At 41.3% G+C, this 57,008-nt stretch overlaps 1 protein-coding gene across 1 annotated transcript; it reads right to left on the bottom strand.

Annotated features, from left to right (window-relative positions):
* Positions 1-390: 390 nt before the first annotated feature.
* Positions 391-50,746, bottom strand: LOC130254084 (uncharacterized). The gene is made up of 43 exons (XM_056493310.1): positions 50,198-50,746; positions 48,889-48,978; positions 40,681-40,753; positions 38,022-38,158; positions 37,419-37,550; positions 36,316-36,356; positions 35,634-35,676; positions 34,740-34,802; positions 34,185-34,349; positions 33,992-34,078; positions 33,052-33,089; positions 31,436-31,583; positions 30,563-30,699; positions 29,408-29,630; positions 28,762-28,876; positions 27,656-27,793; positions 26,623-26,730; positions 25,282-25,473; positions 24,367-24,533; positions 22,887-23,073; positions 21,897-22,098; positions 20,693-20,727; positions 18,077-18,165; positions 17,372-17,455; positions 14,661-14,733; positions 13,580-13,716; positions 13,053-13,184; positions 11,561-11,601; positions 10,839-10,881; positions 10,136-10,202; positions 9,773-9,942; positions 9,553-9,633; positions 8,788-8,825; positions 7,981-8,116; positions 7,184-7,320; positions 6,540-6,762; positions 5,731-5,845; positions 5,284-5,421; positions 3,917-4,024; positions 3,209-3,400; positions 2,029-2,195; positions 1,456-1,642; positions 391-903 (listed from the first exon to the last, which is right to left on the bottom strand). The coding sequence occupies exons 1-43, from the start codon at positions 50,744-50,746 to the stop codon at positions 695-697; spliced, it is 5,637 nt and encodes a 1,878-aa protein (XP_056349285.1). The 3' UTR covers positions 391-694.
* Positions 50,747-57,008: the final 6,262 nt, after the last annotated feature.

Raw genomic sequence — 57,008 nt, forward strand, 5'->3', positions numbered from 1 at the left:
AGTTTAATATCTTTCTCTGTCTTTAATCACTTTGTAGCATCCAGAACCACACAGAGGACTCGAGGTGAGGCTGCCCCAGGGCATAGCAGCGAGGGACAATCCCCTCCCTTGCCCAGCTGGCCATGCTGTGCCTGATGTCCCCCAGGACAGGGCTGGCCCTCCTGGCTGCCAGAGCACTGCTGACACACATCCAGCTTGCCACAGACCCCAGGTCCCTTTTCCCCATATAGCATGTGCTTTTCTCTAAGTGTGCAGCGTGCCATGATCCCAGTCACAAACCTGTCCCAAAGGCTGCTGCTTGTCTCAGCACCACCTTGCAAATACAAAACACAAGCCAAGTTAATAAAATATGCTTTTAATGTGGTCTGCCCTGAAGAGGTCAGGCTTAAACACTTAAAGCTCTTTCTCAGGACAACAAGCACCATGTTTATTATCATTTTAGCACCTTCTTTTTTGTGGCTGCCCATCCTCTGTACCATACAACAATTCACACCCCATTGTTGTAACTGAATTGCAATGATTTGCTGCAGTGAAATTCTTCGGAGAAAAGGTTTTTCTTCAGTCTTTTTTGTTCACCTGAGATTACCATTTAGTGGGATTGAGCAGGAATGCTTTGAAGCCTGCTGCTAATAGTAAGAGCCCTTCATTCCCTCAGCAGGTTAAGGGACTTAAAAGCACCCTCTCCTGCCTGACATTATTTCTTTATCTGCCTTTTCCGTGCCACTGCTGTGTGCAAGGCCTGTGTAATGAGCTCTGCATTATTGAGGATGTTGTATTCTCCCAGCTGGACCAGGCGGTCGAACGCCTTCTCCGTGTATTGAAGGGAATATGTGGAATACGGGGAGCAGCAGCCATAGAGATCAACTTGGCCATCTTCCATCTCTGACTCTGAGCGCCTCTGACCTAGGAGAAGGGAGCAGGAATCACTGCTGAGCAAAACCACTCTGTCACAAACAAGCAAACTCTTAACAGAGGAAGGAAAGGAGGTGTCTCTCCACAGATAGAGTTCACAGTGTAAATTCCTTGTTTGGCTTTAATTTTTTTTAAAAAACCAAATAATTCTTATTCAAATTGACAGCTCCTTCCCTGGCTCAAGTGCATACCAGTGGCTTCACAGGTTGAGGGGAAAAAAGAGTGATTATTCTTACATGGGTCTGCACTGCAGTTCTTAGCTGTACCTGAAGGTACCTCCAGTATGTATTATGGATGTAAAGATTAGCAGATATGTCAAAGTTACCTGAAAACTAATTACCTGGAAGGTAACTACCTTAGGGATTGAAACATCACAGCCCTAGCATCAAATCTCACATGGTTAAAAAAATTAACTTCAAGCAACAGAAACATTTGATGTACTGAAAAGAGTCAAATGAAGTTCAAGAGTTGGAATATTAAATATATTCCTTTTAATAGGCTGTCCATGATATAAACCTATTTTTTAGCATGTTGAGTACTTGCCTGGTGCTTTGTATTTTTGGAAGGTATCATTAACTAGTGGGAAAAATAGCAGTACTGGTGCTCCTGGAGTCTCAGCACCATCAAAGAGGTAACACTCCTTCAGGTGTTTCCTGTCTTCTTCACTCAAGTCCACCCTGGGAAAAATGATTCCCTGCTCAGAGCAGTACTTGCAGGTCTGGTCCAAAGCCTGGATCAGGGAAGAGAGCAGTACTAAGACTTAAAATAGGATTTTAAGTCTCAGGATTTCTTGAAGTCCAGTAATAAAGTAGATATTTTCTAAGCTGCTTGTGCAAAAGCTCTTAACCCCCAATCAAAAGCACTGTGTCACTGGACAGAAAATTTTTTGTAGGCTTTTTTTTTTCTCCCCTGAGTTTTAGCACAATACAGTTTATCATGCAAGAAAAACAAACAAGACTATATGCAGCCTATAAAAGATGTATCACTCTTCATCATTAGCTAAAAATGTTCATGGTTAAGACCTTTAGTAGGACAAATATAAAAAGCACCCAAATAATAAAAAATTGTAGGTATACACATATCAAAGAAGAAATAAAGACTTTCAATTCCTCTCACCTGTGTCTGGGATCCTGCACTGTAATTTAAATGCAAGATGACATCCACCTTTCTCTCTGGTTTTAAAAGTGGCATGATGCTTGTATTGATGAAAAATCCAGTATCTACCAGAGACAGGAATTCATCTGATTGTGTCAGCTGGTTGGGAAATGTGTCTAGCACAGTATCTGAAAGAAAAAATATTCTTGTTGTAAATGCAGTACTGCAAAACTTGTTGGCCTGTTTTGCCACCCTTACACCATGTCCACAGTGGCTACAGTTCTTGGAGAAGGGAGATTTGCTGTATCCCTTCTCTTCTGCCCTCTCAGCTCCAGTCACATGCAGTTTTGGCTCTGCAGTAACAAATTAACGAAGGAGGTAGAGAGGAAGGACCTGGTGGCCCAGCTGAGTGCCACCAGCAAGCCACTGACATGCAGCTCAATGCCACGCCGTGCTACGTCCTGCAGCACCATCAGTCCTGGATGGATGTGATAGAGATTCTGCCCAAACCTGCCCTCCAGCCTGTAAGAGTCGCTCTGAAGTTTCTCTGATCTGCCTCGTGACCATCATCATTGACTGAGACCCTGGACCCCCCCACTCGTTCTGGACCTGAGTTCTGGCCTGGCCGAGGTGGATGCTTGCCAAGGACTGTTTGTAGCTGTGCCTGGTGCTTGCCATGGCACACTGCTCTCGGGCCGGGCACTGGCTCTAGCGTCCTGTTCCTGCACCTGCTTCTTGGAACAACGATCTCCACATACAATAGTCCGTAAATCTTCCCACCTTTCGGCCAGAGGCCACTCGCTTTCAAAAAGGACTATAAAAAGTGACTTTCCTAAAGAGACTTTGAGATCTCTTTCTCCCCAACGGATTGAAGACGTCTCATCGGACGACCATGAGGATTGGTAGCTATATCCCATCCTCTCTCCTTTTACTTTATCTCTCTCTCCCCTTTTTACCCCCCCTCTCTCTCGATTTCAAAACTGAATTGTTGGCACGCAATAAACCGCATTACTCCTTTCTGCTGAACAAAACCCGAGTCTCTTGCTTTTGTCTTTTGCACCCTGGGGTCGAAGGGACCGTGACGACTCCGGCTCGGTTGAGCGGATGGTGCCGTTAAATTGGCACGGCCCCGGAGAGCGGTTCAGCACCAAGGTGGGCGCGTTGCGCCCGGTCGGTGCTGCTGGCGGCGCGGTCCCGTTACCTCTCCACCTGCAGAAGTGGGCGCTGCGCAGGTAGTGGCGGTGCAGCTGCAGGCCGCGCAGGGGGCTGTGCTGGCGGGCGAGGCAGGCGCGGTCGGTCAGCGCGGCGCGCACGGCGCTGCCCAGGGGCCCCGCCGGGGTCAGCAGCCGTGTCCGCAGCTCCTGCGGCCCCACGGGCAGCGCGGGCTCCTCCTCTGCGGGGAACAGCCCGAATCACGCCTGCCCTCGCCGCGGCGCCAAGAACTCCGACCGGGAATTCTTACCGCAAGGAGCAAGGCAAGGAATAAACCCTGACCAACAACCAAAAGCGACCCAACAAAACAGAAAATAAGGAGACTACACAAATACCATTTCCTTACACAGTCTTGGATACAACCCCCAAGATACGGTGTCAAACAGCAATAAAAGTCTGCTCCAGACATACACACGTTAGTGGAACAGACTGAATGCAGCCTGTGGAAAAGGACAGCTGTTGTGCTTCTTTGTATTACTGTAGCTGCCACTTGAAGCAGTCAAAATCATTTTGCTTTATTAATAATTTATCAAACTTATTATTTCTGAACATTTTCATCATCTACCAATATCAGTGTTGACTCCTGGTAGATCACAGGACCAGAGATTTTTAAATTATTAATTTGTACTTTGCAGTATGAGACATATAACTCCATTTAACAATAAATATTCAGTGAAAAAGAAGTATGGTCGTTTACCTATATTGTCAATTTGGTCCCGGGTCCACCTGTGCCAGAAATCTTCTGATGAATGGGACAAACTCCAGATATATAACAGATTGAATGAAAATAAACTACTCCATATGCCTGTAAAAGAAAAGAGCTTTCTAACTCAAACATTCACATATCATTATTCTCAAACTGCTACAATGAAATTAAACTTGTTAAGTTTGAGTTTTTTCCCTCTGTTTAAAAAGCATGATGTGTCATTTTTATTTGGCTGCTGGTTTTTAAACCTTATTTTTGGTATTCAGTTTTTGTCTTACGGTACTTAGGGATAGAGATCTTTGTGAATTAATATGGAATTTGTATTTTTAGGAAAAAAACAAGTATAATGAAGTTTGTACAAAAAGAAAGGATGAAAGTTTGCAGTCCAACAGATTTGACGTGGAATTATATTGATGAGGGCATAACTATAACATAGTCTTACAGCCTCTGCTTTACTAGGATTCCGTTTTTGAGAACAAGCCTGTTAACACACCAAAGGATCAGTTTTGACCATGCATTTTTGAGCTTGAAAAGCAATTTCTTTGGTTATCCATTAGGGCACAAGTTCTCACTGTTTTTTCATTCAGGGAGTGCAAATGTGTGACAATCCAGCACAGGATTTAGCTGAGGCTAAAATAGTACAATGTCTCCTTCCTGCTCAGTGAAGTGGCCTTCTAAGAGAAACTTGCTTGTGAAATATATATATCCATATATACATAGCATATCCATGCTCTGCTTCAGTCAACAGCAAAAATGTTTTGAGGATGGCTGTGCTGTTTTCCCCCAGCCTTGCCCAGGCTGTGTGGGAACTGGAGCCAGTGACACATGGCCTAGGACTCTCTGGAGCAGGCGGCTCTGGCATGCTCCAACACACCCTGATGAAGGCTCATGTAAAATGTCTATAGGGAGCATACAGAACACTTACTACCCATGAGACAGGCAATAGGCTTGGGAATTCACCCTTCTGGGGTGGCATGAGCTGAGCCACGGATTCCCAGGGACCTCAATTTTATTGTTGCACTGGAAGCCATACTATATTTTAATTCAAAACGAGCTTTAGAAGTGTAGATAAGTATTTGACAGTCCCTTTGAATTTTCTACTTTATTGTAAACTGAATCCACTATAGTAAATATTAATTCAGCAAAGATATATTTATCCTCTCTGGTGAAACTTCCATGTTAGTCCTGCACCAATACTTTATTAGTGTGTAGTTCATATAGCTCACATAAAAAACCAAAAAACAAACAAACAAACTAAACAAAAACCAACCAAACAAACAAACAAAAAGCCCTGAACCAAAATCCCCAGTACAAATCAAGCAATAAAATAATTTGTTGTTTTTACAATTTTGTCTTACCTTCCAGGAAGCAGATCCTGGATTCAGGGACCTTCTTCATCAATCGTCCCATGAAGAACTCACTGCCAAAATCCTCAGTGCGAACAAAAACTCCATACTTTTGCAATCCCACCTCGTATGGGGTGAATTCTACCCATTCTGTAAAAAAGAACCCAGAGAAGAGAATAATGTTTTAAAAATAATTTTTGAGTCTAATGTTTCAGATCAATTGCAATGAGTTATAAGCATGCTACAGAAACTCATGAGCGTGGAAAGGCTTTGGAATATTTTTGAGTCTGTTGCAAAGACAATCAAACTTTTACCTGACCACAAGGATATTATATGAATGCACATCAGCTGAGATTCTGGTCTTCAAATAAGAGGGGGCTTTTAGGCTGTCTACACTGAGATTCATGATTTGCCATCTTAAATATAAAGACAAATGGCTCTCACAAGTGTCATAATTACCTTTGAAATCCAGAGTGCTGTAGTTGTTCTTGACATTGACTGCAGTGTAGATGGGAAGTGGGTTCTGACCACGATCAATGGCCCTTTGCTGATCAGAGAGTCTGTGGTTGTCTTTCTGTGATTCCAGAAACATGGTTACACTGAGACAAAAATTAGCATGGCAATATTTTCTCTGCATCTAAGCTTGCAGGGCAGAAAAATTCCTGCCTCTAAAGTACAGTGTGTGCTTGGCTTATCTTCTGAAATGTTCCATATTTTTCAAAATTCCCATAAGTGTTCTGTTACTGAAATACCTGCAGTCACCCAATCTGATGCCAGATTATTTGATGATGCAGTAAGATGAAAATGGAAAGAAATAATAAAGAGCAGAAAGCAATACTTTTGATATAAAACATGTTATTGCATTATGCTGCAGCTTTATGGAAGACCTCACACCTTTTAAAAGTCTGCAGGTCCTTTTGTTGACACCTCTCATGATCATGCATAATATCTGCAATTTTGATATTTCTAAACAAGTAACTTGCAGAATATGAAAAACAATTCTTAAACTGTAATACTGTTTCAAAATGTCAGTCTTGGAGTTTACTCAGAAAAACATTTTCAAAATTTCACAAGCAAGAATGCTGATTTCCACCATGGATGAGTATCTACAAGGCTGGCAGCAAATGGTTTAGAAACAGCTGTGCATTTGCTTGCACAGTCTCATAACAAACTGCTTTTCTCAGAGCCAACAGGAAAATATCGTTCCCAGAAATAAATTTTCAGAAAATGATAAGCGACTGTAAATGCTGCTTTATGATATACTGTACCCCATCATGCAAAAAAGATTCCAGGACAAGACCCCAGAAATCTATAAATGACGTTTTGTAGCCCTCTCTTTTCCGTTGGGACAGCTGCTTTTTGTAATACTTCAAATATTCCAAGGAAAAGGAATTTATTTTGCATTTTGTCATATGTTTTCGAGCCTCACTGATTTGCTTGTCGAGATCCTTTCGTGACCACTCAGCATCTCTGTACAAATTTGACATGGTCCTAGGAAGAGGAAATATTTATTGAAGAGGGAAAAAAGCACACCAAGGTTTGAGGTAGGCAATATGGTAGGCAACATTTTATGTTTCAGTTTTAAGTCCTTAATTTGAAATTAAGGTTTTCTGTCCTCAGTTTCCTATGAAACTGTCATGTTCCCTTTGAAGTCGCAGTCATTACTCCTGTCAAAACAGCCTGAACAATTTTCCATAAAGCATTCTAAGAGAAACATTTGTTTTCATGTAGTTGCAAATCATGTGACTTTCCCCCGTGAAAAGACTTTATTCTGTCAGTTTTGGAAGAAGAGGAAGAAGTAGGACTGCTGAGAAGTTATCTTGGGTAAACTACTGTGCACCAGCCCCAGCCTCCTTCAGCTCTTTGGTGTCACCAGGGACACTCCAGCCAAAGGCTGCCCAGTCCCACTCACCATGTAGTACCAGACAAGCCAGTCAGGTAGGTGGCACAGTCCAAGACACTGAGCTTCTTGAGCCCCCTCAGGCTGCCATAGAGTGCAGTCAAGGATCTCATCCCTCCTCCCGTGGTCATGACAGCCACCACCGGGGTCTGTGCAACACAGGGACACAAAGGGCTGGAGTCGCACAGTGGCTGCACCTGGCTGCAGCCCTCAGCAGAGACCTCCTGGTACATAAAGCCATGTCTGCCCAGGCACAGACTTCTTTCTAAATGATTTCTACTGAAATGTAATCCACCATTTATTTTATAAAGGAGAACAGGAATAGAAGCAATGACCATTTTGCTCAGATATCTGACACTTGTCTGCAACGTGTTCAACATAAATGTTTGGTACAAAACAAATAAAAATGCATTCATTCAAACCAAAAGAGACAGTAAAAGTGAAAAAAATTAATTGAAAAGGTAGGAATTAAAAATAAATCTCACAAGTCAAAGAGAGGAGGGACATCAACAAAGATAACAATAACAGGATAAAGAGTGTAGAAGAAGCCATTCCTGCATAAGGAATATCTGGTCTGGCATCCAAGGAAGGTGTAGCAGGAAAAGAGTTAAACTCAGGATAGCAGCTGCAAAGGACACAAATGGCAGGGTGAATTTAGAGGTATGGGGCAATATTGCAGGTATACATAACTTTTAAGATGAGGAAAGATCAGAAAAAAATTTAACTGTGAAGAAAAAGAGGTTGTATTATGCCATTATGCTCTCACTGCTAAGCACTGGTGAAATGTTTTAAATGCTTTCACTACAGACCTCATGGTCCAGCAGGTCCTGTTCCAGCTGCAGAACCTTCTTCAGAGCAGGAATAACATAATTCTTCCTTTTGCAGAGAAAGTCTTGCTCCTGTTTGCAGAGGTCAAATCCTAAACGCACATCAAGGTGGTCTGGGCTGAAGCAGAGATCAGGAAAAAAGAATATTCCATTTTATTATTGGTAGACACAAGCTCAGAGTTTCCAGTGCAATAAAATTAATCTGATCCACAAAATACTACACTTACAGGAGGTCCCTTTCCTACACTCCCAAGCAAGTACACAGTGCTGCGTGAAATAAGGATAGAAAAAAGGATTGATCAATTTCTAGGCAGCTATCAAAATAAAACCTAAGGAGAGACATTCCTGCAGCTAAGTTCTGAGATATCTGCTGCCTGGATTCTCTCATATCTTAGTGAGCTGAGAGCTATAGGAAAAACTTCTCATCCTTTCTTGAATTAGGCAGAAATTTTTCCTACTTCATAATCAGCAATGCCAGGTGATTGGCTGCACTCTTGCAGTATTAAAGAAAAGGTAAAAGACTGCTGAGCATAACTCTAGATAGAATAATTGACTTGCAATATTATTTTTTCTGTTTTTATGCATATTTTTTCATTATTCATGTCTCAGTATGGGTTATCTACATGCATTACACTACACTACATGCACTTGCAGCTCATGTGAATGCCACATCACCTGGTCACACCACCTACAGTCCTGCTGGGAGTGCCTCCTCCCCAGCAAAGAGCCTAGGGTGAGATGAGTTCAGCTATGTAAAAGTTAACCTCCAAGAGTAGCAAAGTCTCTTACCAGTCTTCTGCCTTGGCATATAAATCGAATCTTTTATCCTGGAAAGTAAGAATGTGAACAATGTGAGTGCTGACAACCTGCTTCTTCCCTGCAGCCTGAGGAGGAATATTATCTTGTGCCATCCTAGCAATGTGGGTACAGATCAGGAGCTCTGAATAATCAGGAGCTCAAATAATCCAGCAGCCTATGCAAATGGACTGTTGTGTTCTACTGAAAGGGAAGCTGTTCAACAATTTTTAACGTTTTCTAGTAAATGTAACATCTGAGGAGAACTGCTGTTTACAGAGTAGTGATGTGTAAATCTTACCCATCTCTACTGAGAGTACCTCTGAGGCATCCAGCCAGGACTATAATTCTACACAGCAGCATTTTTCCCTTTTTTTCTGTGGCTTATACCCACAACAGTCATGATCCTTTCATTCTACATAGATTTTGTTAACCATGGGTCTAAAAGTGCTTTGTCAAGCATGGTCAGCATCAGCAGGAGACTGGCACTACCTCAGTCAGTTCAGGTGCCCTGCTGGTGTGAGAGAAGGGGAAGAGCAGAGCTCCAGCATTAAGTGTGAAGTAAGGTCAGGATGGAGGAGCAAGATGCCCCACATTGTTCAAACAGAACAAGGCACAACCTGGCCTAATTGCTGACAGACCTACCCCTGTTAGGCTGTGGTATTTCTGGCTGCAGGCTTTCATTGTCAGAAAGTACCATGGATGCAGACTTCTACATCCAGGTTTCTCAACCTCTCCCACAAAAAAACAGGCACTCACCTCTGCTAAGATCATGTTTTTTCCACTTGGAATGGAATGAAGTTCCACATTTGGAGAGTCTGTATTATACACACGTGAGTGCTGAAAAAGTACAAATAAATCAAGTTTATATTGTAGGGAATGTTACTCTCTGCCCACAATGCAAATTAATGTTACTCTTTATGGTGTCTAATATTTTATATGCCATTATTATGTTTTTTAAAGCTCAGTTGTAACATACTGAGGAGGGAGGTCGTTTCTTCCCTGGTAGTGTAACATCCAGCGTTGGCTGCTTGTATCTGGCATAGTGGAATTTGGCAGGAGAGGAGGATCTGAAGACCAGCTTAGATCCCAGCACAATGTCCTGGGTGCCTTCATAAGAGCCTTGCACTTTAAAGGAGAATTCTTTTTCTAAGGAAATGACACAAAAGCAGACACAGATTATAGTTTTCTCATCAAAACTGGTAACAAAAATTCTTACAGTCTATCACAAGGCTGCTCTTATGATTTGGATTTGTTGGGTTTTTTAATTCTTACATTAAGCCAATTCTGTTTGCATTACTAGCACATCAGTTAAAAATAGCTGATGGAGAAATAACCTTACTTGATTTCTTCTCCTTTTTCTTCTTCTTCTCAACCACCTGAACTTCTAAGCAGCAGATTTTGCGAGACTGTAAGAGATGGGAACAGTAAAATGCATCATGGCAGGGAATTTTCCAATATGACATTCTGTTTCCTAGTCTAAACAGGACAGAACCAGGGCAAGGCAGGAGTACAGTGTGGATGAACAGAGCTTGCAGAAGGGAGAAGATGAGGACAAAGTGAAAAACAGTATTTTCAGGATCCCAGAGACGTGAGGATTGCTTTAAACACCATTCATGAGCAAGCAAAGATAATAAATAAGAAAATGTCAGGGATGGGAAGTCCCTGTGTAAAAAGCACTGTTTTGAATGTGGGAAATTATATGTGCATGGGACAGGACAAACCCTCTCACTTCAGCAGTATGGGAATTTGGGAGGAGTGGTGTCTAAGGAAGAATTCACTGCTGCACTGATGTCTCAGACCTAAATCACTTCCACGTGTTTCCTTTGCAGCAGAGAAGGGGTGTTGGGATGGGGGATCCCCATGCTGTTCCAGCCACAGTGTCTCCAGAGGTGCCATCCACAAGGATGTGTCAGGGTGAAGTGGGAAATGGCAATGTTTCAGTGCTGGCTGTCTCAGTCAAGGGGTATGTGTCCTGATGACTGTGAGTCAAGTGAAACAAGTGTGGCAACAGGACAAGAAAGGTGATGAAATACAACACTCACCACTAGCACTCCATTAGTAATGATGGTTTCAGGAGGGCCTGAACTAGGAAACAGAAGGAAAAATGCATTTACAACTCATTACAGTATAGTTCATGAGCCCCACCCTTCTCCTGATTTTCCCCTTGCATATTTTTACCTGCATCTTGGATGTGAAAGAAAAGTCCTAGGAGACTCGTTGTACAAGTTTCCTCACTCTACTTTGTCAAGACACAATTGTCATCCTACTGGTTCATCCAGTCCTGGAGCTCAGCAAAAAAATATACCAAAGGTGCTCTGAGGCCAAACCATGTAGTGATTTTATGCTGAGTCCCAGGCTAAGGCCAAGAATGGTTTCATGGAATCCAATTTTTTAAAAATCACACTTTGTTGGACAATGGAACAATGAAGACTCTGGATCAGAAATCCAGTGCATTATTCCATGATGTTTTTTGAAGGGAGGCAAATCCTTTTGCTGATCTCAAACACAAGTGCATAACAAACCAGCAACCTTCTGGTCTTAAATAACATTCACTACATTAGCCAAAGAAAAGGTTCTAGAGTGTTCTCCCTGTTTGCCTGAAGTTCAAGGGAGGTCATCCTGGCATTCACTCATTTGTCAACATAGCTCATGGCACAGATTCCTTGGGAATGATGCACTCTGAACAGTCAGACTAGATTATTTCATGCCTCTGAACTGCTGTTTCTTTTTGTCCCAGGTTAAGTTGCATTTCATGTTTACTCACATGTTATCCAAGGCAAATCCCACCTCCAACTCCTCTCGTCTCTGGAAAATAAAGGAAAATGATTTTGGTATTAGTTTACTGGCAGTTCTCATAGTGCAAGTCCTCATTCTCACAGTCTGAGCATGCATGCACTGTTTGTGACCAGCAGAGCATTTAAAATAGAGGCACATGCCACCTCACATCTGTGTGCCTTGAGCCTCAAGATTCCCTACTGATAGGAAGCTTGTGGATGGCTGTCATAGCAGTATTTAACACAGAAATTGTTTGGCTTGCCTGCTTCTGCTGGGGCCTAAGAGACAGACCTAAGAGATGTTTTCTCATTCTGAGTCTGCCAGCAAAAAGAAAGGGGATCTGCTGAAGGGGAGAGTCAAAGCCTTCTGGTGTCAGGAAGAGAAATGGTGACATGCAAAGCAGCTGTGGAAGAGGAAAACCTCTTTGTCTGGCAACAAGCTGAGGGTTTTGGGACAGAGGTAAATCTGACATTAAGGCCTGGTCTGTAAAGTGGTGAAAAAGAGTATAATCCTCAGGGGAGAGAAAGCACAGGCAAGGGGAAAACAAAACTGGAGAAAGAGGGGATGATGAACAGTGAAGTGAGATCATGCTGTAGGCTACTTAGTTGCTTAAATTACCCACTGAATTAGAGACACCAAAAAAAAATAATAACAATATAGGACAAAAACATTTACAAAGGCTTGAAGAGTATGAGCTCTAACTGGTGTAGCTGTGCAAACACAAAAGCAAAAGGCTTGGATATGGCACCTGTAACCACTCAAAGTGATCAGCTGGGTTACAACTAACCAAAGTTTTAATCTCACCAGAGCTTAGTGGAAGTCCACACACTGCTCCTTTGATATTTTGCAAGGAATGAAATTGTCAGATAAGGCATTTAAAGACAATGCAGTGCAGTGTGGAGCTTGAGTGTGTGTAGATAAGTTAACTCCACTGAGTGGTGCACGACAGATGCACGAGAAACTGGAAGGGAACTGGAAAAGGAGAATGGCAGATAGAACATACTGGGAGATGGGATGTTCAACTTTCAGTCTCCATGGACATTCAAGATAGGATTATTTCTTCCTGCCATGACTGAGACTTTATTTAAATACCCACACCACTTTCCATAATTAGCAACTAGTCTGCTTTGACATTTAGTTCCTAATTATTAGGCTATGTAATAGGTTATGACAAAAGCATCAGGTACTGGCATGTACACCCTCCTGGACTCTCAATGGAGGCAGGCTCAGCAAAATGACAATTTTGCCAATAAACCTGAAATTTGTGAGCCTCTGTGGCCAACACCAAACCCTTCAGTGTGCCTGCAAATCCAGCTGTGAAGAGGTTTTCCCATGTCAGAGTGAAAACCAATTTATTTTTATGTGGCCAGGCAGCTGACACACAATGAGGAAAAAAGGCAAAATTTTACAAATAATATTTTAGACAGAAAAGCTAATAAACACATTATTGCCAAGCTATCATTTCTTATTTCAGACCTCACCTGTGAATCACACTTGAAGTGCATGGAGACTTCCTCTCCCAGGGAAAGTTTGGCTATGTCAAAGTACACTGTGAAGAGGTGGTCATCCTGAGTAACCACATCCTTGTCATAGAGTGCCAGCTCCAGCACATTCTGGGAAAGGAAGGAAAGGACTTTAAAATGTGCCATGTTTTATTTTAAGCAGGAGATCCTGGGGACAACTGTTTTAGTCAGCAGTTGTGAGAAGTGGGATGACATAAGGAGAAAGATCTGGAAGAGAAGGAAGTGGAGAGGAAATCAACTCCATGTCAGCACCTATGAGGTGGAATGAGAGGAAATCACAGACATTTCAAATGCCATATTCTACCTATGGCTGAGAGAGACAATTGTCTTTCATGGCATGGAAAACCATCATGAGGATATGAATTATTCTCATATTTCTGCATCTTTTCTTGACTCTTGAGAAAACTGCTTATGTCCCTTTGCAAAAGGATAAAACCTCTCAGTAGCTCTCTTGGTCAGTTACCAGAAAAGTCCCAGTTCAGTACCTTGACCTGACTCTGGATCCTGAAGTAGAAGGTTTCATTCCAGACTGGATCTTTGCAATTCTTGATAGCTTTAGTCTGAAATTTGTCATTTGAAGCAGTTGGCAGCCACAGGCTCACATAGCAATCAGTATGGCTCACTGTATTAAAAACACAAATACATCTAAAATGAGCATTTGCTCTAGAAGAAAGAATTAATTGAACAATATGAAGGTTTTCAGAAACACTATGATACAAAATGGCATGTTTGTTCAACATAAACAATACAATCTAGGTAGGAGGAATGGAGAAAAAGGAAAGGTGACATGACTCTTCTCTAAATAAATATGATTAGAAATATAATAAATACATTAAACACAAAGGGTTTTCTCCTCCTTCTATGTCATCAAACAATCAGTTTAGACAAGGATAAAAAAATCCAGGACAAATGCAGCAAGTATTAAGGAAACAAAGTGATATCTTCTCTTTTAGCCAAACAGAACATTAGAAAAAAGCTTTCTGATTTCTGCATAAGTAAAGATACAATCTTCTATTATAGTTTGGTTGCAGGCCAGCAGAAGACAGAAGAGCTGTCAACACCTGATGGGCTTTTATCTGGGAATGCTGGCACACAGAGAATTAGGGTATAGTAGTTTAGATTACTTAGCATTGAGAAAACTTTGAATTCAAGCTAAATTTGAGACAAGGCTTCTCATCTTTCAGTATTTACTCAATTATTGCAACCATTTTGTGTTCTTTTGTGTTACATAAATATAATCCAGAGGCAAACATGGGAGATCTTTCCACATTTTATGCTTTCAACAGACTGCAGAGCTTTTACTGCTCCCTTTGGGGACACAGAGAAATGGGTGTGGTAGGCACAGCTGTGACCTCAGGGAGTTACCTCTGCACAGAACAAGGGCTGATGCAAAGAAGAGTAACACACTCTATATTCACTGCTGGAACCAGCACACCAACAACAGAACTTCCTCCATTCATGGAAGGAATCTAGAAAGCAGCTTTTCTTGGAGCAGGACTGGTTATTAGCCCATGGAGGTGAGAGGGACCTCCATGAGCTCCAATACAGAGCACTGCAGATACTCACAGACATCTGCCTGGTGGATATTTCTTGCTCTTATGACTCTTACAGTCAGTAAGTAACACAGAGAAGATTCTATCTGCAGGGAAAAAAACAAACACAAAAGACAGGAATGAAGTTAGATAGCATATTTAGATGAGAGAAGTGATCAAGAGAGATAAACACCCAACTCAGGAACAATTTAGTTGAATTTTCTATTTGATTATGAAATGACCAATACATTTATTTTCCTGCTAACATCTAAATCAAGCAGTAGACTGAAATACTTCTTCTCTTCTGAAGCATGATATAAGGATTTATCTTATTAGAGCATTTGTTTGTTTCTTATCTAAAATCTGTCTGCATAAAGTGCTAAGATTCAGTCCTAGTCTGGGAGAAGATTTATTATTTCAATTTCCAAGGTAGAAAATTAAGACCTTTCTGCTTTACACCTTTTTCAAGTGCTAAAATTATCATTGTGGTTCTATCCAGTCATGACATATATTCTGTCTCCTGGGCTATGACATGATTTCATCATATCCCTGCTCTTTTAAATAAATGCACAGTACTCTGCAGAGTTATAAGCTGACCTCTGATCCCCAAACTGATTTTAAGATCTGAGAAAGAGCTTGCTGCTTTGCACTTCCACCATGCTACTTACTATGCATGAGTTTTTAATTTACAGGGATGTAGCTGCCCTCTTGAGCTAAGGTCACCTCTGACTATTTCTGGTGAGAAATTTCTATCTAGTTTTGAGGTATGTAAACTCTTCACATCTCAAGCTTCTTTGCAGTTTGCCAAAGAAGTGCAAACAGTGTTTTAAACCTGATAAGAAACTTGTTTTTTCTTGGGGCTTCCCTCTTTCATATTAGCCCATGTTTCTGACCTCCTGCAAGACTTCTTAGCCTCTCATATTGCTCTTCTGATCTCATATTGGAGGTATGAGTTCATATCTCCTCTCCCTTTACCATAAAATAAGCAAATAAATTAACTTCCCCATAATTAATTATTTCTACCATCAGGGAGAGGGGGAAAAGACACAACATGCTGGAATGTAAAACTGCAGGAAAATTTTGCTCCAAAAGATCTAAAAGGCACTTAGAACAACTACAGGGCTATGGACAGGTAAAGACCTCACCTATACTGCAAAATGACTATAAAAGACCATTGCCAGCCCTGAGGTGGCATTAGCATGACACTGACCTCATTATACCCACTGAGAAAGAAGTGTGACACAGGTACTGCAGGAAAGAAGAGCAGTTTTAGTTGGGCTGTCTGAGCAGAACAATTTGGTATGTACTGTGTTAATAATGTCCATTCATAAAAAGTGAAGTGCATCAGTGTTCATAGGCTTAATGAGATATATGCCCCTGTGAAGTCTCTCCAAATGTTTAACCTGAGTGCATCAATGCAGGCACAGGGCTAATGAATACATGTTGTTGAGACTGGGGGCATTTAGCAAGTAGGCTAATGAAGAAACAGGTAAAGTCAGCTCCAAGTAACCAAAATATCCCACTCTAGGAAAGGACACCAAGAATATTTGTGCTGTGCAGATGCACAGCAGGTCACTGGGTGTGCAAATCAAGGGTGTCAAACCACTGCTAAAGGTCCCAAGAGCAGCTGTGGATCAGACTACCAAGGGCACTTGAATTCATGTCTAAAACCCAACTCCTAAAGGCACAGAAATGAGGCAGGTTCAGAAAGTGCTCTGTAATTACAGAACCAATAACTGATGCTGCCAGTGGCTGGCTTTGGAGAAGGCAATTCCTGGAAGGGTTCAACTCAGTTTCATGGATCAGATCCCCTGGAGCCACCTTCATGGTGATCCCCAGGAAGGCAGTGCAGATTGAACAAAATACTCAGGCAGGATGTGCCCTGTCATGACCAAGGAGCCTTGGCTTAGACATCACAGAGCTATAAATAGCAAATGACCAAAATCCTGTCAGCCTTGTGAGTCCTGCCTAAAAAATTTGAGGTGTTTGGTGTGTTGTTCTGAAACTGCTGCAGCCCCCGAAGTGTAGAGAATTGTACTGCAGGGTGTATTTTCTCATCTTTGGGTTTTCCACTCAGCTAATCAAGAAAAGGTTGGCTGCTCCTTAAACTGTGAGCACAACACCTGCTGCTCAGCAACTGTACTCATCACAAAACAGAACAAGGGAGAGTTCCTAATTATTACTAAATGGCATCCAACTAGAGAGAGGAAGGGTAAAAATATTTTCTAGCACATCTAGTCCTCTCATTTCCTAGAGGAGAGATTTCATGTCTGAAGGCTCCTGGAAATCAATTTATTTTTACTAGAGGCCAAAAGAGGGGTTAATTAAGGAAATCAGGTGTTGAAAATCCACTTTAAGATTCTGCCATACTATTGTGAGAATAGATGGCATAATTTCCCCCCTCTTGCTCTCTACACTGACAGGAAACTTGTCCTTGTGCTTTAGCAGGACGTGGAGAGAAAGCCTATTGAAAGCCATCCTTTAGAGATACTACTCTTGTTTAAACAGAGGATGTTCCCCACGTGCTGAGGACAGGAAGCCACACTAGGAATTTAACATGAAGCAAGACTGTGTAAGTGGAATGATCAAAGCGATAAGCGGGACAGTGTCTCACGGAGGGAACTGAACGGGTTACAGTAGCTAATTACACTGCCGGGCAGATGAACCCTACCTGTTCTCACCCAGCCTCCACCCAGCAGGAAAGTCCCCTTTACAGCTTCCTTTTGAAATTCCCCTTTGCAGTACCTTTGTAAGAGAAGTCCAGTGATTCCCATCAGGATTCAGCTGCATAGCTCCGTCCCCTTGTTGAGAGGTTTGAGTGATCAGCTCCTGGAACAACAAGGGCCAACGTTATCCCTGGAAAAACCATCATTTTTCTTAAAGGCAGTCCTGTTTGGGAATGGAGAACTTCAGAGGCGCGGGGGCAGGGAGCCCATGGTGGGTGCTGGCTGTGGAGCCCGGCAGGACTGGGTTTCTGCAGTGCTCTGCCGGGCTGTGCTTGCCCCACCGAGCCCGGGCAGAGGCGTCGCAGCCAGGTAAGGTCCGCCCTTGGTGACACACGGGGAGGGGAGGCAGCTCTGGCCCTGGCTGTTAAAGGAACAGCAAACCTGTCTCCCATAAACACACCCTGTCATTAATCTTTCCCCTTGAAGCACACCTCCGTGCTATTTAATACTTATTCTGAAGTTCATATATGGTGTCTCTCAAATTAATAAAACCCCTCAGTATTCAAAATGCTCCCCTTATAAATAAGCTCTTACTCCCCAAGTAGTTTTCATTTTCTTCCCGTAGTTTACTATAACTTTTAAAGGTCCTGAAGCCTTGACTTTCTGCATCCTGCATAGTCATTACAGTCAATGGTAGGTCAAGAAAGTAGTATCATCTCTGCACTACATGCAGCACAACCACCTGAGATCCCAGATACCTTGCTTTGCTCTGCACCCTTCTTACCTGAGACAAAATGCCATCCTGGTCCATGGTGGTGGCGTTCACACACACTTCCAGTGTTATCTGAGGCAATGCAATCTCACATCCCCCAGCTTCCACAGACACCAGGAGTTCAAATGTCCCAGATGCAGGTGAGCAACTATTTAATAAACTGACTCAGAGCCCCACCTCTGATGGTTTCTTAAAACCAGTTACTCCCCTCCCATTTTCTTATGGTAGGAAGCTGCATCCTGTGGTCAAATAAGTAGGAAAAAATACCTTTGCCTATACAGCAGGTAGAAGTATTGTGTTTGAGTCACTTTGCTCTATACTGGCCAATGCAGGTTTAAAACTCAACATAAGAGAAGGATGCCTTCTTACCTGAGCACTGAACTTTCAACTTAGCAAGACCTAAAAGCCCACAGAAATACATACTCTGTAATAAGATACAGCAACTGTACATAAATTGAATTTAGGCTATCTGTGACAGTAAGCAGATACAATAAAACAGCTAATGTGGATTAAAAAAAAAAAAAAAAAAAAAAAGAGAGAAAAATAACATTATTGCTCTCAGACCAACCTGGTTATGGCAAAAAACAGTTTAAGGCTTTCTGAGACAATCCCTACAATCCCAGGTCTAGGCATGCAGAGCAGCATACTCTGCATGGTTTCTATCTACTCAGCCAAGGTCCAGTAGGGCTGGATCTCTCCCAAGTCATTGTATTCCTTTCCTCTCCTATGGCTTGCTATTATTATTTTTGTGTTTAGATGCAGAGTCCTGAAGCAATGATTTTCCTTAGCTTAGCTTCACACCCATGAACACTTCTGCATCATTTTCCAGCTCAGACTGGCTCTGGCTGCAAACTAGAAGTATTTAAGTGCCTGTGTCTATTCCAATGCCAGCCAGATGCAGAACTCAGCCCTGACCTCAGGCTGCCCTCCCCAACACCCTTGGCACAGCTGTGACACCACTGCTGGGGCAGGACACCTGTCCCTGTCCACACACAGCTGACCCCTGTGCCATAAAACTGGCACAGCTCACAGTTCTCTGGAAGAGGATTAGAAAAGGCAGCCAAAGACTGTTGCATCATCAACAGATCATAACAGATAAAAATTTCTGTGGAAAGGGATTTTTTTGGCTTCCCCACTTGCCCAGTACATCATCTCTGACCAAAAAGATGCTCATTCCCTGAGCATTCTTGAGCTTGATGGACAAACATTGCCACAGCAGCACAGCTCTCCTTTGCACATTCCCATGCACAATAATATCAACAGTCACCACAGCCAAATTGGTAGAATAGGTTTTTGCCATAAGGTACAGTGTTTTGTGATGCCATGAAGGGTTGTGTCCACATACATGGCATGTTTCGTCTGTGTGCCAGCTCAATGCTGTAGCTTGATGAAATGCATTTTTCATTAATTGGCATGAAAATTGGCATGTCAGTCATGTTTAAAGACAGTGCTTTACTATTACATCTCATTGAAGGACAAAACTATTAACCAGACTGTCCACCAGGACTGAGCCTCTGAGGCTTTCACTTCCACAGTGCAGTGGCTAAAAAACTCTCATTTTCATGGACAGCATCTGCAATCCACAGCAGAGACAGCCCTTGCACAAGGGAGGGACCATGGCTCACTCTGCACTCCTGCAATATGTCTCAGACATTCCTTTATCCACGATGCTCACAGCAAGTATTTGGTATGCTCTTTGCAGAGATAAAAGCAGTTCTGTTTTCCAGGAACAAGGAATGTTCACACTGTGAACCTGAAGCATATTGCTGAAATGCCTGAATATGTGGAGCAAGGCAGAATTTTCATTTTGCAAACAAGCCTTTATTGTCTTGTACTGTATACACAAAATTTTTGCATGTAAATAACATTTCTTCAGAACTGGGGGCGGCAAGAGTTTATGGTTAAAACCTGTGTTTACTTTTTCACAACAGGGTTTTCAGGTAAAAATAGAGGTAATTCCCAGGATTATATGCAGAACACATAGCATAACATGTCTGACTATGTGTCTATGATTAGTGAAACTACCACAGAACAAAACAAAACAAAAAAAAAATCAGAAGTGCATAGTTGCTCAAAACCTAATGAGTTTCAAACGTCAATATTTATGCCATGATCTTTAGGCTGGCTACATCAGGCTACAGTTGCAAAAAAAAAAAATGTAAATTTTGTTTTGACAAAATAAATGACTAAAGTGTTGGAAAAATCATTGTGAACCAATTTGTAAAGATAATTTGTCATTGCTCCTTGGTAAAATGAAAATCCTCAGAGTGTCATTTTGTAACAAGCCAAACATGTTATTCGGCAGTGAATGAACCCTGTTATTTTCAGGTTGGGTTCCCTGGGCTGACGAGGTAGGCAGTCTATTAAAAAGAAGTTATGTTTCAAAACAAAGATGTTTTGTAAAATATTAACATGAAATGTTTCAACTTACCCAAGCATTTTCCCTGGTTATTTTAGTCCCACATTATAATATGTAGTTGATAGATTTTTTTCTGGCTGAATAGACTCTTTGTTCAAAATTTTCCCAGTTGTCTTTAGGACACAAAATTTATTAAAAAAGTGTGTTTTCAATTTGACTTGCTCCTGGAATGCAAAAATTGTTATGGATTTATCATTTTTACAGCTTACCTTCAGCACAGTTCAGAACAGTTTTTAAAAAGGCACTTTCAATAAAAGGGAAAAGGAAAGAAGTTTAAAAATGCAAGCCCACAACAAATGTAATTGATGTTTTGATGCTAGATCCCATTCATGGTCTTTGGATTGTTTTAAGATGGTCTTAGCTGTTTCAGGCTACTGACTCACTTAACTCAGTTTGTACAGGCAGAACTAAACAAATAAGAAATTTTTTTGATAGGCATATGACCTAAACTGTTACACTGAGTAACAAAGCAAAGTTTTCATTGCCTATTGGAAGTAAAATACTTTCAAGTACTTTTTCTTTTTAATTTAAGAATGGCAATTTATTATGAGAAGTAACTCAACAGGGAAAACAAGATCCACGGTGTTTTATTTTGAAAGCTTCAAATTAAAGTGTTGAGGTTTTATATACTGTCTCAGTACAAACAAATTAAACCTGACATAAATTAACAGGGAATTTTGATGTGCCCGAATTACACCCTTTGCTTTCTAAAAAAAAAACCACACAACTTTATGTGAAAAGTCTTATGCCACTTCCTCCTAAGTTGCTCCTTCCCATCACATGTGATTCATTCACAGCCCAAGAGAGCCCAGGATGTGGATGATGTGGATGCAAATCATGGGGCTGGTTGTGTGCACACTTATCCCTCTTTACATCTCCAGCCTCTGTGGCTGCTCTTTGGGACACCTGCAAAACAGAGTTGACCCAAGGGTCCAATACCAGCTTCCAGTTGTGTCTCAGGTTCTCTTTGTTTTCCTGGCTGAACCTTGTGTTCCACAAAGCTGAACTGTGGGAGCAGAAGTTTATACTCATTGTGGCCTGCAGATGTGTTGGCTGTGTTGTATAACTGTAGCACTGTGGCAGTAAAAAATTATTTTCCTTTATGTGATATATTATAATAAGTTAGGCTTAAAATCATGCTATTAAAAAAATCTAACAAGTATTTTAGGCAAACAGTGTTCTACAGACAACCTTAATTCATAGAACAAAAGTAAGTAAAAATTTCCCACATGATGTCTTTGCTTATAGAGACCACTTCTCGGGAATGGAAAAACCCCAGCAAACCATTGCACCAGCTGGTGTAGTTTCTGTAGTGCAGAATGGCCAGTGTTTGAAAAAGCTATGTCCCTTCTGGTCCTAGAGCATGAAAAACTCCTCTGAGAAGATAAGGGCAGTTGGATGGGTGATCAGCACATTTTCTGCCTTCTCCTTTGCATGGCTGTCTGCAAGGCCTGCATGATCATCTGGGAGTTGTTGAGGATGTTGTACTCGCTGAGGTTCAGCAGCTTGCTGTAGTTCTCATCAGTGTATCTGACAGAGAACATGCAGTAGGGGGAACAGGAGCTGGTCAGGTCAAGCTGGCCTCCCTCCATCTCTGAGCAGCAGCGCTTGACACCTGGAGAGAAAGAGTTGTTGTAGCTGTGACACAGTGGGTATCTTAATCAGTGTCAAACTGGCCATAAAGTGCCAAAGAGCAGGACTCCTGCAATGCTGAATAAGGCCCATGGCACCTGGAACCAGGATCCATCTCTGCCTTTCTGATTTCTGATTCTGTCCCACAAATTCCACAACAGCAGTACTTTGGGCTTAACCTCCCTGCTACCAAGCAGCAGAGAAAATGCATCCTAGTAACCTGCAGTAGAGAAGAGAAGTACAAAGCAGGTGGCCTGGCAGAAAAGGAGTGACAGGTCCTGAACACAGCACAGTCAGTATAATGATCCTTGGGCTGATGCTGTACTAGAATGAGACACACTGATCTTAACATTTTAGTAGTTCAGTCTGAAAAGCCAGGATCTTTCACCCCCACCATATGTGACACTATTGCTCCTAAAGTGTAGAATTAAACACCTGAACAATAGACAATATATGCAGTGAGAAATAATCTGAGAAATAATCTTTCCCCAGAAAAAAAAAGCTTTTGCAATTAGGTAGGAAGACTCCAAGTAACAAATGGGAGAGAGGTGGAGGTAAACACCTCCAGCAGATATGAGCTATGTTGGTTCTCTCAGGGCCACAATTAAGATATGAGTGAACATAATGGCTTTGGCAGGGATGGGGAAAACAAGTTTAATCAGCTAAAGTACTCCCCCATGAACCCAGTTAGCAAAGACAGCCAGCAGCAAAGAAGAGTCAGGGAAGCAGTGGTGTGGTTTTTTTAATGCTTTGTCTCTATTTGCAACTTACCAGGTGCTTTGTACTCTTGGAAGGTGTCATTCACCAGGGGAAGAAAAATCACAATCGGACACCCTGGCAAATCTGAATCTTGGAAGATGTAGCACTCCTTCAGATTTTTCTTATCTTCATCAGTCAAAGAAATTGTTGGGAATGGGATTTTTTGCTCTGAGTAGTATTTACACGCCTTATCTAGAGACTGGAGGATCACAAAAATTGTCAGCACTGGAAATCAACTTAATTTTCTAAAGGCCCCAAATTGTCATTTACTATTAAAGTTTAGTGACTCAGATCCATAGGGTGAGTTGTTTCTTATCAAAGATTACATATAATTAACACACAATTACCACATTGCTAATCACAAGCTGTAAACACAATTTCAGAATTAAAGGATTGACCCAAGACACGCTTTAAAAAAAAAAAAAAATTGAAGCAATTTGCAGAAGTTTAGGGTAAAGCACTAGTTGTAGCAAATGAAAGAGCCTGTGTATATAATTAACTAGAGAAGAAAATCACAGCAAGAAAATGTTCCAGGTATCTTATGTACTTGGAAGCCAGGGGATAAAAAAGTTAAGTTTGAATGTGCAATTATATTTCTACCTGTGTAGTCATTATGGCACAGTGTTAACTGAGATTAATATTTCACTAAGAAAATCTGAAGTAGGCTATGCTATAGCTTTTCCCTGAAATGTTTAATAAAATACCATGTCCTAATATGCACTGTTATTTACTCTGCACCATTTAATAGTGAACACTGTAAAGCAGAAAAAGGTTTCTACTAAAGTATTTAAAATTGTAGCTACCTTTTTTTAATGTTTTATCTAGACAATGAATGAGGCCGAAATAAAACTTCATTATGTCTGTCTCATCCAACATACAGCTTATTAGCAGTAGCACAGCTGTTCTCATTCTCAAAATGTAATTCTACTTAGGAAGACCAAAGTGCTTAATAATGAGTTTTCAACTAACCTCAGTTTCTGACATAAAAAGATCCAAACTTCTCTTCTGCCAGCTCTTATAGACAGTTAATTAACTTTACCTCCATGAAATGGGTTTTCTACAGGAAGATGCTTATCCCTGAATTTTACTTGTAGCATCTTATTTGTCAACCCAGAAATGATCTGCTGCTGATTCACCCTTTTGATATTCTCAATTAAGTCAGAAGAAATCACTTCCTAAACTCTGTGAATATTCCAGTGCACAGTCTGGAAGCCTGCTTGATTCAGCACAAAGCAGAAGAGGCTCCTCCCACCATTCTGGAAAAGACCATACTGACACCCCCTTGATTAATTCAACATGTTCATAAACCAGCAAGAAAGAGTCCAGGAATGGCAGAAGGAAATAGGAACAGTATTAATCACTACAGTGTAAAACACAGGGAATGCAGATGTTATAAGCCAAGCAGCTGATAAAACAAGCAGTTTTGGATGCTACAGGCTGGGCATTTACAAGTAAAAGGAGACACAACACATGGTAACAAGAACATCCTCACCGATGTATGAGATCCAGTGGTATAACTCAGATAGATGATGACATCCACTTCCCTCTGTGGCCTTAAAAGTGGTGCACTGCTGGTATTGATGAAAAATCCAGCATCTATCATGCCCAGCTGATCAGGACTTTGCATCAGCTGGTTGGGACGTGAGTCTAACACAGTGTCTGAAAGGAAAACATTTTTTGAATAAGAATAGATCTGTGGGTATTTTGACTGAAAAAAGAAGTTTAAGGTGGAACTGACCATTCTAGAAGCCTGGTTTAATTTAATTTCCACACTACTAGATCATCAAACAGGCATGAGAAGGACTGCAAAACACCTAAGTTCCTGTTCTGAAAAATCTGTGTTGAATTTCCAGGCAATATATTGCATTAGCATCACACTTATTAGTGCCAGTAAGCTACATCTAATAAGTGACCTAAATTTGCCTTGCCTCATTTCAGTCACTGTTTCATCTTCTATCTGTCATTGATTTGGAGAAAAAAATATATTCAATCCTTTATACATTTGGACTTATGCTTCCCACTCAGTCCCCTCTTCTTTGGACTAGAAAGACCCACTCCTTTCCAGTTTTCTCTTTAGGTGAAATTTTCTTGGCTATTTCAGTTGCACCTGAAGTTAGAGGTATAATCTTGCCAAACTAAACTTTCTCCCATGTTCACTCTGCTCTCTGCCACTTTAAATTTGGTCCTGTCAGCTTCAAGTCTACCCTCTCAGCCTGGGCTGCAGAGGTCTCAGCTGAAGCAAATGAATACAAGTATTAAGTCTTCAATACCTGGCAACACTGAAATCTCTACTCAGACAATAAATGTTCTCTTGGGAGGATTGTTATTCCCTGCCAAGCCCCACAGGCTGCTTTCCTAATTCCCCGTCCAACCCCCTGGAAAGGATGCCATTAGACCCGAGCTGGACCTTTCCAGCGGCAGAAGTGCTCGTTGTCCATGTATCCGTTGTGCAGCTGGTAGCCCCTGAGGAAGTTGTGGTGCTGGGCCACGGAGAAGCGGTCGGTCAGCGCTCCGCGCAGGGCGCTGGACAGGGGCCCGGGCGGGGTGTACAGCCGAGTCCTCAGCTCGTGGGGCCGCGTGGGCAGCGCCGGCTCTTCGTCTAGGGGAGGGCACAGAACTGGTGAGGGAACTGCTCGGTAACTTGTGCTCCTTTCTGGCTGCCCTGCCAAAGGGGGGCTCGGGGCTCCTCTGGGGTGATTCACTAAACACGCACAAACTCTGCTGAGGGAAAGGAATGGCTGCTGGACCAAGCTCTGCTGATGTCTTAAGCTTTGGCCTGAAGACAGTTCATCACAGTTTTGGAAAAAGGACACCTTAAGGAGATCAAGCGATTCAGAAAACGTTCAGGAAGATAACACGAAACAGATGCAAGCATGGAGAAGGTGAGGCTGATGAATACACTACTGCTCACTCAGATGGGCAACAACAGCAACCACGGGGTCTATTGCAACAGCTGCTACCCCATAATCACCCATGGGTTCATGAGCATGTGCTTCATCAGCAGGTGAGAGCACCCCAGGAAAAGCTGGGACGTACATTCATGTTCAGAAACTATGGGTAGTTTAGGGGGTGGGTGGATGGCATGCAGGTGAAAAGCAGAAGTATGGCACAAGGTGTGGTTTATAGAAATGCCAATCTGCTTTGCCAGCCCAAGAGGCCGACAGTGCAGCAGGAGAGACTTGGTGGTTTCCATGATTGCACATTGTATTTCTGTATTTTTCGGGATGTCTGTAATTAAGTTACCATCATATCAAGCGATTTAGCAATAAAATCATGGTTTCTGTATTGCTTCAGAAATACCCTCTGGGCCTCTTTTATCTTTGTGTCACTATGAATCCAATGCAGTAATTACTGTACTGAGTAATAAAATAAAAACCCAGGAAACATTGATTAACCAGTTGATACTAGGGTTTATTCTCTGCATAGGCAGCAAAAAGTGCCATATTCTCTGCTGTTGGTCCTTGGTTCTGTATGGCTAAGTGAGAATTGTAATGCCAGAACACTCACTGAGAAATGTCTGACCCCTCTAAAACTTCCTCTAAAGGAATCAGTAGAGCTTTAGTAAATGTTGTAATTACAGCAGCTTTTCCCTGATTACCCTCTTCCACTTACTCTATGCAGTGTGAGGGGAAATCACTATCTCTTAGTAAGATCCTATGATGCCAGCTTCAGCAAAGTTGACAAGATGATGCCAATAGCCACACAGGAAAATAAACGACCATAAATGAAAGGCTTTATAATTTCTCACCAACTTCATCTATTCTGTCTTGTGTCCATCTCTTCCAGAAGTCCTCTGAACTGTGGGACAGTCCCCATATTTGTAAAAGGTTCACAGAAAATATACTGCTCCACATACCTGTAAAAGGAATTAGTGAAAACAAGGACACATTTTAACAACAACACATCCTTTCACTTCTATTTTGACCTCCTGGCTTAATTTTTTTAATGGGCTTAATGCAAATATTTCTAAACTTCCATGCTGTTAAATTCCTCTTAACTTTCTATGTCATCAATTCAGGTCATGCTACCATCAACTTTGTGCCTAACCTATTACATGGCTCTGCCACATGGTAAAGAGAGCAAGAATGTGAGGAAAGTAAAGAAGAAAACAAAAAGACATACATGCTCAAGAGACAAAATAAAGAATTCAGATAACATATACAACAAAAACACATCATTTCCACCCCCACCTTGCTTTCTTCAGCTTGTTTTTTTCTGCACTTACTCTGATCAGTAACTCATTCAAACACCCTGAATTGTTTCACAAGGGGATGAACTGGCCTTTCAGGTGTTTGTTTGTAAGATAAGACCTCACATCACAGCCTGTAAAGGCTCACATGTGCAGTGAGCTCCAGCTCCACTGTGCACTCTTTTCTCCATCCAGGATTACCCCTCTCTGCCTCACCATGGGGGCACTGGTGGCTTTGTTGACAAACCAGTCATTTTAAATTTAAATCTGACTATCACAATTGGACTTAGGTTGGAGTGCATTCAGAGAGGAATCAGAAAAATAACCAAAGAAGTGGGAGCTATTACTTACAATGAAAGAATTAAGGATCTTCATCTATTCCATCTCTGAGACAGAGACAAGTCATCTAACAAGACAGTGACAAGAACTGAAAAAATACGCGGGTGTTTTTACTGTATTCCTTTGGATAGACTACCGCTCCCATTTCCCCACAGGCAGTGTTCAGACTGTTAGGACAGAACCATCTACTCACTGGTTAACAGCATTGCACCCCTCCAAAGTGCCTGTGTGCCAGGACAGGGTTATACATCACCTTGAAGGTAGCAGATGCGGGACTCGGGGAGCTTTTTTAGCAAGCGGCCCATGAAGAACTCGCTTCCGAAATGCTCCGTGCGAACAAACGCGCCGTACTTCAGCAGTCCCACCTCGTAGGGAGTGAACTCCACCCACTCTGCAACACAGCCACAAGGGCACACTTAGAGGGCTCCCACACAGGTGGGCACACGTTGGTCTGAGCTGTGAGTGTTGCGCTGCCGCAGCAAAGCCTCGCTGTTAAAGGCAGATGTGGGGCGGTGTCGGAGCCGGGCGCGGTGTGATGGGGAGGCACAGCAGCTGTGATGGTGGCACAGGTGGCACACTGGGGCATGGCAAGGCTGCAGGCCTTGCACACCCCGTGTGAACACACCAGCCAGGGGTCTTACAGCATGTATGTAGTTTTGCTCTGCCCTTCTATACGCCACGTCCAGGTGACAGTACTTCACCAATACAGTTAATTTATCTTCCCTAAATAATTGTTTATGTACAAAGATGGGCACTCAGCTCTTCAGAAATTACTTTTTTTTTGTAAGAGATTAATTATACTCTCTATGTGTGGAACTAATGGAGACAGAACTAGGTCTTGACTTTCTTAGATAACCTCTCCAAGTGAAGTGCAGCTGTCTCATATAACTGCAGCGTGCCTGAAAATTCGACAGAATTGTCATGGACCACAATTTTGTCTTTATTCAGAAATGGTTCATTTTCTTGCCTCAACAATAAAAAAATTTGATCTGAATTTTTCTCTTCCCCTTCTCCTCCTTCTGATTCTCCATAGGAAAGAAACAGAAGCAAACAAAACAATGAGAAAAGCAACAGATTCACTGGGGAGCCTTCCCAAACTTTACCATAGCTATGTGGCCATTCTTCATATTGGAACAATAACTGGCCATTGAGAAAAAGCAATTTTCAGATAATTCCAGTATTTCTCAAAATGGCCTTTCTGGCAGAATTGCTATTGTGTATGTCTAGACAGTGAAATGCTGTTCCCCAAAACCCTTGTATAAAAATTGTAAGGCATGGAGGTGATGGTTATTTCTCCAAAAAAGCAATAACACATCAGGATTGTTGATAGCCCCAGAGGATCCCAAACAACATCCTTACCTTTGAAATCGTTGGTGCTGTAACTGTCCCGGACACAGACTGACACATAGATGGGCAGTGGGTTCTGGCCATCACACAGTGCTTCTTGCTGCTCTGAAAGCTTGTGGGGGTCTTTCTGGTTTTGAAGAAAAAGTGAGAGGAGATGGAAATGACACGTGGTGAATTCACTGGCCCTGGTGTGGAAGGAGGCTACCCTGTGAGTAGTGCTTCTGAGGAAAAGCAAAATATGTACCTGCCTCCAGTGTATTTGCATATCAAACTACCTGCCAGTGGGTGCAATTCACTAACATTCCAGCTGTTTCTGGATTGCTTGAGATAGTTTTCACATTGTTGAGATTACTCTGCTTTGCATTTTGAACTCTTTTTGCGTGAGTAATTTGCATTTCAGATACACTTCCCAAGATTGCCTTCACTTCCAGCTAAATGTCAGCCAGAGTTCAAATGGCTGCATCCACAACTGAATTTATTAGTACATAGGATGCATTTCTTTCTAGGTAAACTCTTAAAAGAGTTCTAAAAATCTGCTATTTTGTTAACACAGATAATTCCCTTCTGCTTTGAGGTACATTCTCTGAAATGATGGACTAGTTTCCATCCACTAAGGGAAAAACACATGGTTCTTTAAGAAATGGAATATCCATCATACCCCATCATTTAGTAAGTACTCAATCATGAGACCCCAAAGATCTATAAATGATGTCCTGTATCCCTCTTCTTTCCTCTGGCAGAGCTGCTTGTTGTAGTACTTCATGCGATCCATAGAGAAACAGCCCATCTTGCATTTTGTTGCTTGTTTTTGGGCTTCACCAATATGTGAGTCCAGGTCCTTCTGTGACCAGTAGGCATCTCTGTATAAATTGGCCATGGTCCTGAAGAAAGACAATACAGATAGCAAAAGTCAAAAGGAGCAAGAAAAGACTGGAAATTTTATGCTTTCAGAGCAGTGGTTTACATTTAGGGAATCCCTTCTGCTCACTCATAGCCTGGTTTAGCTGCTCCATCCATCAGAATGAATACTCTAGAGTTTCTATGACTGTTTTTAAAAATGGCCCTGAAGAATGACATGGGGTTTTTATGTTCTTGACCACTTTTTTTAAGTAGAACTTAAGGGACAAAACTGCCAGGTGTGAACACAGGTATATTTGTGAAGCACAAATAAGGCAGAGAATGATAATAAATTATCTTTGCTTGTTTTTCAGAACCTTAAACTCATTTGTATTAGCAGCTGTCGCCTGGCTTTATTAATTTGTGTTGATCTTATGGTATCACTATGCTTTATTTTAACATCATCCTCTGTTTTACCAACCTCCTCCTCTGCATGGGACAATCAGACGTTGGGCTGCTGTAGGTCCTGTGAGCAGGGAATAACACTGCCCAGGGAAATACAAAACTGGCAGGTTGCAGGGGTAAGTGTGCACTGTCCAGCAGATTTTTCCAATTAGAAATCAGAGCCAGTCTCAGAAATTATTGGGACCACAATAGCCAGGATTAGTGGAGAAAGGAAGAATTATGGTATGGGCATCCAGTTACATCCACAGTAACTACTTACCTAGAAAGCATCTGGATGAGTGTAATTGTCATATGCACATTTAACTGCTGCATGCATGGAGTTGATAAGTAAAGAACTGCTTATAGAAAAAGCATGCACCAAATCAAGCTGGTATTTAATGGCCTTTTACTAAGAAACTTGTTTATATGATGTTTGAGGTAAATCTCCTGACGTTGTCTGCTTTTAGACGCTACTCTGTGCAGCAGTGTGACCCTCAAAAGACTGGGGAGCCTCCAGCTTGAGCTGGCTTACCAGGTGGTGCCGGAGAGCCCACTGATGTAGGTTATACAGTCCAGCAGGTTCAGCTTCTTGAGCCCCATGAGGCTGCCATAGAGGCCTGTCATGGACTTCAGCCCGCCGCCTGTCGTGATGATGGCCACGACGGGCACCTGTGGGCACAGGGAGCACGGGACATTCCCACTGACAGCATCCAGCACCGCACCCACACTGCCACTTATTTCCCTTTGATAAACATGGGTTCAGAGACTAACCCAAACTTGGATTCTTGCTCATCTCTAGGGCAAATACAGGCACAGATGAACAAGAAGAAACCTTCTGTGAAAGCATCAATGTATTTTCCACGCATCTCTCATTCCACCACTCTTCTTGTTTCACACATTGACTACTTCTGTATGAAAATCTGCATGCCAACCCCATGAAGAAATACACTCAGTTCCCAGCCACTATTGTTAAGCCACCCTCATCAATGCTGTTATTCTCCAGTATCTTATTTATTTTAAAATAGATAGATAGAAACGGAGGATATAAGAAGTAGTCAAAGATGTCCATCCTAAACTCTCACAAAGTAGTGAAATTGGAATAAGGGAAAAAAAATCTTTGCTGTGTAATGTATTCAGTGTTTCTGAACCAAGCCAGTTAGAGTTTAGCACAGCAGGAATGAACACACCTCAACTATGACAAATTCCAAATTGATAGTAATGAAGGATGGTGACTGCAACTAGTGTGTTCAATAGCAACCCTTGGCAGCAGAAGCAAACCTCCTTAAGATACATGGACCAGTGGTGCCTGCACAACAGACAAGTGTGGCCTCTTTTGCTGACCCCTTGTTTACTGGAGTACATGAAAGCACTAGAGACTCAAGTTCCATCCCCTCAGCACACGTACCTCTTGATCCTGCAGATCGTGTGGTAGATGAAAAACATTTTTGAGAGCACTTGCTACGTATCTCTTTCTCTTCTGCAGGAAAGCCATCTCTTCAGAACATAAATTAAACCCAAAGCGCATGTCCAGGTCTTGGTGGCATGTACAATTACTAAGATAAAAACAGACACGGATATTAACACACCCATATCAATCTTAGGATATTAATCAAAGATAATCTACAGCACCCTTCCCTTCAAACAGGATGATGCAACATGACAGGAGCAAGACAGAATAATTTTACTATTTTTAAATGTTAGAAACTTACATCAATTAGTATGACTAACTAGTAGCATTATGCCCAATTATTGCTAATTGGAAGAAACAACGTAGTATTTACAAATAAAAAAAATTTAAATAAATATTCTACAACTAAAAGACTGACAAATTTAGAAACTCCATGCAAATGGTCAAAAGTGAAAGTATCGATTCCCATTTCACAGGTTATTTTCTCATTTGAAATCTAAATAACACCCAATTTTCAAAGGCTGGCATTTCCAAAGTGAATGAAAATTCTCCTTTTGAGCAGCTGGTGTGGGAACTCATCCCCCTCTAGCGGTGAGCTCTGCTGGGGAGGGTGCTGTGGAACCCAGCACTGTCAAATGACAGGGGCTTGCTTTTTCTTCCACTGACAGAACCTCTCTCTTCTGCTGGGTCCATAACTTCTATGGAACTAGTAAAGAAATGTAATTATGGGCTTTCTCCACCACCAGATTTGGATAAAATCAGACAAATTATTGTAAGCATATTTGTAAATGAAGACACACAATGGGAATTGAGTTAAGTGGAGCTGCAAAAGGCAGTTTCTATTGTAAATCAAGATCTAAACAAACTGTTTCTAAAGTTCTCTGAAAATAAAATAAATAAGCAGGAGGTGTTTCTCCTGCTGTGGAATAACACTGATTTTCCTGATATGATTGACCCCTTGCTGTTTTGAAATGAATGACAGAAAACTGTTTGAATTCAAAATTATTTTTTTTCCTTTTATTTCTTAGTCAGACACACACACAAAATACCAGTTTGCCCAGTTCTGTGTGTTACATATAGCTATGGATAGCCTGAAGTATCTCCATGTTTACTGATGAGTATTAATGAGAATGTCTACAGATGTCAATCCACAAGTTAACTTGTTTTCCTTAGTTTCTACTCAATATATAGTATAACTGGACTTAAGAGAATACAAGGTTCATCACCACTGAATATTGACAGTAAAGCAAAAAAAAATTCTTGATTCCTGATTAAATTAAATTTTTATATCTGACTGTTCTTTTGTTGTTGTTGTTGCTAGCGTTCCTTTTGTGAATTTCAGACACTGACATTGACCAAAGAAAATATTCTGTGGTCAGAAGGAAAGGGACAATGCTGAAATAAACACATGTTTATTTTAATGTTTTATCAACTGATTAAATCCAAATCCTCCTAAGGTTAATTATGTATTATATATTGTGCACGTACTTTATGTTTTATTAAAAACACATTCTAGTTTTCAGACTGAGAATGCTTGCTTGTGTCATTTCATGTGACTAAAACAAATCAAAATCAATGAACCAAGTCTAAAGAAATGGAAGAAAATATCTTACCAGGTTTTGGCTGTCACATTCAAGTCGAATCTTTTCTCCTGGAAAACAAGAATGTGCAATTTTTTTAATATTAAATTTTCTATTTTTGCTTTCTGTCTTGGGGTCAGAGTTTGATTTACACCCCAGAAAGATCTGGCAATCACAAATTTAAATGTCTGAGATCTTGGCATATATTTCCAAAAGCATTCACTTATCATTAGTGGAACATCCCTACCTACAGACTCTAAATCCTTCCAGACTGCAGAAACCATTAAGCATCCTGGTGTAAGAGGTTTCTGAGACTCAGGCAGTAGGTCCCATTTCCTGTACTACTCATAAACTTTCTGCAGCATCCTGAATTACCATTTTTTGTGTGTTTTTCATGAGACTGCAAAGTCTGCATTTGCTTCTGCCCACACTTTACCCTCTCTTAAAAATCATTATTTCAATCTTCATATTAAGTAACAAAATGTGCTTTGTTCGGAGAGGATGTCTTAATTGTTCTCTTAAATCAATATTCCCATTATATTATTTAAAATAAATACAATATATATATTTTCAGCATATTTCAATATATTGCCGTCTTAAATATAGGGTTGACTAAGGACAGGTTTATTGATGTTTTCCTATTTTGTGCCCAAGGAGCAACTTGCAGTTTGGACCGTCAGCAAAGGGGGAGACAGTGAGTTTTTGGGTAAACAGGGAGAGATGTTCTGAAGGAAGTAAGATATTTCTTACATCTTTGTAGGTCTCTGTCTCCAATACTGGCACATAATGGAGATTAATCCAGAGACAACCTGCCTCTGTGGAGAAAACATCTGGAGAAACAAAGCTCCTGTTTTCTCAAAGTCTAATAGAAAATCAGAACATTTCTGACTCTCTTAGTGACCTATCTGGGACAACATTATGAGGAATGGTTTCTGAGTGACTCTTTATTCCAACACCTAGAAGTGATGCTCACCTCTGCAATGGTCGTTTTCCTTCCCATGGGCAGCGAGTTCAGCATCACGACTGGGGACCCCGTCTCTGTACTGTACCTACAGGACCACTGGGAAAACAACATGCTTTAGGACAAAGCCAGCAATGGATTTACCCTCTCTCCTGCTTCCCACCTTCTGAGAGCCACTCAAAATCCCTCCACCACTCCAACACACCGGGTGGTAGCGCCTCTTCTTCGGCAGCATGACGTCCAGCGTTGGCTCCGCGAACTTGATGTAGTGGAACTCGGTGGGATACGAGGGGCTGACCACCCCATTGGGGCCCAGAACAATGTCCTGTGTCCCCTCAAAGGAGCCCTTCACAGTGAGGGAAAGCTCTTTCTCTAAAGTGGCAAAACAAAGATCGTGACAAATGTTAATATGATTAAAAAGGCACTAGCTTGATTAAAAGTGGGGTGCAGGTTTGCACAGCTTTGCCCAGTGCCAAGTGCTGGCACTAAAGGGAAAGGAGCAAAGTGGATGCTCTTCTGATAGAAAGGGGACTCTGAATATTCCTGCTGTGATATAGAACTTGGATTTCAACTTTATTGTGCATTTAATAGGTCTTATTAACATACATCTAGATGAGAAGTCTATAACAACCTAATGTGTTTACCTGACATTGGCTTCACTGAACACTGTAAGCACTTATTTCACTAACACATTATATGAAAGGGACATTTCTCATAAGAAAGCATGCAACTACTGGCAAATAGACAACAAAGCAATAACCTTACTTGATTTTTGCTTTGTCTTCTCTGCCACTTCAACTTCCAAGCAGCAAAGTTCACGACACTGTGAAAGACAAATTGCAGGATTTTGTGAGAAAGATCAGCACATCCCATCCTTATTATAGGGAGCTGTGAACCCCTCAGCTTGGAGTAACTTGGAGTTCTGAATTCCCTGGCATCTCTGGGCTTTTTCCCATTAGCTGCTGACTAAAGAAAAGGAAAAGCTGTGGAGTGAGTAGGAATCACATGTGTGACAATGACTTAAGATTGAGCACAGTGAGAGGAATATACAAAGGAAAGAAAGGATCATTTTCATGGCAGTAGCATAAATACAAAGGGTTAAACTGGGAAATAAACAAAGATATTTTACTGAGACATCAAAAGTCAGGAGTAGGAAGGGTTTTCTGAAGAAGCATTGCTATTAGCATTTTGGGGTTGTTTTTTTTTTTTTATGGTGCTCACTCTTCTTCAACATAATGTATTTTTGGTAAGTCAGTATTTCATGCAGAACTTACCCACATAGCATAGCTCATCTCCAAGGGAAGGAAAGGGCTGGGGAGATTATCAGTAAGTGACTTCACAGCCTTTTAATTGTTGTGTTCTGATAGACAGCAGTACATTTTTTGAAGTACTAGTACCAGAGAAAAATTCTGTGTCTGTGTGTGTGTATTGTGTGGTGAAGAATAGGAGAAATCAGAAATAGGGAAGCAAAGGACAAATGGGATATCTTCAATGAACAGATAAATAAAATATCCTGTTCTGAACGTATCTAAACAGGAAAGAGGAAAGAAAGAGAAAGAAAAGAACTGGCCTACTGACTTCTTTAACATCCACCCTCCCTTTCCCTTTACATTTAGGAATGACTTAAAGAAAATATCTTGGGAAAGACACATACCACCAGCACTCCATTGCTAGCAATCAATTCATGAGGACCAGGTCTGGGAAAAAAAATTAAAAACATGGATTTTTTAAAGTTAAGTTAAGTTAAGTTAAGTTAAGGGGTTTTTTTAAGCACAATTACTAGGACTCAAAGAGTACTGGGAGAGAAAAGTGAAGGAATTTGAGATACACTGAAAATCTAACTAGTATGTTTCAACACTAAAACTGCATCCAATACATAACCTGAAACAAGGAAAGGAAAAATTGAAAGGCAGGAATGCTCATACACTCAGAAAGCCTTCTGAAATGTCCCCAGGTAGATAAATCATAGAATCATAGAATAGTTTGGGTTGGAAGGGATCTTAAAGATCATCCAGCTCCAATGCCCTGCCATGGTCAGGGACACCTTCCACTAGACCAGGTTGCTCAAATCCCCATCCAGCATGACCTTGAACAGCTCCAGGGATGGGGCATCCACACAGCTCTCTGGGTACCTGGTAGGTGCATCACTGAGAGCAGCCAAGCTACAGAACAAGCTAATCAGTCAGGTGTTGGGGACTGCAGCAATAATGTAGGAGAAGACTGGCACTTTTTTTACAGAAATATCCAAAGCGTGACTTCTAATACTGGTTTGTTTTTTTTGTTTGTTTTATCATCCATGATTTTTGCATTTTTAAAATAATCCCTGTATCACTTACGCGACCTCCAATTTGAATTCAGCCTCTAGTTCCTCCTTGGCCTGAAAGCAAGAACAAGATATTAAATGAAGTAGCTACATAATGCCTTGTGCCTAGTCTAAACCCCAGTCACTGATAGGCAATCTTGAGGTTACTGGTTGTAATGAGTAGCCCGTGATAAATACTTCAGACTGGGTGGTCTGAATCAACATCTCAGCCAGATGATTAAATTATTTCTTCCTCATCTTCTTCTGACTTCATGATATCATCAAAACAACCTATATTTCTAGTTCTTCATCTGAACCTGCTGCAGAAAGAATTTGCAGCTTCCTTTATTTTCTGAATTCCAGCCTTTTCTTCCAGCTACTCCTGGTGCTGTCCTGCCATGACTTACTGTACTGCTATTATCTTGGAAATTAAACATACTTTACACCCATTACTTTGCTGTAATAAACAGAGAACAGTATAAGTGAGTGATTCAGAATTTGTGTTATGCAAGCCCGAGGAAGGCAATGTTGATCTGTACAAGCTGGTTGTGAATGACCTAGTTTGGATGCCAGAATCTGTCCCTGGTAGCAAGAAGTTGCATGTGAGATATTTTGCTGATCTCATTCTTAGATCTCAAAGAGAATCAAGATTATTTTTCCCATTTTACAGATGGGAAACTGAAAAACAGGGTGAATCATCATCCATTCATAGTGGGATACACACAGGGGCAACTTCATTTTTGCCTTTTGGAGTGAAACTAGACACAAGTAAAGGGGCAGGGGGTTATAAATTATGGGAATTCCTCAGGTTATGAATTATATGTGTACAGATTATTCACCCTGAAACAGCTCTATGGCCTTGGTGTTTCTCACAGATAGCTCACAATTAGATCCCTCCTCTACCTACTGCACTGTTTCAGTCCTATAGCATTTAATAATTTATAAAATATTGCAAAGAGGAGTTCAGACTCTCAAATTCAGGTTTTTTTTACCACATTTTTGCGCTTATAATTTGAATGGCAATTCCTGTACTCATTATTGCAATAAGTAATCCACGGCAGGTTCAGAAATATTTTGAAATTGTTCTGTAACTCTCCACTGTTTTCTTAGTTGCTTTAGCTGCCTAGTTGCTCTCACATTTGGGGCAGGCTTGAAGCATAGGACAACTGTTCTTTCAAGTGGAAGTTTAGCAGTATCAAACAGTGCACAGAGGAGATGGTCATCTGGAGTAGCAAAATCCTCATCATACACTGTGAGCTCCAGCACGTTCTGGAAAAAGAGGGAGAAGAATTTGTTATAGTTTCTCAGCCTGGACATCATTAGCTCCAGGGGAAAAGTATTGCTGAAGATGTGCTTGAGAAAAAAAGTTGAGAAATTAAATACTATCTCCCTTTAGAAAAACACACTTGAACTGCATATTCATTCTTGCCTAGTTCATTTTAATTGCTGTAACAAAATACATTGGCTATACCTACACAACAGCTTGGGCAACTCCCAGATTCTGTATCCATCTAGCACTGTCTCATAAGAGTCTCTCATTTCTCTAAAACTTCAAAACTGAGCTGGCTCTCTGGCCCTCCTACACAGCACCACTGAACAGACACAGGCACTCTGTCATCTCTGCTGTTACATGCTCTGGGCAGTCCTTTATCGTGCGCCATCTCTTAAACAACTCCTGGCACAGCTCAGGACATACATGCACAACTCTTCAGGCTGCTTCAGGAGACAGCTTTGGCTTACCTTGACCTGACTCTGGATCCTGAAGTAGAAGGTTTCGTTCCACACCGGATTGTCGGAGTTCCTCACGGTTTTAGTGCGCGACCTCTCACACGTCGCGGTCGGCAGCCACAAGGACACGTAGCAATCAGCCTGGCTCACTGGGGAGGGGAGAGGCAAAACAACTGCTGATGTGGCAAAGCCAGCAGTGCTGCAGGACACTGGGAAGCTTACTGCACCAACTGGTACCAAAACCAAGCACACGGTGTTTAAAGACAGAAAAGTCCGATGCAATGTAACTTCGCAAGATTCCCTTCTGAGAGGGAAAAAGCACGGACCACAAGAAGAGGAGGTGGTTTCTGTTCTTCCTTGCATGAGTTACAGACAAGAGTGCCAGTTTCTCAGCCAACAAGCTCTCCTGTGCTCATGCACACACACACATTAACCCTGAGCTGCTGTCTGATAAGAGAGCCTGGCACCCTCCTCCACTTTTTGAGAATAACTGCAAAAGGTCTTCATCTCTGCCTTGTCCTCAGTGATCTTCTTTGTGAGGGTTTGTGAAAGGAGCTACAGAACTACATCTGCTGTATGAGATGGCAGAGGCTTCCTCCAGAAGGAGCTCATTGCATTAGACACTGGAATTTAACTAATTGCCACCTACAGGAAGAGAGGGACCAAGTCTCTCTCCCAAAATGCATCAGGAGAAAATTAGTGAAGGATTTTACACCCCCTTTCACACAGACACCTAAATTAGGGTTTATCTCAAACAACTATAGACAAAAATACCATTTACTGTGTTTCTTTTTGGAGGTTATGCAAGGTACTACAGCACCTTGAAAACCTCTCTGATGCAGTATTTTTTGATGCAGTATATTGAGTAGGCCCTAGCTTTCCCCCTCTCCTGCTCTATTACACATTTCATATCTTAGTTTGCCTTTAAAAATACAATTTCACTGTACTTGTCTAGAGTCATATAATCTACTTGAATTCTACCTTCCCACCACTCTGATTTCTTAGTCTCTTTGCAAAAAATTACTCCTTATTCACCTTCTTTGTCTCTTCCTTTTTGTAGCAAGAGCTTCCATGTCCTCCTCAATAATTTTATTTTCATTCTTAAGGACTATAACCTATTCAGCCCTCTGGATATAAAAGCTGTTTCAGTTGTTACTCTGTTTCCTTGAGTGTTTTTATTTATTTTTTTAAACTGGGAAATTCCATGCAGACAATAACACTTTGAAGAATTTTGAAACTGCAAAAATATGTATTTGAATATATTTGGAGAATCTAGAAGTAATGCTACTGATTTGAAAATGCATTAAAAGTGATTTTTGTAACTATTATATGACTGGCTTTATGGTTTAAGATCAATGACTGATGGCTGTTTGGCTGGCAAGTACTTTATTCTGCTGATGTGATTCATCATTCCTGTATCTTAACTGTACTTAGAGATACAAAGTACATATCAAGCAATGCTTAATTATACGAGTAGGTGCAGCCAAACTAGTCAGCTGTGTATTTAATGCAAAATGTTGCCTCAATTCTGCTTGCACAATCTCCTTCTACAACCTCATTATTTGCCTTGCTGCCTGACATGCAGAAGATCTGAGATGAGTCCCTGATGAGACCTTTTTGTGTTCTTGCTTCACCACACATGTGCAACAGCCATGGACCAGGAGGGAGGTGCAGAGCAGTGACAGGGCCTAGGATAGAGCTGCTGTCCCTCTCACTCAGAGCTGTGACACAGGGAAATCCTCTGGTACACCTTCCACAAAAACACGACAACCACAAGGTAAGACAGCAATGGTATTGCACGGTAAATCCAGATCTTTGTCTCTCAGAAAATCTTTCCTGACTCTTCATCTGCAAGACATCATAGAGCCAATCACTGCTGCTCACAGCAAAACAGGAGAATCAAGAGAATCATGAGGGTTACATCATTTCCCTTCCACCACACTCAAACCAATTTCAGCATCTTTTCACAGTTAGTCACAGAGCTTTGTTTACTCAAAAAAACCCAAACTGTTAAATTGTCTATTTTGTGTGAAACACCTCTCCTTAGCACACATGTGGACAGTGATGCTCTTTTACAAAACAGTGGTGGTTTCCTTTCCAACATACTCCACTTTCCTACCACGTGACTCACACTCTTGCACAACTGCAAGACTGCTGCAGAAGCCTTGGAAAGGACCAAGCACCCAGCCCTCAGCACATTTTTTAACTGTCCTTTCAGGGTAATTAATGATGGCATTAGCCTGGTGGTAATGACTGTGAAGAGCTTTTTCCTGTTCAATTAATCTTTGTCAGAACCAAGACTGAGTATGTTGAAAAGGTTTGCTCCTCCCAGCCACACTTCCCCAGGTGCTACAACCTATCAGCAGAATTACAGCATAATTAATTAGCTTTTGAAAACATGGAATGGAGTCTTTCATCTACCTCTGTCAGAAACTCTCCTTTCTTTGATAGAAAATACTTATCCCCAGAAACACATTCAAGTCTTGAAACCAGTCAGAAAGTACAGGGAGACAATGAAACAAATGCAAGCAGCAAGACTGACCTGGTTTATAACAATTAATTTACATAAACACTGGATTATTTCAGAAACACCAAGAAAAGGTTATTACAGATTTATAAAAGGTACAATTTGCCTGTGTCCCGAGTTACCACCAAGAATGGAGATACTCACAGGCATCCACTCGCTGGAGATTTTTCATCCGGATGATCCTTACGGTCAGCAGGTAGCAAGGAGAGGATTCTATCTAGAGAGGAATAGTAAAAAGGGGTCTGAATAAGCATTTGGTGGGCAAAAAATCTCAAATGAGCTAACTAACTGGGCACCACAAAGCACAAATACAGTTAGTAAAACTTGGGTTAATTATCTCACTATTTTGCAGATGAAGCTTTTGCTGTTAAAAAATATCTCAACATTTTACATATATTTCACTGTCTATTTGCTTTGTTATTCTGAGACTCCAGATTGCTCATCAGAGCAGAAAAGACAGGAATAAATCCCTGACAATTTACACAACCTGTGAGATGCTTGCAAAACCTTTCACTCTGAAATTCCTGAATCTAGTCTACAATATAACTACAGTAAGTCTCTTGAACAGATTAAATGCACTGGTGAGGACCATGATGAAGTTGCCAAAATGCCATCAGTCTTAGTCAGAGTTACAGTCAATGCCCCTAGTAACCATCCATATGGTCCCACAGCATTGAAAAAAGTGCTGTGGAGAATATCTCTTGTTGAGGACTCCCATGGGACAAACCTGAAGTACCACTTTTTAGGAGGTGTTTTTGCCTTCTGCTTCAAAAACATAGATTTCCTGCAATTTACAATTGTACGAGAAAGAGTAACAGTAATGTGAACTTTTGTAAATCACAGCTATGAGATAAGCCAATGGCTGAAAATTGTTTGCAAATGATTTAGGATCTAAAGATTTAGGTATGGTTGCCTTTGGAGAGAAATAAAGTGTACTACCTTCCTGCAAAAAAACTCCTGAAGATTGAAAGTGCTTAACTTCCTTTGTTCCCTTTAAATATCTCGGCCTTAATCTTTTATAAAACAAGTCTCTCCAGGTTTTGTGGCTGCAGGGACCTCTTCCTATTTATTATTAGAAGATAAATGTGAGTTCTTTCTTCAAAGGAAGACAATTTCCTGCTGGCTCATTCCATAAACCTGTCTCTGTCTCAGAGCTATCTGGAAAAGGCTATTTTGACCAAGCCAATAAATAAATCAGCATTTCCTGTGGCTGTGACACATGGTTATTTCCTCACACTCCTAGAAACATTTCCACCTGCATAAGTGGTTACAGCAGAGCCCCACAAATCATTCTTTTTGACAATTGCTATTTTTATCAACAGGTTTCCTCTCATTTAGGAACATTCTTCTATTTCTATAGCACTTCAGAGGCTTCCTATAAGAATTATAAACAAGTAGACAAAATAGATGTTAAGACAGAAGCTGGAAAAAAACTCACTTAGACCATTTTTTTTTTTTCTCAAGTAAACAGAGAAAAGGGGTTTTATTCACAGATGGAAAGATAATATGCCTCTTTCGTCACAACAAATTAGATTAGAATCCTCTATTCTCTCCTCTAACATATCATGTTATGTTAAAATCTTTTTACAGAGTTCTTAAACACCATTGCTGTTTCCACCCCTCTTATATGTGTCTCAAGAATTCTATGACTTTTGTTCTTTTTATAGTGCTTCTTCATGAAATTCAACCTACAAAATCTATTTCCCTTCTATTTCAATTTTCTCTCAAAAGAAAAAAAAATCTGATAGAAGCTGTAAAATTTGCAGACAACTGATACAAGGATATGTCCTCAGAGCTACCCCATGCAAAGAGACTGCTTCAGATTTTAGAAACAATATAGCCATGCTAATACAGTTCGACACCCTGTTAATTTACCCTTCTTCTCAGCTGGGTAATTAGCAAAGGTGGATCACCACACTCACATGTTAGGAACGAGCTTAGGCACCTCAGCATATGCCCTAGAAGGCAGAAACTCATTGTTCCTTAGGATCTGCATAAACATGGGGGAAATTCTCCCAAGGAATCTCCAGAAATTGCACAAGGTGCTGCCAGCTCCTGGATCAACTCCAGCAACACTTCCTCTGACAAGTGGCATTGCTTGAGTGAGAACCAATGAATCCATTATTTGCAAAGCAAGTTGAGATTCTTAGATGGGAGAAAACTTGGGTTGGGTTGTTTTTTTTTAAGGAATATTAGATGGTTTCTGCCATCTGATCACCTTCTTCCTGGTTCCCATGCAATGCCTTTCTAACATGTTAGATTTTCCCTATGTGAAATCAATTCTCAGAGATGCAGGATTCATGAAAGGATTTACTGAAATTTTACCAGGGGAAAAAAATAACATCAGTGGCTTAACAGAAGCTACAGAAATCAAGACCTGTGCTTGCACTGGGGGAGAGGCAGATGCCACCAGCCAGTTACCTGGGGAAATTGAGAGCCAGGAGTCAGTGGTCCTGACAGCCCTGGCACCTGCCAGCAGCAGCAAAGACAGCAGGGAGAGCAGAACTCACCCAGTGATCAGGCCCTGCTAGTTCTTCTGCTCCCAGGAGGATTTGCTATTTTAATTAATTCCAGTAACATCTTAAACAAAGAAATGTATTTAAATAGCAGCTGTGACTATAACATGATGTACCAGGGTCTAGTCATAGAGACAAAGAAAACAGCAGTCACGCATGTATAAAACAAAAGACAGAGGGCTTCTGGTATTCTGTTTACTTAACAGCTATGATATGATAGCAAAAAAAAAAAAGGGGGAAAAAAAAAAAAGGCTTCTGGTATGCAATGTGGTTCCACATACAGAGAGGTTTCCACCACAACAAATTGTCAGCTTCTTAGCTTGTCTTCAGTTTGAGGCTTCCCAGCTTGTGCTCATGTGTGTGTAGCACAGCTGCATGCAGTACAGCACTCTGAGGTGCCAGTGATGACCAGGGTGTACACTGCTAGTTTCTCTGAAGTGCCAGGAAAATGAAGTTTTACTGACATTTTCCAAACAGCAGCTCCATCTAATGTAGAACAGACCTCATAGTCTCTTCTTGATTTTATCTTGATTTTATCGTGTTTCCCAGAAAAAGAGCAACACTCGACACTAAGTTGCTATATATTGGTATAAGGGATTCCTCTGCCACATGAATGATCCCCACTTTCTCCCAGCTGAGGAGTTAGAATTTGAAAACAGAAATTTCTCTGTCACAAGCATTCTGGTGATGCAGGCTGCCTGCATTCCTGGAACATTTGTGCCTCTGCAGGTCAATCCCAGACCTCTTTAAAGTCATGCTTATATTCAGATGTAAGTATGCGTGGCATGCATCCATCTCAAGAAGCACTGCTGTAAATTACTCCACTAGTTTAGCTGTATAATACATCCTGTCACATCACAAGTGGCTGTAGAGCTCTAAAATGGCAGGACTCCTTAATGAGGCAAGAGTCCATGACACCAGAGGGTGACTCTTCTTCCTTACCTTTTTTTTTTCTAACTTGCTTTTCTCTTAGTAGCTTTCTTTCTTCAGCCTTTAGGCTTCTTCATCTAAGAGATTCTGCCAGCATGGACGATTGCTAGCTCCATCTTTCCAGCTCGTGATATCAATAGTATGAACATTCATCCCTTCACTTATTGTAGACTACCCCAGTGATGCAATTCCACAACAGTACAGTCAAATGAGTGCTGGCTGAATGCTTTTCAGGCTTTTTCCTAGTGTTAGGTGCTTGGTTTAGCATAGATGTTCCATCAGATAGCAGAATATTGTAGCTGCCTTCTCAAAACAGAGACCAGTCATCCAACAACACTGATCCAGAGAAGAGAGCTTACTCTTGAACCCTCAGTTGACTGCTCAGTTCAGGGGCAGTCAACACTCTCTCAGAACCTGATTGTTGCTCTTTTTAGATTGGGACTTATATGTAATATAAATTGTAGATTGTTAATGATAAATGGTAAATAACAATGTAGATTGGTATTTATATATCCAAAGCAGTTATAAACTAACAGAAGAATAATGCAGAGATCCTAAAATTCATGTTCAGTTTGTGTGTGTGAAAACTGTATCATCATCAATAAGCAGGTATCCTCCAACCAGGTACTCAGCTGGTGCATTTCTACATGAAATGTGGAAAGTCTTCCACCTGGTCTCGTGAGTAGGTGGTCTTTGTCATTCTGGGTGCAGAACTGTGGCGAGGAAGCAAAGAAAACTGTGTGCCACAGTGCACTGGTACCATTACCTATTTCAGTGCCACTGCACTGCATACTGCTCCACAAGCCACCCTGCAAACATCAGACAAGATTTAAAAATACCTTTGGCATAATCAATTTACTTTTACAATAGTTGAAAAATCCACTTCTACACACCAGCCTGAAAAAACGTGTCATCTCTGTAACCCATGAAAAAACACTTCCTCTCTATCCACACAGTTTTCCTGCAATCACCTAGTAATAATTCCTCTGTGTGTTTCTATATCATGCACTAGCTCAGCAGCCTTTCCTGGCAAAGACAGCTTCCTTGCCTTGTCTAAGGTATTCCTGCATTCCTGGCCTGGAGAAGCATTCTGCTGAGATGAAATCACTCCCAGGATGTTGTAGGGCACTCCTGTCTTCATCTCCAAGTGCCAATTTAACTAGATGGTAGCCAAGGACCAAATCATTGCCTGCTGATGGTGCATTGAGAGCTGGTAGTGTGTGAAAGTCTATCTCGAGCTGCCTGAGAGTCAGGTCTCCTTGAAGAGAGTTGTGAGATTTTTACAGTTGCAGTCAGGATGCTCCAGGCTGTGAACTTCACTCAGCAATCCCTGCCCCAACCTGCTCGAGCTGTGGGATGTTGTGGGATGTGCTGGGATCCCCCGTGGCAGCCTGCCCAGACCTGCTGCTCTTGGCCACCTCTCTGAAGTTCTTCCTCGTTCTTGACAAAACCAGGCTCCATGCTGGAAGAGATGCTCTAATTGCTTCCTTCCTTCCTCCTCCAGGCTGGGGAGGGCACCTCACCCGGGGCTGCGGGGCCGTGCGTGGGCACGCTGCTGGTGCTGATGATCACTGCTGCCACAGCAGAGCTTTCCACAACCTGTGTGCTTCATGGGTATTATTAGTAACATTTCCACCTTTTCACCAGGAGTAGCAGAAGACTTGGCTGGATACCAATGAATTAAAAATGCCCACACCCAGATGGAAAAGCCCCTTCCAGGCACACAGCGACGGTAACCCTGGTTCCTGCAGGGAAATTCCACATCCACAGGAACATGACAGGTACATGCAAGGTCACAAGAATTGTATCCTTCCTCATACATATATCCATCATGGGGCTCAGAAATTGAGGAATGAGACTAAGCACATTATACCGTGCTTGAAAGACATTTCCAAAACCCAAAACTTCAAATACTGGATACTCTCACTTCACAGTGATCCCATAAATGCAGAGATGTATAATTATATTTAATAAATAACACATTATTTATTATTTCTATTACTCATTATATAAATCTGCATATATTTTATTTGATGGATAACTCAGGCTAGTTGCATAGCCCTTTCAGTACTGTTAGCATTACTTTCACCTTTTAGTGTTTGCAGATGTTTAACACTCACACTTCTTCAGATTTTGAAAAATAGGTCTATTTGAAAACTTAAACTGTTCAATTGCATGCTCAAAATAATTTCCATATATAAAACTGTATCCAAAGCAATCGGATAGTCCATCCATAAAAAAACCCCAGTGCCCTTTTATAGTGCTCTGCTCTCCCTAAGTAGAACAAATATGACAGAAAGAAACCAGACTGAGCATGAACTGAGGGTTGAGACTCTCTATACTTCCAGACAGCTGTAAAATTAGTGTTTACGTCTACCAGCTGTTGAACATTTCTGGATTCTCATCCTAAGGTAGATATTACTACAAGACATGCATTATTACACTCTGAAAATCTCTCTTTGAGACTACCAGTTCTAAAAGACATTTATAGGTCTGTCTCAGGTACAGATGTTTTGCGTTTTTGATGTCAATCACCGATTAGACAAACCATATCGCAAAGTTTTGAGCTGATGGGAAGTGGCCTCATTTGATTCTGTGAGGTTCATTTTTGAAGTGGGAGGTGTGCTGGAACGTGTAATTTCAGCAGTCTGTATTTTAGACAACCCCATACCAACATGCATGGTGGCAGAGGAGGCACCTGGGCTCAGACCAGCTTCTGCAGCTGAGCAGAGCTGCTGCTGGAGCCATGCCCTGCAAGCACTGTGGGGCTGGGGTGGCTCAGGAGTTGTTGACTCCTGCCTTTCCAGCTGCTGCAGGGCCTGGGGCTGGAGCTGCTCCTGACAGCAGGCTCTGGCCCCTGTGGGAGTCAAGGAGCCCCTGCCAAGGAGCCTGGAGTCAGCAGAGACCCAGCCCTCCTGCCTGCCTCAGCTCCTGTCCACATCACTGAGCCCAGCCTGCACCAGCAGCAGATGTCACACCTTGCTCCTGTTCTTGCTCTGCAGTGTGCCAACTTCCCACTCTTCCCATGACCTCAAGAGCTGCTTCCACCTTCCAAAACCTAGCAGAAATCAGAGCTCCTGCTGTGCACAAGGGTGAGAGCTTAACCTGCCCCTCTTCTGCTTAGGGGCTGCAGCTGTCCCAGCTGCACAAACCCTGAAAGAGCAAGGAGCCCATGTGTGGCAGGGAAATGAGGTATGGCTTGACCTGAGATGTGATGCATCTTAGCCTTATTAAAACATGGCTCATGGTGAATTTAGAACTATGCATCCAACTGATGCCCTCCCCTTCTTTCACATGCATTATTATACAAGACCTGTGCAATCCTCAAATATTTCGGTATAAACACTGATGTCTGAAATACCAGAGCTGGCTCTGCCTGTCACTTTAGCATGGATCTAAGTACCAGACAAGGCCCAAATAACACAGATTTCTTAATGCAGAATGGCAAATGCTGTCACAGGTTTATAACAGACAATCCCTCTGACCAAGCAAGACCCTCATATTTAAGTCTTCTGGTAGTTTCAGTGATGAAAAACTAATATCTGAGAAAAAATTAGGAGGAGAGGAATATGTACATGCATCCTTTACATGAAGGTATGATTGTTGATGTAGCTGAATAATGATCATGCAAGTGCACAAGATGGAGCAAGGAATTCTGAACACACATAAAAACAGTGCCTCTGTAACCACATGCAAAACCAACTCAGTCCATCACCAGTGCATTGCCACGAATTTTGTGATTTTACAATGTAAAAAATGATCCTTCAGTGTGAGACAGGACCAATATAGTGGTCTAAAAGAAGGTTATGGATTTATCAGAAGATTCTTTTGGACTGCTACTGTCACATCTGTCCCCTTGAAATTTCATGACCCTTAAATGACTTTGATCTAAGTCTATATCCTAAGCACACAATAGAAAAACAAGCACATCACTGTGTTGGATTAGGAAATGGAGACAAGAAGTTACTTGTCATATGTATAATTATCATAAGTAATTATAACCCAGGATCTCCAATCTTTTTTCTTTCTCCCATCATGCTTTTAAGTTCCTGACCCCTTGTAAGGAACAGATATTATACCAAAAACCAATCAATAATTTTTTTCACCTGTTTTTACTATCTACAGAATTCTACCTCAGAAGCAGGCACTCCATGGGAAAAACTTATTACATGAATCATTCTTAAACTTCTCCATTGACAGATGGGAAATAATGCCCAGACTCACTGCACAGTTGCAGAATGAGAACTCCCATTAAAACTAGTAGTTTCTAACAAATATCTTTGACTGACACTCAGGCACAAGAAACAGCCCTAGCACATTCAAGCATCTCTCCTTTTACAGAATCCCACAACAGTTTCTTTCCTGATGGAGCACAGAAATAATGAAAGATTAGGGTTCAATAATCCAGGACTCCCTCACAAATTGCAAGGATGGAGATCATGCTACCAGAGCCATTGCAGCAGAGCATGTCTCCCTGTTACTTTTGGCTCTTTCAGTTACAAAATATTGTGGAACAGAAAGCTCATCAGTGGATTTGTTTTACAAGTAAGTGAGACATTAAAATACTAAATATTCAGCCTATTCCGAATAAAATGTAACAGAGGAATAAAACAAGCAATTATTGAAACTGAGCCACCTCATCTACCTGAAGGTATCCCTGCTCATTGCAGGAATTTAGAACAAGATAACCTTTAAAGGTGCTTTCCAACCAAAACCATTCTGTGTTCTATGAAAATCATAAACATGAGAGGAATAAATTGATTCAAGCAATAAATAGATTTAGGGGCATTTCCCTTGTAACACTCAAGCTGCTGCCATCATTCTTTAGCTACTTGAGCCTTCTCCCCTTCTGAGATAAACAAATCCCTTATTACTCCTTGGTTCTAAATTCTCTTGTTCTTAATACCTTGAAATCACCTTGGTCTGGCCCCGTACCGTCACCTCTCCTTCTCCGCCATTCACCATCTCCCAAGGAACCGAGGCCTGAGTTTCCATCCTGAAGAAAGGAAGAAAGAAAAAATAAACAATAATGTTAAAACAACAGCAGCAGCATTATCAGGATAGATAAATTATTTCTCCTTGCATAATTTATGATGAAACCTCGGTTAGAAGGGCTTTTGGTTACACCCAGCTGCATTACCGCACTCGGATTAATGAACAAACCTTCACATGCTCTGGTGCACACTGGCACAAAATCCATGTCAGGAGTATCCTTTCAATGAGAAAATGAAGGAAGACCATCACAGCTGTAAGATATCTAAAAGGTGTCTCTTCATCCAGTGGAAAAGGTTTGCTTTTTGCTTTGAATGTGATCTTCTGGCAATCTGCTCCAGCTCTTAGCAATATTAAACCTCAGTTCAAAATACCCCAGAATATCTTCTGTGAGTTTGAACACAGAATGTGAAACATTGCAGTTGCAAATTTTAAATCTAATGTTTCAATCTTTTCCAGGAAAGAGAGGTTCCAAAATAGTTCTACAATGTAGGGTGGCCCCTTTTGAAGCACTTTGTAGAGCACTATTAAAAGACAGTTTCTACAAGAAAATGTTGAAAATATTCTGTTTCTATTTCTAAGTCACTTCCTGAAGTGATGTGCCTTCATCCAGTCAGGGAGCCCACAGAACAATGCATAATGTACTACAGTTAAACCTAAATGCCAATTTTGAAACAATGCAGAGAATGCAAAGCAAAATGAAAAAATTCGGAACCAAAAGGGAATGTGCAAGTGATATTAAATTCTCTACTCCTGGTCTATATCCTGTCTTTATCCCATTTTCAATAACAAAAAAATGGGTTTGACACATTATTATACATGCCAAAATGTTGCTATTTATACAGAAATACAAAAATTTCAATAAAAATATTTAATTGCAGACAAAAAAGGCTGACAAATCAGTCTCCCGAAGAAAGTTTCTCCCCCTGTTCATTTTTTCCCATGTTTTTATATTTTTCTGTCCCTATACTACTCTGACTTCTCTCATTTTTTTCTATGAAGATGAGATCTTTGGCTCCAGTGGATTCAGAAGGACTTTTTCCACGGACAGCCTTGAATAGAAAATTCTCCCTTAACCTCCTTTAGGCAGAGGAACTGCTGTATAGTCCCATCAGACAGCGAATTGGCACACTAGCTTGAACACAAACACACTCACAAAGCAGGATTTTGTTTTCTGTCTAATGCAGAGGACCTTAAGTGAAACTTTAAAGCTGCTTTCTCACCTCTAGTGCATTTGATGGTATCATGGTCTTCCCTTTATTCATGTAATAGAGTGCTTCTGGCACCTCCATGGGCAGCAATTCTTGAGACGCATTTGCAGGACATCCTTCTGGCTCCTCCATGGGCAGAAATCCTTTAGACATGTTTTCAGGATCTACTCCTGGCTGTTCCATGAGCATGAAGCCTTTAGACATGTTTTCAATATCTACTGCTGGCTCCTCCATGAGCATGAAGCCTTTAGACATGCTTTCAGTCTCTAGTCCTGGCTGTTCCATGAGCACAAATCCTTTAGACATGTTTTCAGGATCTACTCCTGGCTGCTCCATGGGCAGGAATCCTTTTGACATGTTTTCAGAGTCTACTCCTGGCATCTCCACAGGCAGCAATTCGAGAGAGAGATTTTCAGGCTCTGCTCCTGGCACCTCCGTGGGCAGTGGCTCCAGAGACATGTTTTCAGGATTTACTGCTGGCCCCTCTGTGGGCAGCAGTTCCAGAGACATGTTTTCAGTGTCCACTCCTGGTACCTCTGCTGGCAGCACTTCCCAAGACATGTTTGCAGGATGTACTCCTGTGGGAGTCAATGACTTGTTATTTTATAAAATTACCTGAGGCCCCACCCATCTCATCTCTCCAAGTCAAGGACTCCCCTCCCACTGCCAAGGCAGTGGAGCACCAAGGATAGACTGCTCCAGGGAAGGACCTTACAGCACAAGCACCACAGCAAAAGGAATGTGGTGCCTTCCTCTGGCTGGGAACCTCTCCCAGCCTGTGCCTGCCCCACAGGTCCTGCCCTTTTCTGTGTGTGCAGAGTCTCAGTGTGGAGGTGCTGCAACCAAGGGCTGCTCCTTCACTTCTTCCCTGCCCTGAACAAGGACAGCTCCTGTCTGGGGGAAACTAGACCCTGGAAAAGGGCTGTGCATCTAAATAACCTGCATGCTGGCACAGCCCTGTGCACTTTGATCAGTGTCTGCACCCAGCAGTACCTCAAATACAGCAAAAAAGGCACGAGGAAATACGTAATACTGTGCAAAGCAGGTAAGAGTTTTGCTTTTATACATTTTCCAGAGAAAGGCAGTTGAACTTTAAATGACAACTGTGGGAAACTCCTGTCAATATGAATGGAATACAGTATCCAGTGGTTAAGTTTTATCACTTTTATTTTACAGAGATTTGTTCAACCAAAGAACATGAACAAAAGAGCAGATGAACATCTCCAGGCTTACCCAGTGGAAATTACCATCTTCAAACACAGGAAAACAAATTAATAACAAACTAGAAGCTCCAGTAACAGTAAGCTGTGTCATAGCATCTGCATTCCCAGCATGAAAAGTAGCTCTACCCACACTGGAAGTAAAAGAGCATCTTTTGGCTTCAGGTCATGGACACTCTGAGCTACATCCTGGAGAACTCATTTTGCAGCTTAATTTACAGAAAAACAACAGGTTTTTTATTTTGTTTTGTTTGTTTTTTGGTTTGGTTTGGTTTTTTTTGTTGGTTTGTTTTTTTTTAATTTGGTCAGGAAAGAAGACCTGGTTGACCTTGGAAAACATGCCATGGGATACTAAAAATACCAGAATACTTGTCATTAGAGCAGAACAACTTTCCCAAGCCTGGCTAGTTCAGAGAACCATTAGTGTAACTGATGATAAGCGATAGAAATCCCTTTAAAGTTGGTGAACCTTAAAAAAAGCTGAGATTCTCTGTCCTCAAGGAAGCCTGTGGAGAAGAAAGATGGGTTCTGTATACAGACTTCCATGTGTGCAGAGTGAATTGTGAATTGCCCTTTACAGGCACATTTGGTTATCCATAATGATCTGTACAGCCTTCAGCTAAATCAAGGTACTCTGCTCCCATCTGAGTCACTCCACAGGGAACAACATTAAGAAAGAAAACTGCAAGGTTTTCATTAACAACTGAACTAGTGCCATCTCATTTAAAATCTGAATGTACAAAGCTGGATGATTTCAACTTGGAGAATGAAAAGCAGATGCTTCAAGTGGAAGTATTTTATTTCTTTACTTTACATATTTCAATAATTTAAGGATAGATGAAGGAAAATAACCCACCTGTTTCAAAGATCTAAATGTAGTTGCCCTGGCAGCAAATTCCGCACTACTCCTTTAGCATAGTGATAGCACAGTCTTATCTGTTTATCACACAGAATGTGCCAAAACCAGCACAACCTTGTACTTCCTCTACTGCTTAGGTTTCTTACTCATCCTGATGCAGAAGCATCACTTACTTGGCAAAGGAACCTGTATTGCATCTGACTGCAGAGACAAGCTGTGCAGAAATGGAGCTACATGACATTTTCAACAAGTTCAAATGTAGCTTTGTGATAAGATCATAGTGAGAAAAGTATGGCACTTTATATCCACTGTATAGATGCACCAGTATTTGTATGCATCAAGCATGTAACTAGAACAAACCTCTGACAGTGAGAGGTGTTCCTTTCCCAGTAGAGAGGCTACCATCATTAATGACTTTGTACATCACTGCACTCACTTTAAACGCCTGTATACATTTCTTTCATGTTACAGTTACTGATACCCTGGATGAAGCCCAGAACTTACCATACCAGTCTAAGAGCTGCCTAATTGAAGTGTAAATTTATACTCTGTTTTATTTCTCTCATTTATGCATGTTACAAATGTACAGTCCTCAGTGGTTACCCATAGAGTTGTCTCACCTTGGGATGTTTTTCTGTACTTGGAAAAAGTTTCTCAGGACTACAGCTATACAAGAGGAGTTCCCAAAGCTTTTTGAATCACTGTTCATTCTCCACATTTCTGCAGACGACATGCAAATTTATCATATCCCCATGAGCTGAAAACCAGCACAAGTGCAACATGACCAGCACAGTTCTTCCTCCTCATGCCCAAACCCAGCAGTGGGTTACAGGCCATCAACTCCTGCACCAGTAGAGATTATGGACTGGAGATTCAATGACTAGAAAAGGTGCATGTTAAACATCTGTGAAGGATTTTCTGAATTATTTTCTCTGTGTGGGACCAAAGCATTTAATCTTCAACAAATTCTAGGCTATCATATCATCTATTAAATGCCAAAATGCCAATACCTAGTTATATCCTATATTTACAAAGTAGATATTAGGTTAAAAGAAATGCAGCTCAAGGAGTAATTTGGAGCATGAGTTGCTTTTAAGACTGGGTGTCATCCAGCTGAATAGCAGAAATTGCAAAATTGAAGAAACAACTTGCTCAAGATTTAAAAGTACATATTAATATATGTAGAAACTTGCAGCTCCTTACCTGATAGTTATCAGCCTCTAAGGATGCTCCATTTCCTCAGCAGAAGAAAGGAAATAGGAAGGGAGCAAACAGATTATTAGCAGAGAGAGAGAAGGCTGCATTAAGCAGTAGTTGGCAGGAAAAGTTGGACTGCTAGGGGCCAAGGAACCATCTTTTCCCAGTGTTTAAGGGCAGAAAAAAAGAAGAGAGAGCTGGGAGCTAGGAAGTACTCACAGTGTGTATATCAGGTAAGCCCACATGGTCACAACCATGGTCAGAACCTCAACAGTAAGATTTAGTGCCATGAAATTTCTAGATTAGAGATTCTTAGTTGCTTTTCTTTTTAAAGGGCCAGCCTATTAAGACTGCTTTGAAAAAAACAGTGGAGTAATATAGCTTTATCTCTGTTTTAAGTATTTGTGCTCCCCACCTTTTAGTTCCTGATTTCCTCTTTCTTTTCCTCTTTCCATTCCCTGCCATATTTTCTTTATGACTGACTTCTTGGATTTCACAGTATATGTTTTCTTTCTTTGTCCATCTCAATACCTCATAGTAAAATGACATTTTTCACTTTTTCTTGAGTATTATAGTTTGTTTTTTCTTCCTTCTCCCTCCTCATGTTTTATACCATCTTAATCACACTTAATCATTCTTAATCTCACTTAATCATTCTTAATCTTTCTCCTTTGTCTCATATCTCCTCTGTACTGTAATTGTTCCTCCAGAAGCTTCAGATTTGAATGATGGAGGTTTGGTCATATTTGGAACAAGCATGAATACTACAAGCATTAGGGCAGCTGAGACCAGGCTGTGACATCTGGATGAGATGTCCAGTTGCATAGAGAAAAGGACATGAACAACTGTGGGTTGGAGGGAGTGCAAAGGAGACCTCAGGACCCAAGGAGGAGAAAGATGAGACATGACAAGATGTCACATCCCAGGATTTTGATACCATGAGCTGGAGGTGTGGGAGGAGTGCTGGAGAACTACTTTATGATCACTGCAGGAGTGCTGGGCTTCAGCAGGAGCCCTACAAGGGAGAGATTCTCAGGAGGAATTTAAAGGTACAAAGCTTCAATGGCATGAATGACACAGAACTCAGCCATTTTAAATGTTGATCAGCATACCACGACCAGGGCATGAGGAAATAAGGCTTGGATGGGCTCCTCTGCAGTGTTATCACTCTAGTAAGACAGTGGGATATTGGACATACACAGCAGAGCTTTACATGTGAGCAGGTTTTAGCACAGGGTTTCTAAGACAGGAGTCCTGTTCTTCCACCCACATTCTCCTGTATCTGCTGTGGCAAACACATTTCCCATCACTCTCATCTAGTTCACTTCACTCAGAATGTTTGCAATAATCTCTTGTCTGACCACTCCTTGCACTACAGAACAGCACAAAATGCTGCTGCCAACCACCACATTCACTCCTGTTCCTTCAGTGGCACTCACCCAGTTGGACTGCCCAAGTTCTCACGTGCCTAGTGAGGAGTTAAGGAATCCCACTGCTGCTTTCCTCAGGTTCCTGTGGGCTGAGTCACCCCAGTGAGCTGCCCAGTTCTTCATGCACCTTTGTGATAATCAGAAGGGCTGGGGCACAGCTGCAATTGCATGCTAATCCCTTCACTTACTATAGATAATGAATAGGTAAGAAGGAAAAGACAGACACAGAAAAGAATCAAAACATATTAATTACAACTAAGGAGGTCAGCATCCTATTTCCACATGTTCCAACAGCTCTATCTATTAAAACATTTAGGAAAAAATCAAGTTAACTCCTGCTGGTATTAACACCATGATACAGCATGAGCCTAGATTTTTGCAGCACTTCTCTTCCCTAGTTTTCTTTCTCAAAGGGCTAATTCCATGAAGTCACTCTTCTTTCCTGTAAAAAGGGACACTCCCAACCTGCAAAACCAAAAAGCACATTTAAATGCCTACATCTGCAGCTGTTACCTACATTCTTGTAATGCTTTAGTACAGCCCAGAGTCAGAGCATAGGAAACATATCCCATTAAATGCTGAACCAGAAGGAAACAATGCCAGCAGACAAAGCCACATAAAACCTCCCTGCTGGCCTGCAAGGACAGGTGACAAGGATCTTCTGCAGGTGTTCTACTGGGAGGGGGAACAAACACCATGGCAGGTGCAGCATGGAACACCTCAGTGGCACATTGAGAGCCAGTTGGGCTTCCCACTGTTAAACCAGCAAACAAGAGAACATCAAGGGAAGCACAGGGGTATAGTTAAAGGCAGGAATGGGAAGAGAAAAGCAGGCTTCTTGAAATCTGGCGTCATCAAAGACTTGGATGGCAGGGGTAGGAACTTCATTTGCAGGTCATGAAGGTGCCCAAAACCTCAGCTGCAAGATGGGCAGTTGGGAGAAGTAGCAAACACATGTGTCACACCAAATGGGGTTGTCATAATGATAACCAGGGAAGCCTGGGAGGGAAGTAGAGCTGGGACAGAGGAGAGGCAATGCCAAGAGGGACCAGATGACTCAGCACCAGAGATCACAAAGAGGGGAGCCCTTGATGAGCACCAACAAGTAAACAGCCATTTCAGCACACCAGAGGTTTGAACCCAGGCTGCAAATTGGATGAAGGTGTGAGGGCCTGGAAAAGCAGCTGGGGTAAGGACACAGCACCCCTAAGGGGGCTGAGGTCATCAGAGGTGAGCAGGGGAGAATAAAGACAGCAAAAGATAGAGGAAGACAAGGCATAAAGTAATGATTGAAGGAAGAGAGACGGATCATGACAGCAAGAAAGGATTTTTCAGTCTTTTATAAGTTCATATTTCATTTTGAATTAAAAATTAATTTTCTATTTTTGCTATAATACATTATTCACAGCTCTGTGTTTGTCAATACATGTTACTTCAGCACTGACAAGCTGCTGCATTTTATTTAAATTTTAAGTAATTAAGGGCAACCGATACTGACTGAAGCATTATATCTTTTTATTTTAGATTAGTATCTTTGTTGTGATGAAACAGATTTACATAGTATTTATCTTATTAAAATTCTTCCTAAAGCAAATAATTATTCTGATCTTCATCTCAAAAATAGCAGTTTCAACAAATTACCTAGTGCTATTTATAGTAGTTGCACATATCCTATATTGCTTTTAGACAGGCAGGGACTGACAAAGTCATGAGATTAGCCATGAATTATCCATGGATATCTGTGTGAAGCAATTAGCTTGCCTTCTGACCATAAAATTTGTCTCTCTGTTTTTGATGTTTTAATTCTCACAGCATCCCATCTTATAATAACAAGAAATATTATTAAAAACACTGAAATTAACAGGACATGGATACTGAGCTGAATCATCTAAATACCACAAATGTAGTGGAAAAAGTGGAAAGTAGAACCATGGAGTAGATAGTTATACCTGCACTGGAAGAGCTGATCCTGACTCACAATATAGCTTGAAACAGTAGTTTTCAATAGATTTTCAAAAACTAAATACTATTGGTGTTATAAAACTTTTAAATTCAGAAGTATAGAAAATGTGTATTTTTCACATAAAATCTCAGATTCTTTTATGTTTATCTTGCCT

Source organism: Oenanthe melanoleuca, chromosome 5, assembly GCF_029582105.1.
Source record: "Oenanthe melanoleuca isolate GR-GAL-2019-014 chromosome 5, OMel1.0, whole genome shotgun sequence".
Lineage (NCBI taxonomy): Eukaryota > Metazoa > Chordata > Aves > Passeriformes > Muscicapidae > Oenanthe > Oenanthe melanoleuca.

What these genes read in the sequence shown, in the direction of transcription:
- LOC130254084 (XM_056493310.1), bottom strand. Translation starts at nt 50,746, where the DNA reads ATGTCTTGGGAAGTGCTGCCAGCAGAGGTACCAGGAGTGGACACTGAA. An exon ending in TGTTCTGAACTGTGCTGAAG is followed by an intron (nt 18,166 to 20,692) that starts GTAAGCTGTAAA and finishes TGTCTGTGGAAG; the next exon opens with CTGGGGGATGTGAGATTGCA. An exon ending in ACTTCAAGTGTGATTCACAG is followed by an intron (nt 11,602 to 13,052) that starts GTGAGGTCTGAA and finishes TTTATTTTCCAG; the next exon opens with AGACGAGAGGAGTTGGAGGT.